Raw genomic sequence first — 65,743 nt, 5'->3', positions numbered from 1 at the left:
CATCAAGTATCCTCCTGCTGAAGAAATCGTTGTCACAGTTTTGAACATTGAACACAGGGGATCGTAAGGCCAGATTTTGTGGGGTTTGTTGAAGTTACTATGTATTTTGATGATGTTTTGAAGGTTGTTGCATGTATTTTGAAATATTGTGGTACTATTATTTCCAAGACTTCTATTTTGTTTAAGAATTAGCTATGCAAGTTGAACATTGGTTGTGTGTTAATTATCTATAGCATTTATATTCCCTATTGCAGTAGTTATATTATATATTGAAATGCTTATATTTATGTTAAATATATGTTGCAAATTTTGGCATATCTGCCCATGTTTGGTTTCTCATGTTTCTGGGATTGGGATATATATGTCGTTCAGCTTTTCCCATGCAAACTATGTCGTTTTCGAAAAAGGACAAATGCTACAGAAAATACAATTGTTCACACATAGCCACCTCTGCTGGTCCCACCACCCCATTCTTTCCAATACTTTAATCAAAAATAGCATAATATATTGATTTCTTGAGCATTACTTAAAGTAGTACCAGTACTACTAGTAGTACATTATTTTTTCTGCAAAAAATCTACTTTACTGACACAGTTGATATTCACCTTTTGCTTCATTTAATATAGCTTTTTTTTTCACACGTGGACAACACATTCCTTTCCTTCATCCATCTTGACCCATTTGTGCAATAGTAGGCGGTAAAAACTAAATATTTTATGCATTCATTTTACCGCCTAATTAAAATATGGCGCCTTTAAATACACTCCCTCCAAAAAAAACCAAGTGCTGTAACATGATAAAGTGGTGATTTTTCTATGGGCCATGTGTATTATTTGAAAAGGTTATTTTAATATAAGTACTTAATTTTAATTGAAATATGTAAATTTATAAAAAAAAAACATATTTCAATTTTGCATTAAAAAACAACATATTTATTAATTGGACAAAATAAGAATATTTGTGTTTAAATAGTAAATTTAAGTAAGTATTTAAATAAAAATCTGAAACAACCAATGGATTGGACATTAAAATATATATATATATATATATATATATATATATATATATATATATATATATATATATATATTGATTTCAATATATACTTAACTGCAATATTATTGATTAAAGTATATTATAGTATATATTGATTTAAAGCCAATGCAAAAATAATGATTAAAGTATATTAAAGTATATATGTGTTGACGTTGATGAATTTAAATACTTATTTGGTGCTATAATATTGATTTCAATCTAATGCAATAATTTTCACAAATACGTATATATTTAGTTTAATATTGTTTGAGATGTATCTTCATTAAAAATATAATTTTACAAATACATACTTTACAAATAAATACACATGGTTCGACATCATCAGTTGAATCCCTGACATGGATCACACATGGTTCGACATCATCAGTTGAATCCCTGACATGTTCCACACATAGTTAGACATCATCAGTTGAATCCCTGACATGTTCCACACATGGTTCGACATCATCAGTTGAATCCCTGACATGTTCCACACATGGTTCGACATCATCAGTTGAATCCCTGACATGGATCACACATGGTTCGACATCATCAGTTGAATCCCTGACATGTTCCACACATAGTTCGACATCATCATCTGAATCCCTGACATGTTCCACACATGGTTCGACATCATCAGTTGAATCCCTGACATGGATCACACATGGTTCGACATCATCAGTTGAATCCCTGACATGGATCACACATGGTTCGACATCATCAGTTGAATCCCTGACATGTTCCACACATAGTTCGACATCATCATTTGAATCCCTGACATGGATCACACATAGTTCGACATCATCAGTTGAATCCCTGACATGTTCCACACATAGTTAGACATCATCAGTTGAATCCCTGACATGGATCACACATGGTAAGACATCATCAGTTGAATCCCTGACATGGATCACACATGGTTCGACATCATCAGTTGAATCCCTGACATGTTCCACACATGGTTCAACATCATCAGTTGAATCCCTGACATGGATCACACATGGTTCGACATCATCAGTTGAATCCCTGACATGTTCCACACATAGTTAGACATCATCAGTTGAATCCCTGACATGTTCCACACATGGTTCGACATCATCAGTTGAATCCCTGACATGGATCACACATGGTAAGACATCATCAGTTGAATCCCTGACATGGATCACACATGGTTCGACATCATCAGTTGAATCCCTGACATGGATCACACATGGTTCGACATCATCAGTTGAATCCCTGACATGTTCCACACATGGTTCGACATCATCAGTTGAATCCTTGACATGTTCCACACATAGTTCGACATCATCATTTGAACCCTGACATGTTCCACACATAGTTAGACATCATCAGTTGAATCCCTGACATGTTCCACACATGGTTCGACATCATCAGTTGAATCCCTGACATGGATCACACATGGTAAGACATCATCAGTTGAATCCCTGACATGGATCACACATGGTTCGACATCATCAGTTGAATCCCTGACATGGATCACACATGGTTCGACATCATCAGTTGAATCCCTGACATGTTCCACACATGGTTCGACATCATCAGTTGAATCCCTGACATGTTCCACACATGGTTCGACATCATCAGTTGAATCCCTGACATGGATCACACATGGTCCGACATCATCAGTTGAATCCCTGACATGTTCCACACATGGTTCGACATCATCAGTTGAATCCCTGACATGTTCCACACATAGTTCGACATCATCAGTTGAATCTCTGACATGTTCCACACATGGTTCGACATCATCAGTTGAATCCCTGACATGTTCCACACATAGTAAGACATCATCAGTTGAATCCCTGACATGGATCACACATGGTTCGACATCATCAGTTGAATCCCTGACATGTTCCACACATGGTTCAACATCATCAGTTGAATCCCTGACATGGATCACACATGGTTCGACATCATCAGTTGAATCCCTGACATGTTCCACACATAGTTAGACATCATCAGTTGAATCTCTGACATGTTCCACACATGGTTCGACATCATCAGTTGAATCCCTGACATGTTCCACACATAGTAAGACATCATCAGTTGAATCCCTGACATGGATCACACATGGTTCGACATCATCAGTTGAATCCCTGACATGGATCACACATGGTTCGACATCATCAGTTGAATCCCTGACATGTTCCACACATGGTTCGACATCATCAGTTGAATCCCTGACATGTTCCACACATAGTTAGACATCATCAGTTGAATCCCTGACATGTTCCACACATGGTTCGACATCATCAGTTGAATCCCTGACATGGATCACACATGGTAAGACATCATCAGTTGAATCCCTGACATGGATCACACATGGTTCGACATCATCAGTTGAATCCCTGACATGGATCACACATGGTTCGACATCATCAGTTGAATCCCTGACATGGATCACACATGGTTCGACATCATCAGTTGAATCCCTCACATGTTCCACACATGGTTCGACATCATCAGTTGAATCCCTGACATGTTCCACACATAGTTCGACATCATCATTTGAATCCCTGACATGGATCACACATAATTCGACATCATCAGTTGAATCCTTGACATGTTCCACACATAGTTCGACATCATCATTTGAATCCCTGACATGGATCACACATAGTTCGACATCATCAGTTGAATCCCTGACATGTTCCACACATAGTTAGACATCATCAGTTGAATCCCTGACATGGATCACACATGGTTCGACATCATCAGTTGAATCCCTGACATGGACCACACATGGTTCGACATCATCAGTTGAATCCCTGACATGTTCCACACATGGTTCGACATCATCAGTTGAATCCCTGACATGTTCCACACATGGTTCGACATCATCAGTTGAATCCCTGACATGTTCCACACATAGTAAGACATCATCAGTTGAATCCCTGACATGTTCCACACATGGTTCGACATCATCAGTTGAATCCCTGACATGTTCCACACATAGTAAGACATCATTAGTTGAATCCCTGACATGTTCCACACATGGTTCGACATCATCAGTTGAATCCCTGACATGGATCACACATGGTTCGACATCATCAGTTGAATCCCTGACATGTTCCACACATAGTTAGACATCATCAGTTGAATCCCTGACATGTTCCACACATGGTTCGACATCATCATTTGAATCCCTGACATGGATCACACATAGTTCGACATCATCAGTTGAATCCCTGACATGTTCCACACATAGTTAGACATCATCAGTTGAATCCCTGACATGGATCACACACGGTTCGACATCATCAGTTGAATCCCTGACATGGATCACACATGGTTCGACATCATCAGTTGAATCCCTGACATGTTCCACACATAGTTAGACATCATCAGTTGAATCCCTGACATGTTCCACACATGGTTCGACATCATCAGTTGAATCCCTGACATGGATCACACATGGTAAGACATCATCAGTTGAATCCCTGACATGGATCACACATGGTTCGACATCATCAGTTGAATCCCTGACATGGATCACACATGGTTCGACATCATCAGTTGAATCCCTGACATTTTCCACACATGGTTCGACATCATCAGTTGAATCCCTGACATGTTCCACACATAGTTCGACATCATCATTTGAATCCCTGACATGTTCCACACATAGTTAGACATCATCAGTTGAATCCCTGACATGTTCCACACATGGTTCGACATCATCAGTTGAATCCCTGACATGTTCCACACATGGTTCGACATCATCAGTTGAATCCCTGACATGTTCCACACATAGTAAGACATCATCAGTTGAATCCCTGACATGGATCACACATGGTTCGACATCATCAGTTGAATCCCTGACATGGATCACACATGGTTCGACATCATCAGTTGAATCCCTGACATGTTCCACACATAGTTAGACATCATCAGTTGAATCCCTGACATGTTCCACACATGGTTCGACATCATCAGTTGAATCCCTGACATGTTCCACACATAGTTAGACATCATCAGTTGAATCCCTGACATGTTCCACACATGGTTCGACATCATCAGTTGAATCCCTGACATGGATCACACATAGTTCGACATCATCATTTGAATCCCTGACATGGATCACACATAGTTCGACATCATCATTTGAATCCCTGACATGGATCACACATAGTTCGACATCATCAGTTGAATCCCTGACATGGATCACACATAGTTAGACATCATCAGTTGAATCTCTGACATGGATCACACATGGTAAGACATCATCAGTTGAATCCCTGACATGGATCACACATGGTTCGACATCATCAGTTGAATCCCTGACATGTTCCACACATGGTTAGACATCATCAGTTGAATCCCTGACATGTTCCACACATGGTTCGACATCATCAGTTGAATCCCTGACATGTTCCACACATAGTTAGACATCATCAGTTGAATCCCTGACATGGATCACACATGGTTCGACATCTTCAGTTGAATCCCTGACATGGAACACACATGGTAAGACATCATCAGTTGAATCCCTAACATGGATCACACATGGTTCGACATCATCAGTTGAATCCCTGACATGGACCACACATGGTTCGACATCATCAGTTGAATCCCTGACATGTTCCACACATGGTTCGACATCATCAGTTGAATCCCTGACATGGATCACACATGGTTCGACATCATCAGTTGAATCCCTGACATGTTCCACACATAGTTAGACATCATCAGTTGAATCCCTGACATGTTCCACACATGGTTCGACATCATCAGTTGAATCCCTGACATGTTCCACACATAGTAAGACATCATTAGTTGAATCCCTGACATGTTCCACACATGGTTCGACATCATCAGTTGAATCCCTGACATGGATCACACATGGTTCGACATCATCAGTTGAATCCCTGACATGTTCCACACATAGTTAGACATCATCAGTTGAATCCCTGACATGTTCCACACATGGTTCGACATCATCATTTGAATCCCTGACATGGATCACACATAGTTCGACATCATCAGTTGAATCCCTGACATGTTCCACACATAGTTAGACATCATCAGTTGAATCCCTGACATGGATCACACACGGTTCGACATCATCAGTTGAATCCCTGACATGGATCACACATGGTTCGACATCATCAGTTGAATCCCTGACATGTTCCACACATAGTTAGACATCATCAGTTGAATCCCTGACATGTTCCACACATGGTTCGACATCATCAGTTGAATCCCTGACATGTTCCACACATAGTAAGACATCATCAGTTGAATCCCTGGCATGGATCACTCATGGTTCGACATCATCAGTTGAATCCCTGACATGGATCACACATGGTTCGACATCATCAGTTGAATCCCTGACATGTTCCACACGTAGTTCGACATCATCATTTGAATCCCTGACATGGATCACACATAGTTCGATATCATCAGTTGAATCCCTGACATGTTCCACACATAGTTAGACATCATCAGTTGAATCCCTGACATGGATCACACATGGTAAGACATCATCAGTTGAATCCCTGACATGGATCACACATGGTTCGACATCATCAGTTGAATCCCTGACATGTTCCACACATGGTTCGACATCATCAGTTGAATCCCTGACATGGATCACACATGGTTCGACATCATCAGTTGAATCCCTGACATGTTCCACACATAGTTAGACATCATCAGTTGAATCCCTGACATGTTCCACACATGGTTCGACATCATCAGTTGAATCCCTGACATGGATCACACATGGTAAGACATCATCAGTTGAATCCCTGACATGGATCACACATGGTTCGACATCATCAGTTGAATCCCTGACATGGATCACACATGGTTCGACATCATCAGTTGAATCCCTGACATGTTCCACACATGGTTCGACATCATCAGTTGAATCCCTGACATGTTCCACACATAGTTCGACATCATCATTTGAATCCCTGACATGTTCCACACATAGTTAGACATCATCAGTTGAATCCCTGACATGTTCCACACATGGTTCGACATCATCAGTTGAATCCCTGACATGTTCCACACATGGTTCGACATCATCAGTTGAATCCCTGACATGTTCCACACATAGTAAGACATCATCAGTTGAATCCCTGACATGGATCACACATGGTTCGACATCATCAGTTGAATCCCTGACATGGATCACACATGGTTCGACATCATCAGTTGAATCCCTGACATGTTCCACACATAGTTAGACATCATCAGTTGAATCCCTGACATGTTCCACACATGGTTCGACATCATCAGTTGAATCCCTGACATGTTCCACACATAGTTAGACATCATCAGTTGAATCCCTGACATGTTCCACACATGGTTCGACATCATCAGTTGAATCCCTGACATGGATCACACATAGTTCGACATCATCATTTGAATCCCTGACATGGATCACACATTGTTTGACATCATCATTTGAATCCCTGACATGGATCACACATAGTTCGACATCATCAGTTGAATCCCTGACATGGATCACACATAGTTAGACATCATCAGTTGAATCTCTGACATGGATCACACATGGTAAGACATCATCAGTTGAATCCCTGACATGGATCACACATGGTTCGACATCATCAGTTGAATCCCTGACATGTTCCACACATGGTTAGACATCACCAGTTGAATCCCTGACATGTTCCACACATGGTTCGACATCATCAGTTGAATCCCTGACATGTTCCACACATAGTTAGACATCATCAGTTGAATCCCTGGCATGGATCACTCATGGTTCGACATCATCAGTTGAATCCCTGACATGGATCACACATGGTTCGACATCATCAGTTGAATCCCTGACATGTTCCACACATAGTTCGACATCATCATTTGAATCCCTGACATGGATCACACATAGTTCGATATCATCAGTTGAATCCCTGACATGTTCCACACATAGTTAGACATCATCAGTTGAATCCCTGACATGGATCACACATGGTTCGACATCATCAGTTGAATCCCTGACATGGATCACACATGGTTCGACATCATCAGTTGAATCCCTGACATGTTCCACACATGGTTCGACATCATCAGTTGAATCCCTGACATGGATCACACATGGTTCGACATCATCAGTTGAATCCCTGACATGTTCCACACATAGTTAGACATCATCAGTTGAATCCCTGACATGTTCCACACATGGTTCGACATCATCAGTTGAATCCCTGACATGTTCCACACATAGTAAGACATCATTAGTTGAATCCCTGACATGTTCCACACATGGTTCGACATCATCAGTTGAATCCCTGACATGGATCACACATGGTTCGACATCATCAGTTGAATCCCTGACATGTTCCACACATAGTTAGACATCATCAGTTGAATCCCTGACATGTTCCACACATGGTTCGACATCATCATTTGAATCCCTGACATGGATCACACATAGTTCGACATCATCAGTTGAATCCCTGACATGTTCCACACATAGTTAGACATCATCAGTTGAATCCCTGACATGGATCACACACGGTTCGACATCATCAGTTGAATCCCTGACATGGATCACACATGGTTCGACATCATCAGTTGAATCCCTGACATGTTCCACACATAGTTAGACATCATCAGTTGAATCCCTGACATGTTCCACACATGGTTCGACATCATCAGTTGAATCCCTGACATGTTCCACACATAGTAAGACATCATCAGTTGAATCCCTGGCATGGATCACTCATGGTTCGACATCATCAGTTGAATCCCTGACATGGATCACACATGGTTCGACATCATCAGTTGAATCCCTGACATGTTCCACACATAGTTCGACATCATCATTTGAATCCCTGACATGGATCACACATAGTTCGATATCATCAGTTGAATCCCTGACATGTTCCACACATAGTTAGACATCATCAGTTGAATCCCTGACATGGATCACACATGGTAAGACATCATCAGTTGAATCCCTGACATGGATCACACATGGTTCGACATCATCAGTTGAATCCCTGACATGTTCCACACATGGTTCGACATCATCAGTTGAATCCCTGACATGGATCACACATGGTTCGACATCATCAGTTGAATCCCTGACATGTTCCACACATAGTTAGACATCATCAGTTGAATCCCTGACATGTTCCACACATGGTTCGACATCATCAGTTGAATCCCTGACATGGATCACACATGGTAAGACATCATCAGTTGAATCCCTGACATGGATCACACATGGTTCGACATCATCAGTTGAATCCCTGACATGGATCACACATGGTTCGACATCATCAGTTGAATCCCTGACATGTTCCACACATGGTTCGACATCATCAGTTGAATCCCTGACATGTTCCACACATAGTTCGACATCATCATTTGAATCCCTGACATGTTCCACACATAGTTAGACATCATCAGTTGAATCCCTGACATGTTCCACACATGGTTCGACATCATCAGTTGAATCCCTGACATGTTCCACACATGGTTTGACATCATCAGTTGAATCCCTGACATGTTCCACACATAGTAAGACATCATCAGTTGAATCCCTGACATGGATCACACATGGTTCGACATCATCAGTTGAATCCCTGACATGGATCACACATGGTTCGACATCATCAGTTGAATCCCTGACATGTTCCACACATAGTTAGACATCATCAGTTGAATCCCTGACATGTTCCACACATGGTTCGACATCATCAGTTGAATCCCTGACATGTTCCACACATAGTTAGACATCATCAGTTGAATCCCTGACATGTTCCACACATGGTTCGACATCATCAGTTGAATCCCTGACATGGATCACACATAGTTCGACATCATCATTTGAATCCCTGACATGGATCACACATAGTTCGACATCATCATTTGAATCCCTGACATGGATCACACATAGTTCGACATCATCAGTTGAATCCCTGACATGGATCACACATAGTTAGACATCATCAGTTGAATCTCTGACATGGATCACACATGGTAAGACATCATCAGTTGAATCCCTGACATGGATCACACATGGTTCGACATCATCAGTTGAATCCCTGACATGTTCCACACATGGTTAGACATCATCAGTTGAATCCCTAACATGTTCCACACATGGTTCGACATCATCAGTTGAATCCCTGACATGTTCCACACATAGTTAGACATCATCAGTTGAATCCCTGACATGGATCACACATGGTTCGACATCTTCAGTTGAATCCCTGACATGGAACACACATGGTAAGACATCATCAGTTGAATCCCTAACATGGATCACACATGGTTCGACATCATCAGTTGAATCCCTGACATGGACCACACATGGTTCGACATCATCAGTTGAATCCCTAACATGTTCCACACATGGTTCGACATCATCAGTTGATTCCCTGACATGGATCACACATGGTTCGACATCATCAGTTGAATCCCTGACATGTTCCACACATAGTTAGACATCATCAGTTGAATCCCTGACATGTTCCACACATGGTTCGACATCATCAGTTGAATCCCTGACATGTTCCACACATAGTAAGACATCATTAGTTGAATCCCTGACATGTTCCACACATGGTTCGACATCATCAGTTGAATCCCTGACATGGATCACACATGGTTCGACATCATCAGTTGAATCCCTGACATGTTCCACACATAGTTAGACATCATCAGTTGAATCCCTGACATGTTCCACACATGGTTCGACATCATCATTTGAATCCCTGACATGGATCACACATAGTTCGACATCATCAGTTGAATCCCTGACATGTTCCACACATAGTTAGACATCATCAGTTGAATCCCTGACATGGATCACACACGGTTCGACATCATCAGTTGAATCCCTGACATGGATCACACATGGTTCGACATCATCAGTTGAATCCCTGACATGTTCCACACATAGTTAGACATCATCAGTTGAATCCCTGACATGTTCCACACATGGTTCGACATCATCAGTTGAATCCCTGACATGTTCCACACATAGTAAGACATCATCAGTTGAATCCCTGGCATGGATCACTCATGGTTCGACATCATCAGTTGAATCCCTGACATGGATCACACATGGTTCGACATCATCAGTTGAATCCCTGACATGTTCCACACATAGTTCGACATCATCATTTGAATCCCTGACATGGATCACACATAGTTCGATATCATCAGTTGAATCCCTGACATGTTCCACACATAGTTAGACATCATCAGTTGAATCCCTGACATGGATCACACATGGTAAGACATCATCAGTTGAATCCCTGACATGGATCACACATGGTTCGACATCATCAGTTGAATCCCTGACATGTTCCACACATGGTTCGACATCATCAGTTGAATCCCTGACATGGATCACACATGGTTCGACATCATCAGTTGAATCCCTGACATGTTCCACACATAGTTAGACATCATCAGTTGAATCCCTGACATGTTCCACACATGGTTCGACATCATCAGTTGAATCCCTGACATGGATCACACATGGTAAGACATCATCAGTTGAATCCCTGACATGGATCACACATGGTTCGACATCATCAGTTGAATCCCTGACATGGATCACACATGGTTCGACATCATCAGTTGAATCCCTGACATGTTCCACACATGGTTCGACATCATCAGTTGAATCCCTGACATGTTCCACACATAGTTCGACATCATCATTTGAATCCCTGACATGTTCCACACATAGTTAGACATCATCAGTTGAATCCCTGACATGTTCCACACATGGTTCGACATCATCAGTTGAATCCCTGACATGTTCCACACATGGTTCGACATCATCAGTTGAATCCCTGACATGTTCCACACATAGTAAGACATCATCAGTTGAATCCCTGACATGGATCACACATGGTTCGACATCATCAGTTGAATCCCTGACATGGATCACACATGGTTCGACATCATCAGTTGAATCCCTGACATGTTCCACACATAGTTAGACATCATCAGTTGAATCCCTGACATGTTCCACACATGGTTCGACATCATCAGTTGAATCCCTGACATGTTCCACACATAGTTAGACATCATCAGTTGAATCCCTGACATGTTCCACACATGGTTCGACATCATCAGTTGAATCCCTGACATGGATCACACATAGTTCGACATCATCATTTGAATCCCTGACATGGATCACACATAGTTCGACATCATCATTTGAATCCCTGACATGGATCACACATAGTTCGACATCATCAGTTGAATCCCTGACATGGATCACACATAGTTAGACATCATCAGTTGAATCTCTGACATGGATCACACATGGTAAGACATCATCAGTTGAATCCCTGACATGGATCACACATGGTTCGACATCATCAGTTGAATCCCTGACATGTTCCACACATGGTTAGACATCACCAGTTGAATCCCTGACATGTTCCACACATGGTTCGACATCATCAGTTGAATCCCTGACATGTTCCACACATAGTTAGACATCAGTTGAATCCCTGACATGGTTCGATCACACATCCATCATCAGTTGAATCCCTGACATGTTCCACACATGAGACATCACCAGTTGAATCACATGTTGAATCATCAGTTGAATCCCTGACATGTTCATGGATCATCAGTTGAATCCCTGGCATGGATCACTCATGGTTCGACATCATCAGTTGAATCCCTGACATGGATCACACATGGTTCGACATCATCAGTTGAATCCCTGACATGTTCCACACATAGTTCGACATCATCATTTGAATCCCTGACATGGATCACACATAGTTCGATATCATCAGTTGAATCCCTGACATGTTCCACACATAGTTAGACATCATCAGTTGAATCCCTGACATGGATCACACATGGTAAGACATCATCAGTTGAATCCCTGACATGGATCACACATGGTTCGACATCATCAGTTGAATCCCTGACATGTTCCACACATGGTTCGACATCATCAGTTGAATCCCTGACATGGATCACACATGGTTCGACATCATCAGTTGAATCCCTGACATGTTCCACACATAGTTAGACATCATCAGTTGAATCCCTGACATGTTCCACACATGGTTCGACATCATCAGTTGAATCCCTGACATGGATCACACATGGTAAGACATCATCAGTTGAATCCCTGACATGGATCACACATGGTTCGACATCATCAGTTGAATCCCTGACATGGATCACACATGGTTCGACATCATCAGTTGAATCCCTGACATGTTCCACACATGGTTCGACATCATCAGTTGAATCCCTGACATGTTCCACACATAGTTCGACATCATCATTTGAATCCCTGACATGTTCCACACATAGTTAGACATCATCAGTTGAATCCCTGACATGTTCCACACATGGTTCGACATCATCAGTTGAATCCCTGACATGTTCCACACATGGTTCGACATCATCAGTTGAATCCCTGACATGTTCCACACATAGTAAGACATCATCAGTTGAATCCCTGACATGGATCACACATGGTTCGACATCATCAGTTGAATCCCTGACATGGATCACACATGGTTCGACATCATCAGTTGAATCCCTGACATGTTCCACACATAGTTAGACATCATCAGTTGAATCCCTGACATGTTCCACACATGGTTCGACATCATCAGTTGAATCCCTGACATGTTCCACACATAGTTAGACATCATCAGTTGAATCCCTGACATGTTCCACACATGGTTCGACATCATCAGTTGAATCCCTGACATGGATCACACATAGTTCGACATCATCATTTGAATCCCTGACATGGATCACACATAGTTCGACATCATCATTTGAATCCCTGACATGGATCACACATAGTTCGACATCATCAGTTGAATCCCTGACATGGATCACACATAGTTAGACATCATCAGTTGAATCTCTGACATGGATCACACATGGTAAGACATCATCAGTTGAATCCCTGACATGGATCACACATGGTTCGACATCATCAGTTGAATCCCTGACATGTTCCACACATGGTTAGACATCACCAGTTGAATCCCTGACATGTTCCACACATGGTTCGACATCATCAGTTGAATCCCTGACATGTTCCACACATAGTTAGACATCATCAGTTGAATCCCTGGCATGGATCACTCATGTTAGACATCATCAGTTGAATCCCTGGCATGGATCACTCATGGTTCGACATCATCAGTTGAATCTGACATGGATCACACATGGTTCGACATCATCAGTTGAATCCCTGACATGTTCCACACATAGTTCGACATCATCATTTGAATCCCTGACATGGATCACACATAGTTCGATATCATCAGTTGAATCCCTGACATGTTCCACACATAGTTAGACATCATCAGTTGAATCCCTGACATGGATCACACATGGTAAGACATCATCAGTTGAATCCCTGACATGGATCACACATGGTTCGACATCATCAGTTGAATCCCTGACATGTTCCACACATGGTTCGACATCATCAGTTGAATCCCTGACATGGATCACACATGGTTCGACATCATCAGTTGAATCCCTGACATGTTCCACACATAGTTAGACATCATCAGTTGAATCCCTGACATGTTCCACACATGGTTCGACATCATCAGTTGAATCCCTGACATGGATCACACATGGTAAGACATCATCAGTTGAATCCCTGACATGGATCACACATGGTTCGACATCATCAGTTGAATCCCTGACATGGATCACACATGGTTCGACATCATCAGTTGAATCCCTGACATGTTCCACACATGGTTCGACATCATCAGTTGAATCCCTGACATGTTCCACACATAGTTCAACATCATCATTTGAATCCCTGACATGTTCCACACATAGTTAGACATCATCAGTTGAATCCCTGACATGTTCCACACATGGTTCGACATCATCAGTTGAATCCCTGACATGTTCCACACATGGTTCGACATCATCAGTTGAATCCCTGACATGTTCCACACATAGTAAGACATCATCAGTTGAATCCCTGACATGGATCACACATGGTTCGACATCATCAGTTGAATCCCTGACATGGATCACACATGGTTCGACATCATCAGTTGAATCCCTGACATGTTCCACACATAGTTAGACATCATCAGTTGAATCCCTGACATGTTCCACACATGGTTCGACATCATCAGTTGAATCCCTGACATGTTCCACACATAGTTAGACATCATCAGTTGAATCCCTGACATGTTCCACACATGGTTCGACATCATCAGTTGAATCCCTGACATGGATCACACATAGTTCGACATCATCATTTGAATCCCTGACATGGATCACACATAGTTCGACATCATCATTTGAATCCCTGACATGGATCACACATAGTTCGACATCATCAGTTGAATCCCTGACATGGATCACACATAGTTAGACATCATCAGTTGAATCTCTGACATGGATCACACATGGTAAGACATCATCAGTTGAATCCCTGACATGGATCACACATGGTTCGACATCATCAGTTGAATCCCTGACATGTTCCACACATGGTTAGACATCATCAGTTGAATCCCTGACATGTTCCACACATGGTTCGACATCATCAGTTGAATCCCTGACATGTTCCACACATAGTTAGACATCATCAGTTGAATCCCTGACATGGATCACACATGGTTCGACATCTTCAGTTGAATCCCTGACATGGAACACACATGGTAAGACATCATCAGTTGAATCCCTAACATGGATCACACATGGTTCGACATCATCAGTTGAATCCCTGACATGGATCACACATGGTTCGACATCATTAGTTGAATCCCTGACATGTTCCACACATGGTTCGACATCATCAGTTGAATCCCTGACATGGATCACACATGGTTCGACATCATCAGTTGAATCCCTGACATGTTCCACACATAGTTAGACATCATCAGTTGAATCCCTGACATGTTCCACACATGGTTCGACATCATCAGTTGAATCCCTGACATGTTCCACACATAGTTAGACATCATCAGTTGAATCCCTGACATGTTCCACACATGGTTCGACATCATCAGTTGAATCCCTGACATGGATCACACATAGTTCGACATCATCATTTGAATTCCTGACATGGATCACACATAGTTCGACATCATCATTTGAATCCCTGACATAGATCACACATAGTTCGACATCATCAGTTGAATCCCTGACATGGATCACACATAGTTAGACATCATCAGTTGAATCTCTGACATGGATCACACATGGTAAGACATCATCAGTTGGATCCCTGACATGGATCACACATGGTTCGACATCATCAGTTGAATCCCTGACATGTTCCACACATGGTTCGACATCATCAGTTGAATCCCTGACATGTTCCACACATAGTTAGACATCATCAGTTGAATCCCTGACATGGATCACACATGGTTCGACATCTTCAGTTGAATCCCTGACATGGATCACACATGGTAAGACATCATCAGTTGAATCCCTGACATGGATCACACATGGTTCGACATCATCAGTTGAATCCCTGACATGGATCACACATGGTTCGACATCATCAGTTGAATCCCTGACATGTTCCACACATGGTTCGACATCATCAGTTGAATCCCTGACATGGATCACACATGGTTCGACATCATCAGTTGAATCCCTGACATGTTCCACACATAGTTAGACATCATCAGTTGAATCCCTGACATGTTCCACACATGGTTCGACATCATCAGTTGAATCCCTGACATGTTCCACACATAGTAAGACATCATCAGTTGAATCCCTGGCATGGATCACACATGGTTCGACATCATCAGTTGAATCCCTGACATGGATCACACATGGTTCGACATCATCAGTTGAATCCCTGACATGTTCCACACATAGTTCGACATCATCATTTGAATCCCTGACATGGATCACACATAGTTCGACATCATCAGTTGAATCCCTGACATGTTCCACACATAGTTAGACATCATCAGTTGAATCCCTGACATGGATCACACATGGTAAGACATCATCAGTTGAATCCCTGACATGGATCACACATGGTTCGACATCATCAGTTGAATCCCTGACATGTTCCACACATGGTTCGACATCATCAGTTGAATCCCTGACATGGATCACACATGGTTCGACATCATCAGTTGAATCCCTGACATGTTCCACACATAGTTAGACATCATCAGTTGAATCCCTGACATGTTCCACACATGGTTCGACATCATCAGTTGAATCCCTGACATGGATCACACATGGTAAGACATCATCAGTTGTATCCCTGACATGGATCACACATGGTTCGACATCATCAGTTGAATCCCTGACATGGATCACACATGGTTCGACATCATCAGTTGAATCCCTGACATGTTCCACACATGGTTCGACATCATCAGTTGAATCCCTGACATGTTCCACACATAGTTCGACATCATCATTTGAATCCCTGACATGTTCCACACATAGTTAGACATCATCAGTTGAATCCCTGACATGTTCCACACATGGTTCGACATCATCAGTTGAATCCCTGACATGTTCCACACATGGTTCGACATCATCAGTTGAATCCCTGACATGTTCCACACATAGTAAGACATCATCAGTTGAATCCCTGACATGGATCACACATGGTTCGACATCATCAGTTGAATCCCTGACATGGATCACACATGGTTCGACATCATCAGTTGAATCCCTGACATGTTCCACACATAGTTAGACATCATCAGTTGAATCCCTGACATGTTCCACACATGGTTCGACATCATCAGTTGAATCCCTGACATGTTCCACACATAGTTAGACATCATCAGTTGAATCCCTGACATGTTCCACACATGGTTCGACATCATCAGTTGAATCCCTGACATGGATCACACATAGTTCGACATCATCATTTGAGTCCCTGACATGGATCACACATAGTTCGACATCATCATTTGAATCCCTGACATGGATCACACATAGTTCGACATCATCAGTTGAATCCCTGACATGGATCACACATGGTTAGACATCATCAGTTGAATCTCTGACATGGATCACACATGGTAAGACATCATCAGTTGAATCCCTGACATGGATCACACATGGTTCGACATCATCAGTTGAATCCCTGACATGTTCCACACATGGTTAGACATCATCAGTTGAATCCCTGACATGTTCCACACATGGTTCGACATCATCAGTTGAATCCCTGACATGTTCCACACATAGTTAGACATCATCAGTTGAATCCCTGACATGGATCACACATGGTTCGACATCTTCAGTTGAATCCCTGACATGGATCACACATGGTAAGACATCATCAGTTGAATCCCTGACATGGATCACACATGGTTCGACATCATCAGTTGAATCCCTGACATGGATCACACATGGTTCGACATCATCAGTTAAATCCCTGACATGTTCCACACATGGTTCGACATCAGCAGTTGAATCCCTGACATGTTCCACACATAGTTCGACATCATCATTTGAATCCCTGACATGTTCCACACATAGTTAGACATCATCAGTTGAATCCCTGACATGGACCACACATAGTAAGACATCAACAGTTGATAATTTAGAAAATAAGAAAATAATTTAGAAAATACTTAAAAATTAATAATTAATAAGAAAATAAGAAAATAATTTAGAAAATAATTAATAACTTTGTGAAAAAAATTAATAAGAAAATAACTTTGTGAAAATAATCAATAATTAATAATTAATAATATAGAAAATTAATAATTAATAAGAAAATAACTTTGTGAAAAAAATTAATTAAAAATTCATAAGATAATAATTTAGATAATAAATCCACTTTGCCATTAATGAAAAACTATTTTTCCTGTTTGTGTGTTTTGGAACATCAAAACATTGAAAATTAAAAAAATAAAAACAGAGGTTAATCATCAGTTGCATAAAAAGTAAGGGTGAAATTAGGGTTTATTTCCATCTTCAATTGATACTGCTACTGCCAACGACATTGCGCGAGATTCACGGACACACACGACCATGGCTGAATGGGGAAGGTTTGTTCCAAAAATTTGTTTAATTCCTTGATCTTAAACTGTTCTTCTGCTTCTCCAATATCGGGTTTTCATGTAATGTGTTTGTATAATGTCTATAATGCAACCTGATAATCATACTGTATTTGAAGAAGACAGTAATATCCGTGTAAAAAGTGATACGGGATATTGAAGTGGTTGTTTGTTAAAATGCAGGGTGAAAGAAGGAAGCTGCGATGAGGATGATTCCCAGGAAAGGAAAATACCTGGGAAACGCACAAGGAGCTTTGTTTTGAAGCAAATGTTGGAGGAGGTCGCCAGGAACAAGAAAGAAAGCAAAGTTAAAGGTAAAGACGGTCAAGGAGAGATGCCATCATCTGCATCCCAAAGGTACTTAACTTATGATTTTTAATAACATGAAAACCAATTTCTCCTTGCCATTTCTTGTTGAGTAGGATGCAGGTATGATTGTAACCATTAAGTGTTTTATTGGACCCTGATATGATGAACTCACTACCAGGAAACATAGTCTGCATAAGGATACTTCCAACATTAGGAAGGAAAAAGGCACCATGGAGAAAGGAAAAAGGAAATGTGAGGGAAGTGGTGAGGTAGAGAAAGGGAATCTTAAAAGAGAAGGATGTGCTGAAGGTGGTGTTGGTTGCAGCCACAAACATAAGGGTAACAACATGGAGTCTTCGGACCTCCACGACATTCAAAGAGATGAGCATGAATACACAACTATATCATCGGATAGCGAGAGGTAAATCAAATGTGTACTGGAATTGTGTTGAAGTAACTGCATAAGCATTTGTTTGACCTTTTTATACATTGTGTTCGTATGAAGCGCCGACACGCCATTCAGAAGGCGTGTCGCCGCGTCGGACATGGATACTCGCACGACACGCGTATGACACGTACATTGCATTGTTATATTAATATATAAAATATGTTCTTGCCGTGTCCGTGTCCTATGTTTTCTGTATTAGCGGAGTCCTCGTGTCCGATGATATGTCCCGTGTCCGAGTCCGGGCTTCATGTTAATTGTGATTTTGTTTCAGTGTCAGGGTGTATAGCCCTATAATTGTGGATCAGGACGAAGAGATGTGGTCGCGAGAAGTAGTTGATGCGAAGAGGACGCGGAGTAATGTTATGGTAGGAAATGAAAAAATTTGATCTGTTGTATAATTTCAATTGTGTTTGAATTGTATTGAAGCTGATAATGATTTCTACTTAATTTGCAGCAACTTCCAGCCAACGTCATCGACAGCTGCCAGCTGCGAAACTTTTCAAATATTGAGCTATATGACTGTGACAATAATGAACCCTATGACTGTGAGATTAAGAAGAATTCGAAGAAGAAGGAGTGTTATTTGTGTGGGGCTTGGTTTGACTATATAAGACATGCTGAAGTGCAGGTTGGTGACAAACTTCGCTTTGCCATCCGTTACCCACCTGTTGAACAAATCATGGTTTATGTTGAGCGCAGGGGTGATACCGCAGGAGGACATTGAAAGGATCCGTCGTGAATGAATTGCTGCGGAATACTCAGTTTTTTTTGTAAACTGTATGTTATGTTGGGTGCTGAAATACTTGTAAAACATAAGCACTCATATTGAATATTTCAGGTTTTAAAAGAATACTTGTAATGTAGTTTATTTGTCTATTTTATCTATTAATATATCTAAAATTTGTTTTATGTGTATAGTTAATTTTAATTTTTCATATTTCAAAAAATTTCATGATATTAAGTTGGATTTATTTAAAAAATAAATATATCTATTAATTTGAAAATATATGTTTATTTTTTATTTTAATACAAGTTTTAATCTATAAATATCATCTACTTGCTTACAATTTGTATTTTTTATATGACCAACATGATACTTGTCTTAATATTATTGGTGGGTCAACAAGTCAAGTTCTATTTATTAGGAATCATTGGGGGTGTTGGTGTCACTCTTGGCTGCATATAAAAAACGAAGCGTTGTTTATATATTATAAGTGGAAGGCATGTAAATAAATGAATACATTGTTTGCCCTAGTGGCTCAGCTCTTGCCCTTAGTCTTCTACCTTCTCCAAGGTCTGGGGTTCGATCCCCTCCCAGATCTTTTGTTCATTTTATTTTTAGTTTTAGCTGTTTTGTATTCTGGTCAACAATATTATGATGCTTTTTTTTTCCAACTTTTTCTTTTAACAATTTATTTACTTATACATAATTTAAATTTTAAGAATGTTAATTTTACTTTGATAATTTTTATAGGTCAATATAATTTATTTAAACGTCAAAATAATTGTTTTTAAATACAATAACTTTTAATTTAAATTAACGTGAGATTTCTAAATTTAGACATAATTTATTTTTTAAATTAAAAAAAATCAAATTTTATAAAATACATTTAGCGTCCAGATTTTGTAAGTTAATTTTTTTTTAATTTAAGTAAACATCAAGTTTTTAAATAAAAAACAATATTTTTTTAAATTTTAAAAAAAACAAAATTAACGTGAGATTTTATAAGATTAATATAATTCATTTTTTAAATTAAAAAAAAATCAAATTTTACTAAATAAATTTAGCGTTAGATTTATTAAGTTAAATTTTATTTTTTTTTAATTTAAATAAACATCCAGTTTTTAAATAAAAAAATAATATTTTTTAAATTTAAAAAAAATTAAAATTAACGTGAGTTTTTATAAGATTAACATAATTTATATTTTAAATTAAAAAAAAATCAAATTTTACAAAAAATATGTTAACGTATTTAAATAAAAAATATGTTAATGTATTTTAAAAAAATGTTATTGATTTTTTTAATTTAAATGAATATCAAGTTTTTAATTTAAATAAATAAATATGCAGTTTTTAATTTAAATAAATAAATAAATAAATATGCAACTTTTCTATTATTAATTTTAATTTAGTAATGTTTATATGTTAATGAGGGGGTGCAGGTTGCAAAATTAAAATATAATGAGGGGGTGCAGGCAGCAAATAGCAATACCAAAAATAATGCATTTGTTAATTTGCTGCATTTCTCATTTTGCTTCCCAACGATTTTTCTTTTATTTTTTCAATTTTTTCAGCACTCAATTAATGCATAATCATTGGCTTGCAGCATTTTCAGCTTTACTGTACAATTTGCATTGGAAACAGCAATGTGAGAAACTATCATTAAAGCATTTTTATTGTGTGTGTTTGGTACACCATAGCATCCATGGGCCCAATTCAATCCAATGGTACCCCAATTCAATCCAATGGCAGAAAAGCATTTGAAACAAAAAAAAAAAAATTAAGTCTCTCACGGTGAGAGACCTAAACAGGCCTCTCACCCTAGCCTGAGCCTTATGTTTGATGGTTACTGGACTGGACAACTGTTTTCTTGATTTTGCTTGATATGTCTATGCACCACATAAAATAATATAATTTCTAATATAATATTATTTATTGATATATAAAATATATTATTTATATTATATATAAAATATATTTTTTATTCAAAATATTAAATAATGAGAAGAGAAGAAAAATAATAAATTGAGATTTTTTTCTTTACTTTATTTGATATGTCAATGAACCGAATAAAAATAGTATAACTTTTATTATAACATTTTTTTGATATATAAAATATTAATATTATATTTATGAATTAAAATATTAAATAATAAGAAAGAGAGAAAAAATAATTTTTTGATCTTTTTTTGATAATTAGTGTTTGGGACAAAAAGTTGTCCCATGGTTTAGTGGGGGACAAGAAATTATGGTTTTGTCCAGTACCTTACCATATTTTTTGTCCAGTACCATGATTAGTTTTTACATCAAACAGAGTACAAAAAAAGTTGTCCTGTCCAGTACCTCGTTTTTTAGCAAATCAAACGCACCCTAAGTATTGCTACCGTTGACAAGGTCATGTTTTGACTTGGAATTGGTAATGTATCAATGGAGTCGTTCATATTAATGGAAGACTTTTCAACAAACACTAATTTTGTAATTTTTTTCATTTTTTTATACAATAATTGGTTGTATTTATAGTCTTTATAGATGTGGTGGGCGGGCCTTCCCCGCCCCACCCTTATTTTATTTTTTGCGGATAATGTCATTGTTTTAAGTCTGGAATAGCAACTATGTCTACTCCGTCCTACACTATTTTTTTTTAGTCGGACATGCTCGTTTTACATCCCTACCCTAAAGTGGTGATTAAAGGGTTCCCACTCCTAGGGGTGAGGGAAACCCCATTACGCATACCTAGGGGTAGGGATGGGATATCAACCCTTTGCCAATAACAGAACCAAGTGACGTTTAATAAAACTTCGAGCACAATCTGAGAAAGATAAACTATCTCCCAAAGCATCAAAATCGAGATATAGCACAAACATCATTAGGGGTGTTCGCGGTGCAGTTTGGACGATTTTGACGTAAAAAATCATCTGAACCGCGAGAGAAAAAAGTTTGCGGTTTGGTTTGGTTCGGTTGGCTTTTAGAAATAAAACCAAATCAATGCGGTTTGGTTTGGTTCGGTTTTTTTACAAAAATTTATTGAACCATACATCACATATATAGAGCTATCAATATGGGCTACCCGGCCCTAGCGAACCCTGGGCTTTTCAGGGCTGGGCCAAAAAGACACTGTATAATATGGGCTCGAGATTTACTACCCGAGCCCGGCCCTAAATGAGCTTTTTTTATTTAAAAAAAATTAAAATAAAAAACTCCATAATATTTATTATAAATTAAATTAAAAATTATGTTATTTTAAACATAATAAATTTTTAAGGACTATATTATCTCTTATAAATACTATAATGTGTTTCTAAATACAATATATATCTAAATTGTATAAAATAATACTTGAATATTTATTATAAAAGAAAAACTAATATAATACGATGAAAAAATGTTGATTACATTAATGTATAATATTTAAAAGAGAAAGATTGAATAAAATAGAGATAAAATTTAGTGAAGTGAAAAAAATTAATATGCTATTTTGGAGTAAGATAATATAAATATTAATATATTTTTTAAAATTTATAATTATGCGGGCCTGATGGGCTACCCACGGCCCATATGGATTAGCCCTAATGGGTAGAGGGCTTTTCAGGGCTGGGCTAAAAAGGCCCTGAAAAATATGGGCTCTAATTTTAAGGTCCAAGCCCTGTGATTTTCCGGGCTTGGCGGGGCAGCCCATATGGGCTATCCCATTTTGACAACTCTACACATATAGATGACAACATAACTTTGTATTTAGTCATTTATGCGTTCAAATAACAACAAAATTCATCATATTTAGATAACAACTTTATATTTAATATACAAAAATAAGATTAGATAAAAGTGGAATAAAAAACATAAAATGATAAAACATTATCAAAAATATAATAACGAAATAGAAAAAAAGAGGGGATGAAAGATTAGAGAAGATGAAAAAGAAAGAACATAGGAGAGAATAGATTAGATAAGAAGATGAATAATAAAAACATAATTTGAAGAGAGATCAGAAGAATAAAAATAATAAGATGAAAACGAAATAACTTATTAGATGAAAGACTAGAAAAGAAAATGTGATATGTACTTGAAAAAGAAGATGAGAAGAAGGCGCAGTACCGCTATGAGAGATTTGAGAAGACTTAAACTGAAACCTTAAGTGTGAATAAGAGAAAATCATTCATAATTGTAAGACTAAGGCATAATAGGTTTGAGTTTGAGTTGAATATAGGTTAAGTGAATTTTAAGGGTTGTAAGATAAATCGGTTTGGTTCGATTTGGTCAGGTTTGTAAAATAGAAACCGCAAACTAAACCGAATCACGTGGTTTGTTAAAAAATGACTCAACCTCATTCGAACCAAATGCAATTTTTTGCGGTTTCGGTTTGGTTTGATTCGGTTTTGCGGTTTTCTATTGAGCCGGTTTGATTTTGAACACCCCTAAACATCGTTACAAATTTAAAAAGAAGGTAAGTGTGCGAGTCTATATATATATATATATATATATATATATATATATATATATATATATATATATATATATATATATATATATATATATATATATATATATATATATATATATATATATATATATATATATATATATAAAAGTGGGGTTCAACTTACTCCAAATCATAACCTTTAAATTGAATCTAACCTGATGGTTAAATTAGCATTTTTCTTAAATGACCATTCGATTAAAGTTAATTGAAAGGGTTTGATTTGGAGTAAGCTAAAAAAACTAACTCTTGGAGTAAGTTGAACCTCTCTCTCGCTCATTTATGTGATCGAACGCTCATTTATCAGATTTATCTCTCTTTTATAGAATGATTGTCTCATCTCTAGAGTAACCTGTTTGACTTGGGGGAATGAGAAATTAATGTGTCTCCTATCTGTTGTAATGTGGAATAAGTTATGGAGAAGTTAACCACGCTCGCCTACATACCAGGAGATTAATTGCTCACTCCACATATTCTCGGAGGCTGTTGCTACTTCTAAGGGGCCTAGCATCCATGTCCAACTTAGTTATAAATACCTCAATCTTGAAGTTAATAAGATCAATCTCATTCTCACAAAGAAAACTGCATACATAAAGCTTGTCACCCCCTGTGTTAGTTAGCTCTCACTTGCACAACATACGTAAAAATCTATGACAACCTTAATCATTAGGGGTTGTCAAATATTGTACTTTTAAGCATGTATAATTGACGCCTACCGTAGAGTCCGGTAAAACTGATCTAGGCCACCACAACTAAACTTTTCCGAATTTTCTCCCTCATGTTCCACCTTTCTGGCCATCGTGGTGAACAAAAATACAAAACTTTGGCTAGCAAAAAAAGTGCCATATTGGCGATGGGCGCCATTATGGACGCCACGATAAATAGGCTTTTGGAGGATGATCTCCTCTATATCCATCACCATCAGCGGGGCATAGATCCTTCTGACGAGTAGGAGATGCTAGACCCCTAACCTATTTCAGATGAAATATGGGGGCGCACGTTCCAAACATCTTTAAGCCTCATTCATTGGCAAAGTTTGATGGGTGTTGCAATTCATATGAATATGTCGCCTTCGTTAACATGCAGATGGCTATCGTTAGAGTCCCTGACTCCTTGAGATGCAAGCTCCTATCAGATACCTTCAGAGACGTGACCCTAAGATGGTATATGGTTCTTTTTCGACTCTCCATCACCAACTATCAAGACTTGGTGAAGAATATAGTCTATTAATTTGCAACAAATAGTCATAGAAAGATGGTCGCCACCAATCTATTTAATATTCGCCATGACCCATCAGAGTTCCTGAGTGAGTATCTATCTCTCCCTCTTGGATTTGAGATTTGAGATTCGAGATTCAATCGATTACTTACTTGGCCAATAAAAATTGTGATTACAAAAAGTGAAAGATGGTTTAAAGAATAGAAGGACTACAATTTTTAGCTTACTATGACACTTTAATTCCACAAGGACGTTTTTCTTCCACTGCATCCTTCTTATTGCGATAATCACAACATAGAAAAAGACCTTGCCATGGCTTCGAGCTTGTAGAGAAAATTGAACCTGCGTGGACGGGTATACCCTCGTTTGGAGCAAGATCAACTTGGCATAGAAAATTGTCTTTGACAAAATCCCACAAAACAAGAAAACATGGTAAACAAATTATTACACGCGTATCAAATTCATAACTAAGAACAACCACCAGATCTAACTAATTAACTAACTAGCTCAACTAACTAATGTAACTAATTTATATCTTATTACTAACATACTTTTTTTGATCCGAGTATTGCATTTGATAACAATATTGTTTCATTCTCTTCTGGGGATGGAGGTCTCCCACAAACTCTACTGAGGCAGAATGATTAGAGGTTCAGAATCAGTGGTATGAAGTGAGCCTGCAATTGCAAATAAATAGTGCACCAAAATGAAAAAAAAAATAAAAAATTTAACTCTGCATTTAAATTAATAATATAATAATATTAAGAACATAGTACTTTATATACCTGAATGATACAAATCCTGAGATGTACTATAAGTGTTATAATCTGATGATCTTGAAGGAGACCTGGGAGGTGAAAAGAGACAAGGTTTTGGTGGTATTTGCAAAGATTCCAAGCTACCTTCCATCATATCAACCACTTTACTCATTGCAGGCCTATGTGATGGATCAGTTTGGATGCACCATAAGCTTACTATAATCATCTTTTGAACAATTTGTTTATCAAATTCACTTTTAATGCTTCGCAATCTAGGCTCTTGATTCAGTTCAAGACGCTTGTAAACCCAGTGTGGAAAATAAATTTCACTCGATCGTTCAACTTCAACGACATTGTTATTCTGTTTTCCCCCAACCATTTCTAAAACCATCATTCCATAGCTATAAACATCAGATTTGTGAGAGACACCACCGAAATTTCTAGAAAACACTTCAGGAGCAATGTATCCTGCAGTACCTCTGGTGCCCAATAAAGATATAATACTTTCTTTTCTTGGACATACTTTTGCAAGTCCAAAATCCGAAACCTTAGGACAAAAATCATCATCTAAGAGTATATTGTGAGGTTTTATATCAAAATGCAAGATTTTAGTATTGCAACCCTTGTGCAAATACTCTAACCCTCTAGCTACTCCAACTGCAATATTGTAGATAGTCTTGCAACTCAATTGAAGATTTAGCTTTAATGGATCTTTGTCTTCATATATGAACTTCTCAAGTGATCCATTAGGCATGTAATCATATATCAAAGCCCTTTTAGTACCTTCTAGATAGAATCCCAATAAACTAACAATGTTAACATGAGAAGTGACACTAATACTAGCAACCTCGTTGATGAATTCTTCACCATTACCATTGGATTCGCTTAATACTTTTACTGCCACGAGACTTCCATCTTGTAATTTTCCTTTGTATACGCTGCCATATCCTCCTTGACCGAGTTTGTTTTTGAATGAATTTGTTGCTTTCTTTATCTCTGCATAAGTGTATCTCTTAGCTGCAAGGTGACCATGGTTTTTCAGAAACAACTCAATTATTTGGTATGGTGGGTTTTTATCGTTGAAAAAACGCCTTCTCAAGAACCAACCCAAAATTGCTAGAACTACAAGTACTCCGGCAGAAGATGCAACTGCAACCACTATAAGACGGGTCTTTTTAGAATTATCTGCCAAATAAAATTTGATATGATTAAATTGAATAAAACGATTGATATCATTGATTGAAATATAGATTGAATTTGTTGCATATAATATAAAAAATTTCAGTAAACTATAGCAGTACCTTGTTGACAATAAAACTGTCCGTAGTCATCAAGACGACATTGACCTCCATCAAGATCATGACAGGTAGAACAATTCTGAGAAACTTGTAATTTGATTGCAATTTCATCACTTAAGGAGTTAAAAAGTTCATCTGGATCAAGACGTTTAACCTCAAAACTCGTTGGAATCTGAGCCCTCGAACATCCTCTGAGATGATTCGAACTCGAAGAAACAAAATCAGTTATAACTACAATAGCTTTATTACTCTTTATATCTGAATCTGAAACACCATTCAAGCTACCGTTGTTCTCGTTTCTACAGATGGAAGTAGAATTAGAAACAGAATAGTACTGTTGAAGATCGACTGTGTTGCTGCTGTTGCATCCGTAAACAGTTACGTAATTCTGTAAACGAGACGAAACCAAAGGCGTGTTGACAGTAAACTTAGAGTTGTAGCTTAGAATGTCGCAACTTTTTTTCAGCAGTATGTCGTGGAGATCGTCGTCTTTGATTGTGATTGTGTAGGGATCGATTTTGGTGATATCGAACCATGTTTTGTTGTTTTGGATGGTTTTTTTGGCTTGTGGTTCGGTGTCGTCGCAGCCGTGGATGATTAGCATGCCACAGTTTGGGTGTTGTGTGGTTGTGAAAGGAAATGAGATTTGTCCGAGATATCCGCAGTTTATTGAAGATGGACAATTAGCTGATGCTAGAAGGAGTTGAACTTTAATGAAGAATGACAGAAAGAGGAGCTGATGTATGAGTGAAAACATGATGAATGGTTCGTGTGGTTCTCTATGGTAGGGGTGATGAACAGTTTATTAGACTATTAAATGCAATCATTTCCATCATTTTTTTATTGAATTGATGATATTTGACAAGGTCAAAATAAGAAATGCAATTATTGTTGACTTGGAACTGGAAAACCTACCACTGGTACCGTCATTGATACGAGCTAAGTAGATTTTTTAACAAATAAAGTTAAAAACTGTGCCTCCGAAGGTACCGGGGAGTTTGCCGATTTCATTTCTTATACTCTAAACCAAGGATTTTTTTTAAGAGTCTTCAGCAATATATAATCTAAGACATGTGCTTATAATAAGTGGAGGCAATCTTCATTCTACAAATGGGTTTGGTAGAGTTGAGTAAGACTTAACCACATTTTTTAATAAGATATCAAGAGTCTCTTTTAGATCCGGTCACTCCATCGGATATAGTTTTCACTATCACATCATCCACCATTTATTTTTTACGCTCCAGTTGTCTAGTTCTGGATGTGTAGAACTAGTTAGGCCTAACCACTTGTTTTTAAATATTAAATATATATTAATAATAATTAAAACTTTTAAATTCAGAAGAAAAAAAATATAAATAATAAATGCTTTTTCATGCGCTCGGCCATCCATTGGCCGAGCCTACACATGAAAAAAAATTCTTCATTCTCTCGTCCATGCATTGGCCGAACGTGAACAACAAAGCGTGGCATAATGGAATATTATTTTCAAACTGCGGCATATTGAAACTTTCTATTTCAAACAGTGACATATATGTAAAAAAATCGTAAACCAAGATCTTGATTTGAATCAAGAAAGTTGTAAATCCAATAATTAAAATATATTTCACTCGTGAGGTCAACTTTGGTGTTGATATTTTTTCACCTCCCTGAGTCGTGACAACTTCCATGACCAACATTTCATAACTAAAAAAAGATGGATATTGTTACTGAAGTAAGTCGTTAAAAGCAGGTTTAAAAACTGGATCGGATAGGCTAGTTGAACTGTGAACTATTGAACCAATCGAATTCGGCTAAAACAAGTTAAAATCGGTATAAACAAGTAAACCAGCGGTTTTGAAAAATCAACGAGTTAAATGTTTGCTTATATTTTTTTAAGACAGCATGATGCAATAAAATTAAAATATAAATAGACTTTATTCAAAATGTATTTAAAACAAATTTACATCCTTAAAATTAAATTTATTAGACACTAAGCTATTTTGTTATTTACTTTATGTTGTAATTAAATTTTGATCAAAATTCGTTTAGATTTGTATTTTCTACTATTTTGTTGTGTGTGATGATTATGTTTAAAATTTAAATTTATGGAATGAACTTCTCAAATTTTGAAATTTTGTAAGTGTCGTGATTTTTTTTAGAGACAGAGTTATCTGATTCGACCGATTTAATAACTATATAATTTTGTGGGTTAAATATGTTTTTAGTCCCTATAAATAACCCAAAATCTTGTTTTAGTCCCTATAACATTTTCGTTCAAAGAATGATCCTCATAAAGTTTTCCGTCTCCAATTTTGGTCCATACCGTCAACTTTCATTAACGGAAGCTGACGTGGCATGCCACGTGGAAGACAGCTTGGCAAAAAATTTAAAACGTATTAGATTGAGGGGGTTTTAAACCTCCTCTAAATAAACCCATAAAATTTTAGAAACAAAGTTCTCACAGACATTTCATCAAACACCTTAGATGCACCATTTAAAATTACAAATTCATTAACAAATTCCATTAAAGCCTTCACAAATTCAAACCTGTAAACAATACAAACCGAACCAATTCCTATGGAAAGAAAAGAAAAATGTGAATACAATTTAATAAGATTGTTTCTAGATCACGCATTACTATTGATCATACTGTATTTTTATCAATTTTTCATGATATAATTTATCTCATTTTGCATTTCATTACTAAAGGTACCGAGCAATTACAAGTGCTTATTATCGTGGAGCTGTTGGCGCTTTATTAGTCTGTGATGTTACCCGCCACGTAACATTTGAAAATGTGGAGAGATGGCTAAAAGAGCTGAGAGATCACACCGATGCCAACATTGTCGTGATGCTTGTAGGCAACAAAGCAGACCTGCGTCATTTAAGAGCAGTTTCGACATAAGATTCTACAGCTTTTGCTGAACGGGAGCATACATTTTTTATGGAGACATCTGCCCTTGAGTCCTTGAACGTTGAAAGTGCCTTCACAGAAGTGTTGACACAGATATACCGCGTTGTAAGCAAAAAGGCCCTTGAGATTGGTGATGATCCGGCTGCTTTACCTAAAGGATAGACGATTAATGTTGGTTCTCGCGATGAAGAATCAGCTGTGAAGAAAGGTGGATGTTGTTCTGCTTGAGTATATTGTAAAAATCAATGTATTTTACTCCGAAATTTATTTCCTGTTTATACCATGTAGAGATTGAACTGGCAGAATGAGGATGATTGGTTAGAGATGTTCAATATTAGAAAAATGTTTAGGAAACATGCAATTTTATTTTGTGTTATATATATTTTGCGTTGTTTTGAGATATTCATTCATCTAAATGTTTGTTCTTTTATTGGTCCTATGGAATTGGTTCGGTTTGTATTGTTTATAGGTTTGAATTTGTGAAGGCTTTAATGGAATTTTTTAATGAATTTGTAATTTTAAATGGTGCATCTAAGGTGTTTGATGAAATATTTGTGAGAACTTTGTTTCTAAAATTTTATGGGTTTATTTAGAGGAGGTTTAAAACCCCCTCAATCTAATGCGTTTTAAAATTTTTGCCAAGCTGTCTTTCACGTGGCATGTCACGTCAGCTTCCGTTAATGAAAGTTGACAGCAGGGACCAAAATTGGAGACGGAAAACTTTATGAGGATCATTCTTTGAACGAAAATGTTATAGGGACTAAAACAAGATTTTGGGTTATTTATAGGGACCAAAAACATATTTAACCCTAATTTTGTTAAAGAGAATTATTTATTCAACCAAATTATTTGGTTTAATCTTGTTTTATCATGCGATTCAACCAATGACTCCGTAGTTCGACCAATAAATCAATAACTCAGTACCCTCATCAGTTTGATGATCAAATTGATTTTTAAAACATTGGTTAAAAGTTATGAATGATCATCGTTTATCCTATTTTTTAATGTTACTAAAAACTTGTGTAATTTTTATATTTTGTCATTTATTTTTTATAATTGTAATACAACGTCTTTTGCATTAACTCTTCTCTAAGAGCATCTCCAACCATGAACCCATTTTTGGATTCTTTGTGAGACCTATTAAGCCACGTCAGCTTGAAGCAACTCAATTAATTTTTTACTCCAATGGTGCAACTCTGAAGAACTCATATTGGGTCCCACAATTTTACTTTATAAATGAATATTTTATTCATATTAAATTTTATATTATTTAAAATAATAATTTTAATTATTTAACTTAAAATTGATATAAAATAAATAAAATTCAAATTTAACTGATAATTTAAAATGATAATTAAAATTAATCTCAAATACATGACATATAATTAAAAACAATAAAAATAAATAACATCACATAATTAATCAAACTTAAATTTCGTCATCTTCATGTCCAAAACGTTCCCAAACATATCGACTAGATCTCCTTGAAGTTGACGATGAACTTGTTTTTCACGAATATTTACTCTTCTTTTTAGTCTTGTTGCAAGATTCGGATGAGGACCGCTAAATATTTCAGTTGTTGAGTTATTGTTATCCACATTATCATAAGAGTAATCAAAATTACCTCCATATGTATGTTGTTCGTCTTCCACGATCATGTTGTGCAATATGATGCAGGCATATATGGTATATTTTAGGGTCTCCATGTGCCAGGCACGCGCTAGGCCATGTATAATTGCAAATCGAGATTGAAGCACTACAAATGCCCGCTCCACATCTTTTCTAGCTGATTCTTGATGTTGAGCAAATAATTTTTTCTTTTCTCCCTGTGGCATTGGAATGGTCTTAACAAATGTAGCCCACTCAGGATATATACCATCTGCTAAATAATACCCCATATTATATGATGTCCCACTGATTGTATATTGCACATTGGGAGCATGTCCTTCCAAAATATCGTTAAACACGTTGGATTGGTTTAACACATTAATGTCATTGTTTGAACCTGCAATACCAAAAAAAGCATGCCAAATCCATAAGTCTTGTGATGCCACTGCTTCAAGCATGATTGTGGGCTTACCATGATCACCTCGACAATACTGTCATTTCCATGCAACAGGACAATTTTTCCATTCCCAATGCTTACAATCAATGGAACCCAACATACCTGGAAAGCCACATGACTCTCCCATTTGTAAAAGATGTTCAACATCAGTGTTGTTAGGCTTTCTCAAATACTCAGCCCCAAATACAGCATTCACGCCCTGAACGAATCTTTGTAAGCACTCAATTGAAGTTCTTTCACCGATTCGAACATATTCGTCTACAGAGTCAGCAGGAGACCCATACGCCAACATACGAATAGCAGATGTACATTTCTGCAATGGTGAAAGACCCATTTTACCAGTTGCATCGACCCTCATTTGGAAATATTCATCATGATTTCCAAGAGCATCTACAATTTGAAGAAATACATGCCTATGCATTCTGAACCTTCATCGGAATTGAACATCTGTGTATACTGGATTTTCTGAGAAGTAGTCATTGAATAATCGATTGTGCCCTTCTTCACGACCTCGATCTACCGTTGTCCTTTTCTTTGGCTGAGAGGAACTTCCAGTTTGACGTTCATTCTAAATTTGTTGTTCTTCATCATTGTCGTCAATAAATTCTTCTTCAATCAAGTCCCAAAATTCTTGATCGTAATTATCTGAATTGTCTGAATCCATTTTAGTGAGTAAAGAATGAGAGAAAATTGAGAGAAGAATAAGATGAGAATGAGAAAACAATGACATAAGTGGTAGTATATATAATGGTTTGAATAACGGCTAGTTTGAATAACGGCTAGTTTGAATAACGGCTACTTTGAATAACGACTACTTTGAATAACGGCTATATTTATTATAATTTAAAGTGGTACTGATGACCATTTTACATAGATGTTGATAAATTAAAGTGGTATTAATGACCATATTACATAGATGTTGATAAATTAAGGTGGTACTAATGACCATTGGTACTAATGACCATTTTACATAAGTGATACTAACTACATTCCATATTTTTTTCATCTTATTACAATATTTTTCATGAATATCTCGTTGACTATCGCTCATAGTAGAAGTGTCTTTCATCATGATTTGAATTACCTTGACTTCTATCTCGTCCTCCTTACATTATGCTAGTCTTTCCATTGCCGTTGTTCTTTTAATCCTTTCATCTTGCTTAGCAGTTGGAATTTCATTTGCCTTACCCTTTCTTTTTGCTGCTTTTTGTCCCATTGGACGCTCCATTGGTGATGAAGAGTTAAACTCATAACTTGAAGGTGTGTTTGGGTTCTCCTATGATACCCCACTAGCAGAAGTCTTTGTTATTTTTGAAGAACTTCTAATCGATTCTCCCATCCATTTAGGTTCATCTTTTAACAGTCGCCATATGTACTCACGATTGAATGTTGTACCTTGATCCTGAGCAAAAAAAGCATGTGCAGTGGCCATGATATCGTTCTCCGATGTCCCGCTTTTGTTTCCATTAACAGCTTGTTTGTAACACCCAACAAATTTTTGAACCAAGCCATTTATTCGATGCCATCGACATTTTAATTGTCCCCCTGACTTTTCCCGCGATTTTCCACGATACTCGTTATAATTGGCAGCGACTCTTACCCAAAAACTCTCAGCCTTTTGGTCAACTCCCACAATTGGATCCTTTGAAACATTGAGCCATGATTGGATAAGAAGTATATCCTCATCCCTTGTAAATTGCTCTCGAGATTTTTTTTAACGACAACACTTTTCTGTTTCACCACCAACTTGAGTAGAATATGGTGGAAGTTGACAACCAGACATCGGTTCATGACGAAAAAATTCCATACTATTAGAATTCATTTGAGGGCTAGGAAACATATTTGGATTGTTTGGTGACGGAAAAAAATGGCGGGGTTTGTTGACACCGATGGAATTTGAGAATTTTGAGAATTAAGATTTTGAGAATTTTAAGAATTAGGATTTTGATAATTTTGCATGAAATTGAACATAGCTTGTTGATAGTGAAAATGATTAGGATCCATTTGACCTAAGCAATTTTAAGTTGAAGTAAAAAGATGAAAATTTGGATGAAATTTTGAGAGAGAAACTTAAAATTTAAAAGAAAATGAAAGGGAATGAAAATTGGTGTTGGTATTTTTTCCTAAAACACTATATTTATAATTGAAAAATTAAGTTAAAAAAATAAGAAACTAGTCGTTCAACAACGGCTACTTGAATTTTATAATATAAAACAAAAAATAAGAAACTAGTCGTTCAACAACGGCTACTTGAAACTAGTCGTTCAACAACGGCTACTTGAATTTTATCATTCCAGCTGTAGCAATGGGTATGCCAAAAAACAACTGCCAGGTGGAAAACACGTTGAGGAACTCGTGAGAAACTTAGCATTGGAGCTGGTCTAACATCATTAATCTAAATTTACTTTTTTAAAGAATAAATTGAGGTTTCCAATGAACCTCTTCTCTCGTACATCCATAATTCTATAACTCATAAATTTCTCTGCAATTGATATACCATTACCGTTGTGTTTTGTTTTATAAGCAAATTGCATTAAGACTAAAGTATAGGGTTAAATATACAAATTTCTGTAATATTAACGAGATTTGATTTTAGTATCTAGTAAAGTTTTTTTTGTAAAATAAATCTCGTAATATTTCAGCTTACGTGGAATACTTAATTCTTTTATTTATTTTTTATATATATTGTATTTTTTAAACTTTTTTATATCAATTTTTTTTGTAATAATTCTTTTCTTATTTTTTTTAAATTATATTTTAATAGTTTACTTTTTTATTAAAAAAATCATATTTGGGCCTATACATATGGTAGGTCCTTGAGTAGCCCATTTACTCAACCTGTTTTGAATTTGTTTACCAATAAGTGAGTTTGGTTTATAAACTCTAATATGTTTTCACTACTAGCTGATGTGGGAGTTCTTAGCATTACAACAACATACCACACACTTGCTTTGAGGGTGCTTCCAGACTCATAATTTCTCTGCACATATCTTCAATCATGTCGTGCATCCTGACACGATAATCATCAACTTTTACCAGACTCTTATCAATCAACTACATGATCATGAAAAATGGGGCTTGAGTTGGAACTAACAGCTACACTACATTCCAATATCATCTTCATCAGTGCTGCACCACAACAACCAAAAGCTTTGCGGAGTCGACATTTCGCTTTGCTTAAGTATACTTGTTAGCTACGTACGTGCATTCTTCAATAAATTAGAACAACTTGAGTGAGGTTAGATAACAATATGCATGTGGTACTTACAAGTAAAAGGTGGTCTTACTGCATATCATGGTCCTGTAAAAAAAGTAGAAGAATACTTTGCTGGCATTGGAACCGTTGTTCCTGATTGTAATGGAAAACAAGCATTGTGGCAAAGGGATAGTGAAACTAACCATATCAGACGCAAATCCTCTTATCTATGTTTGCATGCATTTTGTATAAGTTACATCTTGTTTCAATATGGTGTTTCAATATAGGCCTTGTTGCAGCTATGTGTCTTATTGTTGCATTTACTCCACTTTCAATATTGATGCTAGAATGTATGATTCTCTTTCCAGGACTAAATGGAAGGAGACTAAATGAAACAATTACTTACTCAGTTGATTTAGGACTGTGTTAAAATGGCTCCTAAAAGGGGCCAAATATTAAGTATATCTTTGAACTTCAACTGAAAAATTAGATATATCCAAGATATTTTGAATTTTCCAACAACACAAACTTAACTTAATTCAAATAACTCAAGTAAGAAAAATTAAATTCAAAAAGTTGAAAAGTAATAAATGTTACTAATTTAAATTTCACCAAGAGTGTTGTATACAAATGAACACAATAAAAATGAATCATAATTGGACTCTTACTACAGTAACAACCAATTTACACCAAACACAAATTAAGAACCAACGATTATAATTTATATGCATGCTTTATGAGTTGAACTCAAACATTAGAAGTAATGTTTGTTTTAAATGTGGTTCAGGGAATGTAGTGTTTGCAGCAGCAGCTCCTGGCGGTGGAATCGGCATACCATAAACTTGAGGATTGTTGAACACATCACGTCTTTCTCTAGCTCTTCCAAAAAAGTAACAACCAAAACCAAGAACAAAGCAGAAGAAGATTAAAGGAAGAGAAATTACCATTACCATTCCCATCTTGATTTTCTCTGTTTCCTAAGCTTATGTTGTGTGTTTGTGATTCTCTTTCCAATTCATGGTCTCAATGATGTTACATATATGGTACTGAAAGTGTGAGAGTGAGGATGATAAAAAAGTCCCACATCGAAATTTCTTTCAGAATTAAAAGTCTTTATAAAGCTGTTTAAAACAACAGTTGTTAAAAATTTGGATATTAGGCTGCTATGTAATGCAATTTGGTCTTTAAGCCCAGTATAATATTTTCATGATTAATTAGTAAAAAAAATGTAACTTAATTAATTAGTAAATAAACGTAAAAAAAAAAAGAAAAATAAAGAAGGTTAAAAAAGAAAGAAAGTAATAAAAATCCACCTGGATTTTAATTAATAAATTAAAAATTAAAAGAAAAATCCACATAGATGCCAAGTCACTACTAAAATGGAATCTTTAGTGAAATAGTGCATCTAGGGGCTTAACTGACGGAATCTTGATATTGCAAGGGGGTTTTAAAAATAATTTTTTTACAGGGGCTTAATGCAAAACTCGCTAATATTACAGTGGATTTTATATATTTAATCCTAAAGTATAAAGGGTACTTGAACCCTTACAAAGCAAAAGGAAGCTAAGCTCCTTAGGGAAACAACATCAGGCCCAAACAAAAACAATAAACTAAGACCAAAAACAAACAATCAACGACAATGAAAGCAAAGAGAGGTGAGAAAAACTGAAGAACCAGCAACCAAACCACATTACAGAGTCATCTTAGCCCATAAAACAAAGGACCATTCAGCCAATCTGATTACTTATAAAAGTTATTGCATGAGGGAGTAACATTAATCTCAAGTATTACACATAAGTATATCAGTTGTTAAATGTTAAGACTATACTTTAATTATTTACTTGTATTAATTAATAAAGCAAGTTATTGTCTCAATCGTTTGTAAAAAACTCTATAGAATTTACTTTGATTAAAAGGCGGCGCTCTTTTCCCATGTGTGTTAGAAAATATAGGATAAGTATTCTTAGTATCGTCTCCTCAGGGATTGATGCGATATTATCGCCGTTCTACAGCTTAGTGTATTTTGAGTTAAGGTTTTGGATGTTTTTAATGTCATGAAAGATAAATAGCATGAAAAGAAATTAAAGACAATAACTTCGGGTTTAAAAACGGTTTGGTGAAACTGTGTCAAGATTAGTGTTCATTAGTTTGCTTCATATGTACTCTAATGATTATATATATGAACTATTCATGATTAATACAATCACGTATCCTCTCGATACCGTTTATCTCTAAAGCAATATCGTGATTATTATCATATCCACCGTCAGATGATCTCTCATGCCGACAATCAACATGATAATCTTAAAAGCTTGATACTTATGATTATCAACTCACAAATCTATCTCTAGAGTTTGTTTATTGATAGATGAATATCTTTTAGGTCTAGCTTTGAAACATATCTCTCAATAGTGATCCAAAACAACAAATGAAACATAAATAACAAGATATTCACCATGTATTAATCATTAACCAAGTTCATACATAATAGATCAAAGAAAGTACATATTTACAAACTAACTACCTCTAATCTTGACACAAGATGAAACTTAGCCCTCCATATCCATGGAAGCTTCAACAACAAGCAACAAACCAAGATTTAGTGACATCAAACTCAAGAAGATCAAAGAAAGATGTTTGGAAATCTTGATTTTATCTTAAGAAAAATGGTTTTTCTCTTCTTCTCTTGCCCTAACTTTTCTTCCAAGTGTGTCTTATCATAAGAACCAAGCTAACCACTCTTAATCATCAATTTTATGTGGCTAAGAACAAAAGTTGAAAAAGTAGGTCCGCTGAGCGGAGCAGGTCCGCTGAGCGGAGCAGTAAAAATATCTGCTTTGTCTTCAAGGTCCGCTGAGCGGAGGGGGTCCGCTGAGCGGACTTGCTGGTGAAAAAAAACGCTGCCCTCTCTGCCTGGGTCCGCTTCAACTCCGCTGAGCGGACCTTCTTGCACAAAAATTCCTCTTTTGGCTTTCCAACCTCATTGCAAGCTTGTTTTGACTATTCTTTTCATTCCATCTTGCCCAAAAATTGTTGAAACCTAAAGAAAAACATAACAAGAGTTAATAAACTAACTTAATTTAGAAAATAAACACAAAGTTATTTATTTACATACTATTATATCAAAAAGTAATCAAATTTGGCACAAGAGTTTCAGAAATACCACAAAACTTATATACAAAATATGCACAAATGGGATTCTAACAACTCTCCCCAACTTTGATCTTTGTTTGTCCTCGAACAAAGCTAGCTCAAAAACATACATCATCGAATCACATAAGGTTAGTAACATCAATTGAATGGTTCAAACTTGAGTTACATACCTACAAGATAAGTCTTCCTTGCTTGTACAAGATTCTAACATGACTTTGAACCACTTTCTGAACACAAACTTTCAACACAATTGCATTAAGGAGATAATGTTCATGAATGAATCACCTAGGTTTCACTTCACAAAATAATTGAAGGACAATTGCCATGATAACATAAGGGACAGATCACACTCACTATTAATGATGCACATCCAAAACAATTCATATATTCATCTATACTATGCACACGAGACAATAGAGACAAAGATCACTGAGGACTTCATTTGGTTGTAATTTGGCCTGGATTCCAAACAAGTGATATTATATGTACACGTCCATTGAAACAAAAAGGGTGAATGATCATGGAAAGCATTATTTATGTACAACACTACTAATATGTTACCCTTTTGTTTTTCACCATACAATGCATTCTTTCCTTTTCTTTAAATCATAAAATTTTTCTCTTTTATCATATGCTCATTCTTTCTCAAAAATTTTTTTTTTCATTGATTTTCCTTTTTCAAAGAATGCATTGCACCACCATTTTCTTTCTTTTCTTTATCTTTAAGAAACATCTCTCCCCAACTTTAAACATTTCCATCTATAAAGACATCAATGCTTTCCATTCAAGGTTCAAGTACTATTGGGTTAAGTGTTTGCCAAAGAAATTGTCAAGTGAATCACTTCTCTTTATCAAAATTCATTGTGTTTTCCTTTAAGTCACTTGACAAAACAAAAGTTTAGGCTCAAAATTGGTTACAAAAGATCACACACTCACGGGTAGCCTTGTTTAAGGTGGTTTTTCTCATACTACTCAAAAAATTTGCCTCGATCCCTTCTAAGCTCTAATGTCTCATACAAAGCATAGATTAAACATGAATCATTTGAGTTAACATCAATCACTAGAACACTCTTATTTTTGTACACAATGGAAGTCCACTCACTTATCTAGTTTTGTCCTAATTTTGATTCAAACACAAACAAAATTTCTAGAATGCAATGTGATAAAAACTTTGTGTAAAGCCCTTAGTTCATAGTCACCTTATAATCTACAAAGCAACAAAATACTTACCTTGGTATGAACATCATCAAGAATATCATCATCACCATCCAAATTTTTGATGTTGACACACCTTATCACTTTTTCTTCTTTAGAGCATCACTTCTATTCCAAGACAAACACACAAAAAAAATTATATACACCTTAACATATAATATATGTACACTATTCTACTACTAAAACACAATATTATAACAACAAGGGCATAACTTGCCCACACAAGCACACATTGCTTAAACAAAATACTTAATCAACAAAGGCATAAATTGCCTACAAAATATGTTCGGGTGGCACCCACGGCCACCAAAGTACAACAAACCTCATCCTCATATGGATGGCACAAAAGTAGTTACTAACAAAAGCACTAGAAATTATGCTACTAGTTCAACAACAAAAAGTAAAATCAGAGTATTATATAACTAAACATAAACTAAATAAACAACAATAAAAAAAAGTAAACACTGAATATCCTCAATCCTCCTCATCATCCTGCTCCATGCCATCTCCTTCCTCTTCTTCCTCTTCACCATCCCCCTCTCTGAAAAATGGCCTCTCCGGAGGCCATGCACAATGAGCCTCATAATCCTCATTAGTAGGAAAAGAGGGAACATCCGCCGGATTGACTTGGTGACGATAGAGCTTGCAGAGAGAATCATGAATCATAGCTTGTGATCTTCTGTTGGCATCAAAATACGCCCAATTGTACCTGCAAGCTAATTCCTCATTATACCTACCACCAGCAGGAGGAGCCATGTTCTGTGGCTGAGGATGCTGCTGGACACCTAGCTTGGGAGAGAAATGCCTATGCACATAGCCGGTGTCCACAACACTAGTGGATTTCATGCTTGCCACATTAGGAAACTCCACACCTGCTTTCCTGCAAAGTCCCATTATCAAACTTGGAAAACCAAGCTGAGCAGAAGGCTTCGTTCCTGACTTGGTACCACTTGAAGCCACAATCCTAATCTCCTCAGAAATGATTTGAGCCACATCCACCTCTCCACCTGTCATAATCCAAAACAAAAGACAAGACATGTCAATGGTTAGGTCAGATGTGTGGCTCCTCGGCATGACATTGTTTAGGAGGAAAACTGTGTACAGCTGCGCCATTTGAGTCATGTTCTTCCTGTCTATCTTCTGAATATAACCGGAAGGGTTAAGAGTGAACCCTCGGCGCTCAAAGGACAACAGATCAGCAATCTCCTGCATATCCCAAGTCTTTACAGCCTTTTTCCTCGCATACTCACACTTTTCACCTGCAGCACGAGGAGACGGTCTTCCCAAAAAAGTGTTAATTGCATCCCTTGAAAAAGAAATTCCCCTACCTCTCACATAGGAGGTGTAAGTGTACACCCTTCCCTTAATCGGAATCGCATTGGCATAAAACTCACGCACGAGGTCCGCATTGATTTGAGTATCAGGAGAGATCAAAGCTTCCCAATGGCGTTCCGCAATGTTTTCCAGAAACTGATAAAAGTTACCGCTTTGTGGGAGGTCAAACACCTTTTCAGGCCAAATCTTCCGACCAACCAACTTCTCAAACCTTGCCTGCTGCTCTAGACCTAGGAACCTATGTGAATCGAAGGGTGGTTGCGGAGCAGCTCCTGAGCTTGAACCTGCCAATTGCCTAGCTCGCTTTCCCCGATCACTTCTTGACGACATCTACAAAAAAAACAACATAAGATCGAACAAACATCGTCAAGCAACATTTATAAAATGTAACATATCCATCTGTAGCATTGCACTAGGCCCTAACCAATTCCACAACCAACAGAAAACAGAAGCAAAATTCTGCACTCAGCAGGGTCCGCTCAGCGGAGGGGGTCCGCTCAGCGGACCTGCGCAGAAAATCAAAAATCCTGCAGATCACAGGTCTGCACCAGAACATCCATGGGGTTTCAAACCCCTTTCAAGCACAAGGAAGCAAGCACATAAGCAATGGAAAACAAGAATATTAACATCCAATTCAAGAAACCCTAACATTTACAATTTAATCTAACCTAAATCTAAAACCTAAACAGAATTTCTTACTAAAATCAAACATAATTTACACTCTAATCTTACTTATACTACTAAAGCACACTAAATCCTAAAAGAAACATAACTCTACAACCCTAATATAGTTTAAACACAAGATTACAACAGGAAAAAAAAACACATACCTTGTATGAAAATGAAGAAGAACACGATATACCAAGAAATTGAAGAGAAAATGAAACTTGAAGCTTTGAAAATGGTGGAGATGGAGATGGAATCAAGTGGAGGCAAGTATGTTTCAAAAGTGTGGTGAGTTAGGGTTCTGAACCCGCTCAGCCACAAATCTCTTTCTTAAATGGGCCTTTGGACCGGTTTGGTCCATTGGGCCCTTTTTTATTTTTCTGGTTTTTAGCAGGTCCGCTCAGCGGAGGGGGGTCCGCTGAGCGGATGACAGAAAACAACATTTTTCTGGTTTTTTCTCAGTCTGTTCCACTCGATTCTTTCTCCACCGACTTTTCAAATGTCCCAAAACACATAAAACAGAGAATACTTACAATGTTGGGGTGCCTCCCAACTAGCGCTTTGTTTAACGTCGGTTAGCTCGACGGTCCGAGGCGGCTTTACGGATCAAAAATCGGAACGGATTCCGAACTTCGATCGACTTCACCACCAAGATACGGCTTGAGTTTTTGACCATTCACAGTCCAACTTTCATTTGTTGTCGGATTTTCTAACACAACCGCTCCATAGTCTTTTACTTGCTTGATTCGGAACGGACCCGACCACTTCGACTTTAATTTGCCCGGAAACAACTTCAACCTTGAATTAAACAAAAAAACCATTTGGCCTTCTTTGAACTCCTTCTCCACAATCTTTTTATCATGATATCCCTTCACTTTCTCCTTGTAGATTTTGTTGGATTCATAGGCTTGTAATCGCAATTCTTCCATCTCAAGCAATTGCAATCTTCTCATTTCACCACTTGCCTTAGGATCAAAGTTAAGCAACTTCAAGGCCCAGAATGCCTTATGCTCCAATTCCACGGGTAAATGACAACTCTTCCCGTAAACCATTTGAAACGGAGTAAAACCAATCGGCGCCTTGTATGCCGTACGGTAAGCCCATAAAGCATCATCCAACTTTTGTGACCAATCCTTTCTTGATGAAGAAACAGTTTTTCCAAGATTCTTTTAATTTCTCGGTTGGAAACTACGGCTTGACCATTAGCTTGTGGATGATAAGCCGTTGTTACCTTGTGCTTAACACCATATTGTTGTAAGACTTTTTCAAGTTGTGTGTTGCAAAAATGTGAGCCACCGTCACTAATGAGAATCCTTGGTGTTCCAAACCTTGTAAAAATGTTTTTCTTCAAGAACTTGATTACGGTCTTGCCATCCGCCTTCGGACATGCTATTGCTTCCACCCACTTTGAAACATAATCAACCGCAACCAATATATACTCACAACCAAAAGATGAAGGAAATGGTCCTACAAAGTCTATTCCCCAACAATCGAACACTTCTACTTCTAACATATTTGTCAATGGCATTTCATTCCTTTTGCTCACTCCACCACTTCTTTGACAATTGTCACAACTTTGTGCATGCAAGTAGGCATCTTTGAATAACGTCGGCCAATAGAACCCGGATTGGAGAACTTTTGCCGCCGTTCTTTGTCCACCATAGTGCCCACCATAAGGTGAATTATGACAATGCCACAAAATTCTCATTGCTTCTTCCCTTGTCACACATCTCCTTAACACACCATCCACACCAATTTTGAACAAGTATGGATCATCCCACACATAAAATTTTGCATCATGAAGGAACTTCTTTGTTGCACTTTTACTCCAATCTTCCGGCATCCAACCCGATGCCTTGTGATTAGCCATGTCAGCAAACCACGGCCTTTCTTCCACCATGAACAACTTTTCATCCGGGAATGATTCCAAAACCTCTTCTTCTTTGTTTGTTACCTCTTCATTCACCAACCTTGACAAATGATCCGCCACCAAGTTTTCCGCTCCTTTCTTGTCTCTAATCTCTAAGTGGAATTCTTGTAGCAACAATATCCACCTAATGAGCCTTTGCTTTGAATCCGGCTTGGTAAGCAAATACTTTATCACTGCATGGTCAGTGTAAACAACAACTTTCGAACCAATCAAATAGGACCTAAATTTTTCTAATGCATATACAATAGCTAGGAGCTCTTTTTCAGTTGTTGCATAATTAATTTGTGCTTCATTAAGAACCTTACTAGCATAATGTATAGCATGAAAAAATTTTCCTTTTCTTTGACCCAACACCGCTCCTACCGCATAATCACTAGCGTCGCACATTAATTCAAAATCAAGTTTCCAATCGGGCGCTATGATTATGGGTGCGGTAGTCAATCTTTGTTTCAACTCATTAAAAGCTAAAAGACATGCATTATCAAAAACAAAAGACTTATCTTTGTTGAGCAAGTTGCTCAAAGGCTTTGCAATCTTTGAGAAGTCCTTGATAAACCTTCTATAGAATCCCGCATGGCCTAAGAAGCTTCGAATCCCTTTGACATTTGTTGGCGGTGGCAACTTCTCAATAACCTCCACTTTTGCTCGGTCGACTTCAATTCCTTTGGAAGAGACTTTATGACCAAGAACTATGCCTTCGGTAACCATGAAATTGCATTTTTCCCAATTGAGGACCAAGTTGGTTTCAACACATCTTTTCAACACGGCATCCAAATTCTTCAAACAAAGATCAAATGAAGCTCCAAAAACGGAGAAGTCATCCATGAAAACTTCCATTGTCTTTTCTATGAAGTCCGAGAAGATAGCTTGCATACATCTTTGAAAAGTGGCTGGTGCATTACACAATCCAAACGGCATTCGCCTATAAGCAAAAATTCCAAAGGGACAAGTGAACGCCGTTTTCTCTTGATCTTCCGGATTGACCGAAATTTGGTTGTACCCGGAGTAGCCATCCAAGAAACAATAGAACTCTTGACCCGATAACCTTTCCAACATTTGGTCCATAAAAGGTAAAGGGAAGTGATCTTTCCTAGTAGCTTGGTTAAGCTTTCGGTAATCAATACACATCCTCCAACCCGTCACGGTCCTTGTCGGAATCAACTCATTCTTGTCATTTGTGATCACGGTCATTCCTCCTTTCTTCGGTACCACTTGAACTGGACTCACCCATGCACTATCGGAAATAGGATAAATCATTCCGGCTTCCAATAGTTTCACCACTTCCTTTCTTACAACTTCTTTCATTGTAGGATTCAACCGGCGTTGAGGTTGAGCTACCGGTTTAAAATCCTCCTCCATCATAATTTTATGCATACAATAGGCCGGACTAATTCCTTTGAGATCGGAAAGAACCCATCCTATCGCCTCCTTGTTAGCCTTCAACACATGAATTAATTTCTCTTCCTCCTTATTAGACAATGAACCACTAATTATCACCGGCTTCTTACCACCTTCTTCAAGAAAAACATATTTCAAATGGGGCGGTAACATCTTCAATTCTAATTTCGTTTCTTCCACCTTTGGCTCATCTTTCAACTCCTCCATCTTTACTTCAAAAGGACTTATCTCTTCAAAAACATCAAGATCTCGCAAACACTCTTCAATCTCTTTTTCTTCTTCTTCATTGAGAACATCAAGAGCTTTGGTTAATGTTTTCTCAAGAGGATTGAACACATGAGCTCGACTTTCAACTTGCATGATAACTTCCTCCATAGCATCAATTCTAAAACAATCACTTGTATCATTTGGATATTTCATTGCTTCTGAGAGATCAAATCACACTTCCTCATCTTGGAACCTCAATTTCATCAAACCATCATCAATGTCTATCATCATCCTTGCCGTCTTCATAAAAGGTCTTCCTAGTATCAATGGGGTATCAACATCTTCCTCCATATCAATGACAACAAAATCAACTGGAAAAAAGAACTTGTCAACTTTCACCAGTAAATCTTCCGCTATCCCAAAAGGCATAGTTGTAGACTTATCGGCTAATTGAAGTGTCATTCTTGTATTTTTCATATCAACAATGCCTAACCTCTTGACCATGGATAAAGGAATCAAATTGATACTTGAACCCGTGTCAACCAAACCTCTTCCAATATGAATGTCACCAATAGTAACCGGCAAAGTAACTCTTCCCGGATCTCTTTCCTTCTTTGGTAAAGTACTTTGAATGATGGCACTACATTTAGCATCTAGGACAACTGTTTCGGGCTCAGTGTAACTTCTTTTCTTTGTGAGGATGTCCTTCATAAACTTGGCATATTTTGGCATTTGCTCTAAAGCTTCACCAAAAGGAATATTAATTTGCAATTGCCTAAATATGTCCAGAAAACGAGCATATTGCCTCTCATTATCTTTCTTTGAGGGAGCATGAGGGTAAGGTAAATTACGAACGGGAGGACTCATAACTTTCTTCTTTCCTTCTTTAATCTTTCTCTTTTTCTCTCTATTTTTTTCTTTTTCTTCCTCACTTTTTTCTTCACTCTCATTTTCAACTAAGACTCCCTCATTTTTCTTTGGTTCTACTTCACTTTCTACCTCTTTCTCCTTTTCTATCCTAACTTCCTCCTCCTCAACCTCCTTCTCCAGTTCACTTTCAAGCACCCTCCCACTCCTAGTTACAACCGCTTTGCAATGCTCCTTAGGATTGGTTTGAGTGTTTGCCGTGAATGATGGTCCAGTTTGCTTCTCGGCGAGTTGTTTCGCAAGTTGGCCGACTTGAGTCTCTAAATTCTTTATTGCCGCTTCATTACTCTTTTGATTCGCCATTGATGCTTGCATGAATTGATTTAGCGTCTCCTCCAACTTTGAAGGCTTGTCTTGAGAAGGTGGTTGTTGTTGATAAGGACTTTGTCTTTGTTGATAATTATCTTGTCTCCACCCTTGGCTATATTGTGGTGCATTAGGCCTTTGTTGGTATCCACCTTGGTTTTGGTAAGGAGCTTGTCTTTGTTGATAGCCTCCTTGATTTTGATTCACCATGTAATTCACTTCATTCACCGGTGGACAATATCCGGTAGGATGGTCTCCACTACAAAGCTCACACGAAGCAACTTGTTTGTTCTTGTTAGGATCTTGTAGCTCTTTGAGTTGTTGAGGTAACCTTGCCATTTGTTTTGTAAGCTCCTCCACTTGTTGAGAAAGAAGCTTATTCTGAGCAAGAATAGCATCATTGGTTCCTAATTCAATAAGCCCCGGTTTCTTTTGAACAACTCCTCGGTTATGCTGCACCTGATGATCATTTCTGGCCATTTTCTCAATTATCTCTATTGCCTCCTCTGCTGTCTTAGACATCAAGGAACCTCCAGCTGTAGCATCTAGCAGAAGCTTAGGTTGTGGTTGTAAGCCCTTACGAAAAATGTGAATCTGAGTAAGTTCATCAAATCCATGACTAGGACACTTTCTCAACATTGACTTATACCTTTCCCATGCCTCATTAAGAGTTTCATTCACGCCTTGAGAGAACACTGAAATTGTTGTTTTTGCTTCAAGTAACCGTGATTGAGGAAAGAACCTATCAAGAAACTTTTCTTCTAACTCATTCCAATTTGTCATGGTTTGAGTGGGTTGGTCTAGATACCAATCCTTTGCTTTGCCGATCAAGGAGTGAGGGAATAATCTCTAAAACACCTGCTCTTCCTCTCTTTCAGGGGCTCCGACTGCTCCAGCAATTTCATAAAACTTTGTCAAGTGTGTATATGGGTCCTCATGATCAAGTCCTGCAAAGGGACTAGCATAAAGTAGCTGAAGAATGTCAGTCTTCATTTCAGAATTTCTTGCATTGTTGTCATTTTGTGCAAACTGGGCTGCTCTTCTCGGACTGTTAGCACATGGTGCTCTAGGAGGTGGTGGTGGATCCTGTTCTCCATGCCCTGCCATATCTTCTTCTATAACTTGTGGTGCTGATGAAGTAGTAGCTTCTTGGGCTAATCTTCGTTCTTTGGCTAGTTTCCTTCTTCTTCTGGTTTTACTGTTCAATCTCCTTGCGGTTCTTTCAATTTCTGGATCAAAAAGAAGCTGATCTGCTGGGACACTCCCACGCATAAACCAGAGCTGAAACACTAACCAAAAAGTGAGCAAAGACTAGGCAATAATACTAATATTTATACTCAAAACACACAAAAACTATTGCTATGCTTATAATATCTTAACGCCAATCCCCGGCAACGGCGCCATTTTGTTAGAAAATATAGGATAAGTATTCTTAGTATCGTCTCCTCAGGGATTGATGCGATATTATCGCCGTTCTACAGCTTAGTGTATTTTGAGTTAAGGTTTTGGATGTTTTTAATGTCATGAAAGATAAATAGCATGAAAAGAAATTAAAGACAATAACTTCGGGTTTAAAAACGGTTTGGTGAAACTGTGTCAAGATTAGTGTTCATTAGTTTGCTTCATATGTACTCTAATGATTATATATATGAACTATTCATGATTAATACAATCACGTATCCTCTCGATACCGTTTATCTCTAAAGCAATATCGTGATTATTATCATATCCACCGTCAGATGATCTCTCATGCCGACAATCAACATGATAATCTTAAAAGCTTGATACTGGTGATTATCAACTCACAAATCTATCTCTAGAGTTTGTTTATTGATAGATGAATATCTTTTAGGTCTAGCTTTGAAACATATCTCTCAATAGTGATCCAAAACAACAAATGAAACATAAATAACAAGATATTCACCATGTATTAATCATTAACCAAGTTCATACATAATAGATCAAAGAAAGTACATATTTACAAACTAACTACCTCTAATCTTGACACAAGATGAAACTTAGCCCTCCATATCCATGGAAGCTTCAACAACAAGCAACAAACCAAGATTTAGTGACATCAAACTCAAGAAGATCAAAGAAAGATGTTTGGAAATCTTGATTTTATCTTAAGAAAAATGGTTTTTCTCTTCTTCTCTTGCCCTAACTTTTCTTCCAAGTGTGTCTTATCATAAGAACCAAGCTAACCACTCTTAATCATCAATTTTATGTGGCTAAGAACAAAAGTTGAAAAAGTAGGTCCGCTGAGCGGAGCAGGTCCGCTGAGCGGAGCAGTAAAAATATCTGCTTTGTCTTCAAGGTCCGCTGAGCGGAGGGGGTCCGCTGAGCGGACTTGCTGGTGAAAAAAAACGCTGCCCTCTCTGCCTGGGTCCGCTTCAACTCCGCTGAGCGGACCTTCTTGCACAAAAATTCCTCTTTTGACTTTCCAACCTCATTGCAAGCTTGTTTTGACTATTATTTTCATTCCATCTTGCCCAAAAATTGTTGAAACCTAAAGAAAAACATAACAAGAGTTAATAAACTAACTTAATTTAGAAAATAAACACAAAGTTATTTATTTACATACTATTATATCAAAAAGTAATCAAATTTGGCACAAGAGTTTCAGAAATACCACAAAACTTATATACAAAATATGCACAAATGGGATTCTAACAATGTGTGGGCTCAAGGCCCCCTTACTTTTAATTTAAATTATAGATATTAGATAAGAGTGTTATCTGAGGGACCTATGTGTCACCGAAGAAAATCAAAATAAGACAATGCATATTATGGTTAAAAGAAACTAGAATATCTAACTAGGATAGCTTTTGATCAAAGCGCTTCAACATGTTCCACAAGCCTCATGCTTGAGGGGTTGTATAGGTATTCCGGTTATGAAGGTTATTGGAAGAGCCTAAAAATGTCGATCTCTTGGAAGTCGGCACATTTTGTGCTAAGCAAAATCCAAGATGGCACAAATAGGAAGAGATATGTATTTGTTGTATATTGTTTGTGTCCATAATTTGTGCAACCACATATAAATCAAGAAAAGCTATCAAAGATAAGGGGAGCTATCAAGATAGGGGGAGCATGTACAATTGACCAAAAAATAACGAAGTTCAAATACACATTGGTTGTCATCATCAAAAAGGGGGAGAATGTATTTTCAAGCTTCTCCTAAATTACTTGAAGACTTAGTTTTGATGAAGACAACATATTTCAAAAAGGATGAGCAAAGACAAATTGATAGAAAATCAAAGCTTGCAACTTTCATGAAGATTAAAGTCTTGGTTTGATTGATCTTCAAATTTTGGTACAAGTTAAAACTCTCTTACATTGATATGTCTTAGTGCTCAAAAGTTACACTTTCATTCAAATGCATTATCAAAGTTTCAAACAAATGCATATCATAAACACTCTCCTTGAAAATAATCATTTTAGTGTTTTTAGGATGATGTAACCGGTTACATTGCTGGCAGTAACTTTTCCTCTTTGTTTTTGGTCTTTTTCAACATGATGTAACTGGTTACATCATTTAGGTAACCGGTTACATGCTCGTGATTTTTGAATTTTTTTGGCATAACGTAACCATGTAACCGGTTACATCATTCACGTAACCGGTTACATCTGAACCAGTGGCTCTTTTTCAGCATGCATTGCATCCAAACGAAATTATCTTTCAAACTATTAACCATTGCATTGTTCCATCAATATGCAACCATTCTAAAGGGTGTAAAGTCATCTATAAATACCATATATTTCAGATTCCAAAAACTTACCTCTTTCATAAAATTCACAACCTTTATCTCACAAATATTTTCAAACAACGTGTTCCATATCCTTCAAATTTCATTGAGAAATTTTCTGCATTGCTACATATCATTTCAGAAAAATATTCTCATGCATTCATATACATTGAGCACTAATATATCCTTGTGAATTGTTTTATTTGAAAGGGAAGATCAATCAAGTGATTGATATATTATTCATCTTCAAAAACTCTTGTTAAAAAACTCAAACATATTGTTGTTCACTTATTTTCCAGGATTGTTGGAATTAAGTGTGTGCATTGAAGAAGATTGTTCTTCTTGCACTTAGTGGTGAAGATCTTAAAGGTTTTAAGAGCCTTTGTTCTTTCTATAGGTTAGATAGTAAAGCATCACCTTTGGTGTGGATAGGCTTGTACAATCATTCTAACTATAGTGAAATCTCTTTCCTTTTGAAAGGGGACTGGAGTACTCTCGGACTGTGAGGGGAACCAGTATATATCGTTGTGTCGTTTAGCTTTCCGCATTTATTACTTTATCCTCCTTAACCAAACCACAAAAATTAGAACATACATATCTCTAAAACCAGAAAAATTTTAAGAACCTAATCCACCCCCTCTTAGGCGCATTTCATTCTTACACGGATGACACAAATCGAAAATTAAAGAAGACAAATGGACAAGTAAATTGAACTTGTGTGAGTAAGAATCTGACACATGTCGGACAAAACACAAAATTTATACTTTATACCAATTATTATCGTTGTATAAGGAGAGATGTTCTCTCTGCCGTTTGTAAAATAGTTCAGGTAGATTTATTAAAAAGAATGAATGGTGTCGTCATTTTCCCTAGAGTGGGCAGAGGCACCCTACTCTTATTAAGTCTCAAAATTAGGTGGATTCAAACATTATGTAAAAGGATCAGTAATCGACTGTGGCCAGAAGGATAGCTACCAATACTCGGTCAACCTCGTCATAAAGGTAAAGGGGCTCTGAACCCAAATGTCCACGCGAACTTAAAGCCGCTAGCATAAACGGATTCAGTCGGGTAACGTTAATAAAAGATCTAGCCTAACTGAAGTCCAAGCGCACTTAAAGCCTCTGACAATACTCGGTCAACCTCGCTGTAAAGGCAGAAGGGGCTATGAACCAAAGCCCAAGTGCACTTAAAGCCTCTGGCAAGTGCTCAGTCAACTTCGCCGTAAAGGCAAAAGGGGCTCTGAACCAAAGTCCAAGCGCACTTAAAGCCTCTGCCAAGTACTCGGTCAACCTCGCTGTAAAGGTAAAAAGGGCTCTGAACCGCAAGTCTAACCGCACTTAAAGTCTCAGGCAATACTCGGTCAACCTCGCCGTAAAGGCCAAAAAGGCTTTGAACCGCAAGTCCAAACGCACTTAAAGCCTCTTGCAATACTCAGTCAAACTTTTCGTAAAGGCAAAAGGGATCTGAACCAAAGGCCAAGTACACTTAAAGCCTCTGGCAAGTACTCGGTCAACCCCACTTAAAGGAAAAAAGGGCTCTGAACTAAAGTCCAAGCGCACTTAAAGCCTCTGGAAATTACTCGGTCAACCTCGCCTTCATGGTAAAAGGGGCTCTGAACCAAACAGGTAACTCCTGTTACGGTGACTCCTACGTGTAATAAAATCTTGACAAACTCATTTGTGGCTCATTAGCACAAAGCTACGGATAAAAAAACAGACGCCCGACCTCAAAGAGGCTTGGGGCTCTTGATCCAAAAGAAACACTAATGTTGATTTCTTAACTCGGTCGAAGATAACGTAAGGCCGAATCCCGTGCATGGGGCTTCACATGACTAACTTGGGGCTTAAAGTGGACCAAATCCTCGGTTATGCCACAACCTGGAAAAAATACTTCATATAAGTGAATTTTGTACACGGAAACTTTGCATATATCCCGATATAAGCACGTAATGATAAAAATAGCAATGAGCCAAAGTTATTAGCCGCCTGGGGCTTTACATGGCTAAAGAAATTGCATGATATTGAATCTGTCATGACTTCTATTTTGAAAAATAATGCCAGACATATTTATATAAGCACATGACTATAAGTGAATAGATAGGAGAACACAAAAAGACCTCAGATAAACATAAGCACAATGCGCTAGAAAGAAATTATCCAGACAATACATTTGTGGAACAATAAAGAGGAAACTATGATTTTAATCGTGCCAAAAATCCTTCGGGGTCATAAAAAAATCCACTCAGAAGTACCAACCTATGAAAACGTTGAAAGCCTTCCATGATTCAGATGTTATCCATTAGGCTCTCTGAATTTGTCTAAGCTTAGAATCTATCAGGTTTAAAGACTTCAACGGATTGAGACCCCACTATGACTCTCCATTTTCTCCATCGAAGTCACGGTTTTTCCCGACTTCAGTAAAGTCATAAAATCTTCACAAAAATGAACCTACATGAAGTTCCCCATAACGGATCCAACATCTAAGATGTCAAAGTTTAAAAACCTAATCGACTAAGAACATTTTGTGGAACGAATTGGCTAAAGATACGTGTTGGATGATCCAAGTTCACACCTGGACTCGGGATAAAAAACATTGGGCTTCTTTTGTTTGAACACTTCATTCCTTTTGAGGACTTCATGCCCAGGGGGCTTATGTACATCCCAGATTTTTTCAAGGCCAAGGAACGAACTCGGGTAAAGAAGGAAATATGAGTCAAGACCTATAGATTGGATCTGACTACTCAATTAGGACTTGGCCATGTATGAAGCTGGAATGGGCTAAGTAGTTGAGGACATGTCGGGGTATGACCCAGGAATGACACTGAATAAGTTGTTGTGTATAAGCTCGACACCATATCGCTAATTAACAGGAAGTCGGATCCGGGGAGGGAATGAGGCATAACTATGACCTAATGATAAGACAAACGTTACAAGTCATTAATGGACGGTTATGAATGTTACAATTCATTTGATGGGAGGTTACGAACGTTACAATATGACTTTAATAGCCATTAGACTAAGGACTATCCTATATAAAGGGTCCTTGGAGAATGGAAAAAGGATTTGAAAAATACTCATGATACAAACATACAGATGGGCTTTCGCAAGAGAGATAAGCTAGACACTTCTCTTGGGTCAATATGAACCATCATCGTAGCACCCAAATCCTTCAAATAACCTACAAAAATCTACCCTTTGCAGCTCTTCCTATTTCTATAGGGAAGCTACTCATTTAATGTTTTTACGCAAGAAAAAGAGGGTTTTGTCATAGCCCCCCTCTCTTTTTGTGTTCCTTTTTCCTTTATATTTTATAGTCTTATTAAAAAAAATCTCTTACCATAACATATTTTTTTATCTAGAGTGAAGACTCATTTTGGTCTCTCACAAAAACTACAAAACCCAAATTAATTCCCAACAAAAAAAAGATTCAATTTAATCTCTTACAAAATTTAACCGGGTCATATTATTTCTCTATTAATATTTTTCTCAAACCGATTTTTTTCTACTTTTAAACCGTGATTGGATGCCACGTTAAATTTTATTTTTCATTTTTTAAATATTTAATTATTTTTAATTTTTATTTCAATTTTATTTTTTAAACAATTCATATTTAGAAAGAAAAAAACTAACACTTGTTTCTAAAATAATCAAACCAATGACCTTTAAGCAACATCATATGTCTTTACCACTACGCTAATGTACATTAATGACAAATAATTTTCATGATTTGATATTAAACATTTTTGAATTCAAAATAAAAAATATGAACCTAAGTCCCTTTAGGTTAAACGGTAGTTACTTTACAACTATACCAATCAATATTTGTTGTTAATATTTCTAAAAATAAATGCTTAACTTAATAATTCAAAATAAATATTTATTTATTTATTCATTTCAAATAATACACAAATTTAAAAATAAAATTAATAAAATATGAATCATAAATATAATTAATATTATAAAAAATTAATATTTACATGAATTACTATTAAATTAATTTATTATTATTTTATGTAAATTAAATAATACTTTTAAAATTATTTTATTATTTAATTTGAATTAATTAAATATTTTTAATAATTAATTGAATTATTATTTAATTATAATTTATTTTAAATATTATTATTTAATTTAAATTAAAAAATGTTTAATATTACTATAAATTATGAGAATAATTTATCACCAATGTATATTACCCTAGTGGTCAAAGTATATGATGTGTCTTAAAGGTTGTTGGTTTGATTTCTTTAGAAATAAATTTTCTGATGGTTTTAAATATAATTTATTTAAAATTAAATTGAAATTAAAAGTTAATTTAATATTTAAAAAATGAACAATAAAATAATTTTACTGTGACAGTCCAGTCACGATTTAAAAATTAAAAAAAATTATTTCAAAAAATATATAAAAAAGATTAACATGACTTAGTTAAATTTTATAAAAAATTAATGGCTAAATTACAGTTTTGGTCTCCCTGTTTTGACATATTCACGATTTTGGTCCCCTTATTTTCTTTTTAAACAGTTTTGGTCCCCCATCCCAATTTTGAACCAACTGGTCATGTACTGTTCATGTACGGTCATGTACTGTTCATGTACGGATCATGCATTGTTTATGAACAAAATTGGGATGAGGGACTAAAACTGTTTAAAAAGAAAATAGGGGGACCAAAATCGTGAAAATACCAAAACAGGGAAACTAAAACGGTAATTTAGCCAAAATTAAATTAAATTTTGTTATCAAAGATTAATTTGAGTTCTATAATTTATATGAGAGATCAAAATAAGTCTTTTCGTCCTTTTAATTATTTTTAAATGTAAACTAAGGAGTGATCATTAAAATCCATTCCAAATGCAAGGATAGGGTAGTCTTTCAGCTCAAGGTGGGCATTAAAAAAACTGTCCATTATAGTCATTGAAAGTACCTCAACGTGTCAACTCAACAACAAAACAAACAACCAATAGTAGTGAAGAACCCATTAACGCACATGCTTTTCTCTTGAGCCCCTACGTTTTTTAACCTATCCTACTTATTAAACCCATTTCATTACCGTTTAACCCCTTTCATTTTACATTAATTACAACTTTAACACTCTCCCCTTCACACACTTATTACACCACGCTCTAACCGTTATTCATTTCTCAGTCTCACTCCTTCTTCTTCCTCTCTCTTTCTCTCTCTGCATTTGCAGAGTAACAATGGCGTCAACACTCTCTCTTCTCATTCTTCTAACGCTTTCCCATTTTCTCCTCATTGTTCAATCTTCTCAAAACCCAGACTTCGAAGCTCTCCTAGCTTTCAAAACCGCTTCAGACCCATCCAAAAAACTCACAACATGGAAAACTGGCACTGACCCATGTACTTGGAACGGCGTTTTGTGTGTCAAAGACCGAGTTTCACGACTCGTTCTCGAAAATCTCGACCTCCAAGGCTCCATTGAACCGTTAACCTCTCTAACTCAGCTCCGAGTTTTGAGTCTCAAGGGTAACCGTTTCTCCGGCAAAGTTCCAAATCTCTCAAACTTCTCTTCACTGAAACTTCTCTTCCTCTCTCACAACCATTTCTCCGGCGAGTTCCCGGTAACTCTAACGTCACTCTTCCGTCTCTACCGTCTCGATCTATCTTACAATAACTTCTCCGGCGAGATTCCGGTGATAGTCAACCGTTTACCTCACCTCCTCACTCTCCGTCTCGACGAGAATAAATTCTCCGGCCTAATTCCCGAACTAAGCCTTCCCGGTTTACAAGACTTCAATGTCTCCGGTAACAATCTCTCCGGCGAGATACCGAAAACTCTGTCGACATTCTCCGAATCATCGTTCCGGAAAAACTCGTTTCTCTGTGGAGCTCCGTTGGAGAAATGCAAAGCGGTTGAACCAAACAAACCCGGATCCGAAGGTGCCACAGCTACTTCACCATTAGTACCAAGCAGTGAAACCCCAACAACAACAGTTTCTTCTTCACCAAGCACAATGCCAACAACAACAACAACAACAACAACAACAAACCCCAAAAGCCATGAAAAAAGAGGTTCGAAAATGAGTCCTATAGTTCTAATAGCAATCATAGTAGGCGACATTTTCGTTCTCGGAATCGTTTGTTTAATTCTCTACTGCTATTTCTGGAGAAACCACGCTTCCAAATCGAAACAGCGAAAAGGGTTGAAGCTATTCGAGAGTGAAAAGATAGTGTATTCTTCGAGTCCTTACCCTACTCAAGGAGGGTTTGAGAGGGGAAGAATGGTGTTTTTCGAAGGAGAGAAAAGGTTCGAGCTTGAAGATTTGTTGCGTGCTTCAGCTGAAATGCTTGGGAAAGGTGGATTTGGAACTGCTTATAAAGCTGTGCTTGATGATGGGAATGTTGTTGCTGTGAAGAGGTTGAAAGATGCACAGATTGCAGGGAAGAGGGAGTTTGAGCAACACATGGAGATTCTTGGAAGGATTAGGCACCCGAATGTTGTGAGTTTGAGAGCTTATTATTTTGCAAGAGAAGAGAAGCTTTTGGTGTATGATTTCATGCCTAATGCTACTCTGTTCTGGCTTCTTCATGGTATATTACTTACTACTACTACTACTACTACTCTTTGTTTTCTGTTACTGATTTACAGTTAGAAAATGATGATCTTTGTTTGTTTTTTGGTGCTCAGAAATTTACAGGTTATGGAATGTTGGATATAAGATAAAACAAATGAAATTGATTTTTTCTTTTTGTTCTTTAGTTGTCTTTGGTTTGGTGAGGGAAAGTCAATTCTGATTAGTGGGTTATCTGCTTTGAAGTTGAAATTTATTTGTTTGTTTTTTCTACATGGCTGGCTGATTAGGTTACCTGTGAATCAATTTTATGAGGAGGATAAGAAATAGTCTCCACTTCTTCTTTATTAGGTTTACAATGCATCAATGTAGCATATTTATGGGCTTCCATTTTAGATTTTGAAGTTGGATTATCAACTATGACTATGAACCAATACTATCTTTGTAGATTTTATTGCCAGTGATGAAACTGATTCTAAAATTAATGAATTTATTATAACATTTCGGTATTAAAAGGAGTGTTTGGTTATGCAGAAACTATACTTAATCTTGAGTGAATTGATTTTAATTAAAATCTAACTGAATGAGAAGTGATTTAAGTGTGTTGAAAAATAAATACAATGTAAAAATCAAATCTTATGGTTTTGAATAAATTTTGACACTTTTGAATGTTTTAGAGTAGAATTGATTTTGCTTGTAGATATGATTTTATTTTGAAGCTATATTAAATTTGATTCTACTTAAGCTATAATTTGTGGTATTTGGCTTATATAATTGATTTTAGTTTTGAAATTACTGTTCTAGTTACTTTTAGAGGAATATAGGAGTATTTCTAAACACAAATCACTTTACTATAATATACTCAATTTTACAAAATAAAGTCCATTCAAAATCAATGTGTTACTTCAGAACCAAACACATTTAATCTCACTTTATTATTTCTTGTCTTCTCCTTTTTTCCAAATTCCAACTCTTTTATTTTCTAGTGCACTTTATCCAGCAATTCCAGACAAAGTAGCTGATAAAATTGACAGTAGCTTCACTGCACAGTAGTAACTCATAACCGTCTAGGACTTGGAGAGACCCCCATTGTCTTCTTTTCCTGGACCCCATTTTCATTATTAAAAAAAGTGTAGTACTACTTTGCTTTATCTTCTTTTTTCTGAACACCATTTGTCTCTTTTTTGCTTTTCATCTTTTACCAGTAAAATCATTTTGAATATGACCAAAAAGTAAAGACCAGTCTCATCAATTCCAAAATTTCAGCATCTTTCAATGGATGTTAAATATATAATTTATATAAACAAAACCTAATAGGTTAAAATGGTGTCATTATTGCAGGAAACAGAGGACCTGGAAGAACCCCACTGGATTGGACCACAAGGCTTAAGATAGCAGCTGGTGCAGCACAAGGTGTAACTTTCATTCACAATTCATGTAAATCTCTTAAACTCACCCATGGTAACATCAAATCCACCAATATCCTCCTTGACAAGCAAGGAAATGCACGTGTGTCGGATTTTGGGCTTTCAGTCTTCAACAGCCCAAGCCCAATTGGAGCTGGTGGTAGATCAAACGGATACCGTGCTCCTGAAGTAACTGACGGTCGAAAACAGTCGCAGAAATCTGATGTGTACTCTTTTGGTGTTCTGCTGCTAGAGCTGCTTACAGGGAAGTGTCCTTCTGCTGTGGAGAGTGGTGGAAGTGGAGGTGGTTATGGTGGTTCGATGGTTGATCTACCTAGATGGGTTCAATCTGTTGTGAGAGAGGAATGGACTGCTGAGGTTTTTGATTTGGAGTTGATGAGGTACAAGGATATTGAAGAGGAAATGGTTGGGTTGCTTCAGATTGCTATGTCTTGTACTGCTGCTTTGCCTGATCAACGGCCGAGAATGTCACATGTTGTTAAGATGATTGAGGACTTGCGTGGGGTCGAAGTGTCACCATGTCATGACACGGCTGGCTCTGTCTCTGACTCACCTTCTTTGTCTGAAGATGCCTGTGCTGGTACTAGTAGTCAGTAAAAAAACTTTGGAGGGGTTTTAGTTTTGTAGGGAATGGATGAAAGGTTCTAAATACGGTGGTGGTTATTGTAAATCACATTATTGGGGGGTTTTATTTTCAAATTTTGGTCCTTTTTTCTTATCTTGGATTTGTTTGATGATCCTTTATCTCATTTTTACCTATCATATGCCTAGTTAAATTTTTATTCAAGGCTCTTCTTCACTAGTTTAAGTAACATGTAAATGACATCTAGGTTGGTAAAAATTCAGTTTGTGTTATACACAGATAAGAGTTCAAATCTTGCACCAATGAAAAGATCTTATTAGGGGAATACATAAATCGAGTCTTGGAGCTTCCCCCAACCTGATTATCTCAAGATTTTGGTCTAGTCTGACCACAACTAAAAGTTTTTGGACCTCCCTGATGTATTTGGTCCACTTCCTAATACTTGGATGATACATTGGTGCCTCCCCGTGCTTGACCTGGCTCACGTCACGGCCACTCGATCCAAATAGGGTCGAAGATGAACAAACACTGATTGATTAGCATTAATCTTGAAGGAAAAGACAATGATTCATTCAAACTAAACCCTAAACGCTTGATTTTGAGCACAATATACTTCTGGCAAAGTTTAGAGTTTTGCCCTTAAATACCCTTTGAGCCCCTAAATTTAACTTGCCTAAACTTTTCTAACTCAAATAAACAAAAGGTAAATGGTAAATGATTTAATTTAGATTAATTGGAAAGGGGTGTAGTTCAAAGTAAGGGGCACTTTGATGAATCTAGATTGTTGATTTTTTGTCAATAAGATTCAAGGTCTGAAAGAAAAACACATAGACAGATATCCATGAAAGAAATTAACTATATTGATCAAATGAGTTTGTGTGTATATCTATACTGGACAACAAAAAACTTACAAGATGAAAGAAAAAAGAATCAAATAATTGGTTTAAATGATAGCTTATGTATTTTGGGCTTATCATAGTGTTCAAACTGCATAACCTCAGGGGCAATCTTCAAGAGCCTTGACAAAGTACTGGGCAAGAACTTCCTAGCAAACAGAAAACAAGCATTGGTGCTGTATCCATTATTATAAGCACATTTCTTGTTCCTCAGTCTCTCCAAAAACTCAACATTTATATCAGACCTTAAAAAATGAGCTGGATGTGGACCCCCTCTTGACCAATCAACCCAAGTCAAACTCCTATTTGAATTCCTTTCCCAAAACTTTATGCTAACAAAAGTTGGCAAATAATGTTCATCTGCATAACATGAACCTCTGCAATAATCTTGAAAAACTGGGAAGTATATTCTATCTGACACAACTCCTAGAGCAAGCTCTCTGTCCATTTCAAACCATTGGTACCCTTTTCTCCATTGCCTAAGGGAAACCTCAGGTAACATCTGGATGCTATAACGGCCGCGGCCGACCGGACTAGGATCGTCAAAAGCCATGACGTAATTTTCTGTTGAGTTTATTAAGTAAGAGTAGATGGTCGAGAAGTTGAAGAGTGGTATGCAGGATTCTGATAGGAGAACAAATCGTTGGTTCGAGATATCGAGAAGTGCGTTTGATAGTAAGCGACGCTCGGCTTCTATCATGTTCACATCGCCCCATTTAACTTCCTGCATAAGAAGAAAAAAGTGATTAACACAAAATTTATACAGAAATAAAAGACCAACGAGAAACGAGCTGCGTCGAAAAAACTAAAATTCAATAACGAAACAGAAGATAAAAAAAACTAACCTTACTCGGAATTCTCCTACCATGAAAAACAGGACTCTCAGGATGTGATCCATTATAAGAAGGATTAGAATGAACATAAATTGAGTAATACCCTTCATGTCCTTTGAAAAACTGTTCCCACAAAGGTGCCAAAAACACAGCACCTCTTGTCAAAAACATGAAAGCAACTTTCGGAACTCGATCAAAAGGATATTCAGATATTTTCGCTGTCATAGAACCTCTCCATAACAATTCTTCCTCATCCATATCATGCATAACTGGAGGAACCTTCAGAAACTCCTTCAATCCTATACGTTCTTGTTTCACCGCAATCGGCGGTGGCAACGGAGGTGTTTTCGGTATAGAAGAAAGCGATAACTGAGTGAATTGTAGACTAAAACTACACTCTTTAAGATAGAAACTCAAAATTATCCCAAGTGTTAAACCAAAGGTCAAAACTAGAACATAGGTGAGAAAATTAATAAAGTGGAGTTGAAAATTGAAAATCTTTGAAACATAGTTTGATTGGTATTGATTATTTGAACCCTTCATTTTTTCTAACATAAACATGAAACTTTCCAAAAGAATAAAAACTTACCTAAGTTATGTTATAACTAGAAATATATGACTCAAAAAAAAAAATAAAAGATCAACAAAATTGTCTTGTAAGAAACAAGATGAAATGAACAAGGATATTCAAAAGTCTGAAATTTCAGAGAAAGATAGAAAAACTATATACTAAGAATGATACTAAGGAGATTTTGGATTATTTGTGTTATCTCCTCGATGGTCACTACTTTGTAATTACACTTTGTTTTATGCTTCCTAGGAATGATAACAGTTTTGGATTAAGCGATTATAAAAACAGCTTTGTAAAAAAGCAAAAAACTTGCCAACTGTTATAGCTGGTTTTGGAAAGACGTAAATATCGTTACAAGAATGAAAACCGAAGTAATAAATATATAATGGTGTAACATTAAACGACAGGGTAGTATTGTTTTTTCATGTGGAATGTTTCACATTTGAAAATGTAAGTTACGTGTGAGAGAAGTTTCTTAAATAGGTTTTCACGCGGCTGATAATTACGTGTTTGGTCACCAGGTTTCAACTATAAACTATTACTATGTTCAATTTGTGTGGATTAAATGATTGGTCAAAGGGATAATAAAGATGGAACCTACTTAGGTAGAGGAAGCTGCCATGCAGATGAAAACATATTAAAGACTTTTCAGCCAACTTGATATTTGAAAAATCCAAACTAACATTGGAAGAAAAATAAATGTATATTGGAAAGAATAGTACTCTTTTAGATAGATTAAGAAATATAGTTAAATATAATTAACTTTTCAGATTTCATGAAAAATATAAGTTAAATTCACTAAATACTTTTTATTGATATTTTATTATGAGTATCGAGATATTGTGCTGATTTATTTTCAGAAAAAATATTCTATATATAGATTTTCTATAAATTTTGGGATTCTTCAAAATTTTAAAATTGACTCTTTGAAAGGATATTTTTGAACTTTTATCTAAAAGGGTCCTTAAAACACCTGTGTATATATGTCCGATTTTGACCATTCTCCTTTTTCATTTTATATTTTATTAAGTATAAAATCTTCAAAACACAAAAAAAAAAAAAAATCACTTATGATTTCTCGTCCAAATGAGATATAATGGACTATAATTTGTTTCTAATTGTCTAACTAAATATCGATTAAGTATATTTACATTTACATTGTATTTACCATTTACATTTCTATATATCTTAGAAATTTTAGGTTTGTCTCAATGGAGGATTTTTATATCTGCAACGATTTTGAAAGGATCATTTTAAATAGTTAAGTCGCGCTAACTCTGCCACGGGAAATATAGTGATAAGGGGATTAATTTCAGCCATAATGGAACATGTAGATGTCGGTTTTTACCAAGACATCAAACACCCTCTTGCGGGTAGCTCACGTTGTGAATTGGACTCCCTTTTAAATATGAGGATGATTTATCTCAGTGGTTCAATCATTTGTCTTGATGGTGCACGGAGGGCTAATTTTTACCTCCCAAACAGGAAAACAAAAATATGGGCTAAGAAAAATTGAGTGTACACTGTTGGAAACCCCTCCGAAGAGGAATTAGAGAAGGAAGGTCTCCTATATTTTTTTCCTTTGCAGTAATATTGGAGAAATTCTCCAAATATCGATCTCAAGGACTGCATTGAAATATCAAGATGAATTGTGATTCAATTAAACAAAAACTTGTCTTGGGTGTTGTTTGGATTATATTCTTGACAATAATTAAAATAAGCAGATGTAAAATTTGGCCTTTTTTATAATATGAGAAATATGTCAAGGTAAGGTGTGTGATTTACCATGTAATAACCCTGAATCCTGGTCTATTCAACAAGTTCATAACATTCAATTACTCAATCTTTAGGATGTTTTTCCCCTAAATTATTAGTGGGAAAACCTTTGGTCTTTCTACCTAATACCTAAGTCCTCAGGGAAATATGATGAAGCCAAGTCTTTCCTTTATCCAGATTTATCCGGTGACTATAGGGTATTCCTAGTCCTAGGTGATATCTACTATAGTTCAATCGTACATAAACCTTAACAATTGTGGTCCAACAAATTGTTAATCATAGAACATTCCTTATTTGTCCGATAAAGAAAGCATTAAAAACATTGTACTATATAGAATTGAATAAGAAAACATGGAATTGATGAAATCAGAAATTCAATGTCATTAAAAAATCAAATCAGGGACACCCCCTTAGCATTGAGGGGTTTACCTACTCATATTATTCAAAAGAATTTCAAATACATTAAAGATAGACATTACAGATAATTGAGGAATATTGATCTTCAATTGCGTCGGCTCATGAAAAATCTATGTTCTTCAATAATCTCATACGTTGTTCTCTTCAATACTCAGAATTCTTTGTGTGCAAACAAGGTCTCTTTTCCTTGATCTCCTTGGTTCTTTTATAACCCTAATGCCTCAGACACAAGTGATCCACTTAACTCAGTTAGAAAGTACCAAAACACCCTTTTAGGTCTCTTCTTTCGAGAAAACAGGAAAAATAATTAAAAAAGGGTCACTGACCAACACGGCCCGTGTTGGACAATACTGGTGCCCGCGTTGGTCCCCTGAGTTCTATTATAACTTTTTTTGCTTCAGGGTGTGCAACACGACCCGTGTTGGGCAATACGACCACCCGTGTTGCACCTCTGACTTCTTCTTTTTCCTTCACTTTTCAGGCCAGGCAACACGGTCCGTGTCAGCTGACATTGGTGCCCATGTTACTCCTTTGTTTTCTCACTAATTCCTTTTTCCTCGACTTCAACTATCACCTAATTTCTCACACCGCATCCGATGGGTACTCACTTGGATCTGAGGTACATGAAAAGCAACAAATTAAAGCATAAAATGGGAAAATAATTTGAAATCGACTTACAAACCATAAAATGCAAAGAAAACTTAAGAAACTTAAAGAAGACTCAAAAGGAAACACAATATGACAAAAAGCAGAGCACAATACCTGAATTATCATTAGAAAAGTGATGAAAACATAGTGAGAATGGTGACCGATCAAGCATCCCTAAAAGATTAAAAAAATATTGAATTAATTATAGTGTTCCTGAAGAACATATAAAGCACCCCTAAAGGATCAAAATATATTGAATTTTTTATATAGTTCCTGAAGAACATATAAAGCATCCCTGAAGGATAGCAAAATAATGAATTTTTTATAAAATATCCTGAAGGATAGAATCCTTATGAATTTGTTTTATAGTTCCTGAATAAGCTATGATAGAAAAATAATGAATTTGTTTTATAGTTCTTGAATAACTGAAGATTTACAAATATTGTTATTTTTATTAATAAAAAGATTTCGTGATTGAGTTCCTAAAGATCTGTATTAAAAGATTTGTGATTGAGTTTCTGGAGGATTTCCTAAAAGATTTGTGATTGAGTTCCCGAACAATTAAAAATAAATAATAATAATAATAATAATAATAATAATAATAATAATAATAATAATAATAATAATAATAATTTATTGTTTAGTTCCTGAAGAACTAAACATTTACCATACATTGGCTTACATGAGTATTTTAAAATATTCACAACGAATAATATTTTTTTACCATGAATTATAAGAACATGTGGAAGACTATAATAAAATTAGTGTTCAA

At 36.7% G+C, this 65,743-nt stretch overlaps 2 protein-coding genes and 2 pseudogenes across 2 annotated transcripts; 1 reads left to right on the top strand and 3 right to left on the bottom strand.

Annotated features, from left to right (window-relative positions):
* Nucleotides 1–25,737: 25,737 nt before the first annotated feature.
* On the bottom strand, nucleotides 25,738–29,239 carry LOC131639130 (LEAF RUST 10 DISEASE-RESISTANCE LOCUS RECEPTOR-LIKE PROTEIN KINASE-like 2.1; annotated as a pseudogene).
* Nucleotides 29,240–32,565: 3,326 nt separating this feature from the next.
* On the bottom strand, nucleotides 32,566–34,440 carry LOC131639136 (uncharacterized; annotated as a pseudogene).
* Nucleotides 34,441–56,420: 21,980 nt separating this feature from the next.
* LOC131639147 (probable leucine-rich repeat receptor-like protein kinase At1g68400) lies at nucleotides 56,421–60,034 on the top strand. Its single transcript, XM_058909651.1, has 2 exons — nucleotides 56,421–57,839; nucleotides 59,162–60,034. The coding sequence occupies exons 1-2, from the start codon at nucleotides 56,489–56,491 to the stop codon at nucleotides 59,842–59,844; spliced, it is 2,034 nt and encodes a 677-aa protein (XP_058765634.1). The 5' UTR covers nucleotides 56,421–56,488; the 3' UTR covers nucleotides 59,845–60,034.
* A 41-nt stretch (nucleotides 60,035–60,075) lies between these two features.
* Nucleotides 60,076–62,536, bottom strand: LOC131639148 (glycosyltransferase BC10-like). The gene is made up of 2 exons (XM_058909652.1): nucleotides 61,572–62,536; nucleotides 60,076–61,450 (listed from the first exon to the last, which is right to left on the bottom strand). Exons 1-2 carry the CDS (start codon nucleotides 62,118–62,120, stop codon nucleotides 60,761–60,763), a joined length of 1,239 nt encoding a protein of 412 aa, XP_058765635.1. The 5' UTR covers nucleotides 62,121–62,536; the 3' UTR covers nucleotides 60,076–60,760.
* Between the last annotated feature and the right edge of the window lie 3,207 nt (nucleotides 62,537–65,743).

This window comes from Vicia villosa, unplaced genomic scaffold (assembly GCF_029867415.1).
Source record: "Vicia villosa cultivar HV-30 ecotype Madison, WI unplaced genomic scaffold, Vvil1.0 ctg.002544F_1_1, whole genome shotgun sequence".
In the NCBI taxonomy this organism is placed as follows: Eukaryota; Viridiplantae; Streptophyta; class Magnoliopsida; order Fabales; family Fabaceae; genus Vicia; species Vicia villosa.
Note: the sequence above shows the minus strand (reverse complement) of the source record. Positions and strands in the feature narration are given on the sequence as shown.

Bases quoted from the DNA above. Each gene is read 5' to 3' on its own strand.
- LOC131639147 (XM_058909651.1), top strand. From the start codon at position 56,489: ATGGCGTCAACACTCTCTCTTCTCATTCTTCTAACGCTTTCCCATTTT. The intron at 57,840-59,161 runs GTATATTACTTA...TCATTATTGCAG, and splicing joins TCTGTTCTGGCTTCTTCATG to GAAACAGAGGACCTGGAAGA.
- LOC131639148 (XM_058909652.1), bottom strand. From the start codon at position 62,120: ATGTTTATGTTAGAAAAAATGAAGGGTTCAAATAATCAATACCAATCA. The intron at 61,451-61,571 runs GTTAGTTTTTTT...CTTCTTATGCAG, and splicing joins GTAGGAGAATTCCGAGTAAG to GAAGTTAAATGGGGCGATGT.